Here is a 64,197-nt window from a genome sequence, read left to right as displayed (position 1 = left end):
CCCGAGGGGGCGTGACTGTGCCCCTCCCGGCCCGCAGGAAGGCCACGCTGTCTCTGGAAGTTGACGCCCCCTGGCTCCTCCGGCGAGTCCCCGCCTTTGCCCAGGGACCCCGTAAATCGAATCCTCAATTTACAACCCTGACAATACCGACACGTGCAAGGCGCCGGACTGATCTGTCACCGCAACAAAGATAGGCAAACGCGGGCCCCTCCCCACCCAAATGGTTGCAGAGGGCTGTGTAAGGCCACTTTGACATCATCTCCTGTCTTCTCCCTGGATAAATCCCCAAGTCTCACATTAAATACATTTCAGCTCACATTAAATACATTTCAGCCAGTAGCGCGCCCCCCTCCCCCCTCCAGGCTGCCGCCAGGGTATACTTATCAGAGCAGCTAACAGAGCAGGAGACAGAGAGAGAGACATGCAGTGTTCACAAAGACCAGAAGCCAGACTCCCTGGAGATCCACATGGGGTCGGTCAGCCATCCTCCAACCCGTTGAAATTTGAATGAACGCGCTTGGCACTATGGCCAGGATCACTTGCTGAACACAGACCATGGCGTGTGCTTGTGTTTGTGAGTCGACAGATCACAAGCCGACCTTGACTTGGACGTGGCCTTGCTGCAGCCCGTTAGGCATGAGATGTGGCAAACCTCATGAGGAAGGAGCTGCCTGCAGGTTCCATGCTGAAGATGGGGTCAGGCAAGCTCATAATGATGAGTTAGGCCGTAGTAGGAGAGCCTTTGAGGACCAAGGTGGTCTTTTCTGGGTTCATCGAATCACAACATTGGAGGGGCAGAATGGTCCTTCAACATCAGCTGATAGAACCTCTTTACCTTACACAAGAGGCCACCAGAGGCTGAGAGAAGGGAGACCATTTGCCCCAGGCACCTCCCCTCCTGGCAGAATTTGAGTGCCACTCAGTGTAAAAGTGATACAGTTTAGGTGATGGAAACTGAATTCAAATTGATGTAGGTAGAAAGGGGTTGAGCTGGCTTCTGGTGCAGCTGAGTCTTTTGCATTTCTTGGCTCTGATTTCTTCAGTGTTGGCTTCACTGATGGGCAGCTTTTCCTCATGGCAGGTCAATAGCAGTTCTAGGCTGACAGCCTCAGCAGAAATAGAGCCTTCCTAGAACTTACTGGTTGGAGCAGAAATCTCAGTCTCCCTGGGCTGATTTGATCCTTTTGACCATCCCGAACCAGCCATTGTGGCTGGAAGGATGGATTGACCAGATCTGGGTCCCAGAACTTGGTGGGTGACTCATCTCAACTCTGTGGACTGAAACTGGAGAAGAGACATTCTCAAAAAGAAAATGAAGGTGCTCTCATCAAAAGAAGAAGAGATGGATTCTGGGTAGACTAAGACAACATTAGCCACATCTCCACCCTTGAACTTGCTCCATTCTACTGTTGCCCCCCCTCATGGGGTATGATTGAGGATCTTGGTGGCCCTTGTTTTTTTGCCTCATCCTGAGTGATAGATTCTCATCATGGGTTGGGGGAGGGTGGAGGGTAACAAGAACCTTGCTGGGATTTCTTTAAAAAGAGAGAGGGAGAAAAATGTGCTGTAACTGTCTTATGCAAAGTTCTCTGCACCCTTCTTTTCCCCTTACCCACCCAGTGGCACTTCATGGTGTCGAGAAGGTGTAGACTGAAGAAGTCTTGGGAAGGGGAACAGCACTGAGTCCAGTTGAGAGTCCTGGCCTCTAGTTCTAGGCAATCTGTCACCAAATTGCTGTGAGGCCTTGAGCAAATTCTTTGATCTAATTTTTGGACATTATGAACAATATTGTTATGGACATTTGTGTACAAGTTTTTATGTGGACTTATGTTTTCAATTTCTATATCTAAGAGTGGAATTGCTGGGTTATAGGAAAACTCTGTTTTTAACTGTTTGAGGAACTCTGGGCTGTTGCCAAACCTACATTTCTGGCAGCAATGTGTGAGGGTTCTAATTTTTTCACATCCTTGCCCTTACTTGTTATTGTCTGTTTGTTTTTTAAATTATAATCTTCCTAGTGGATGTGAAGTGGCATCTCTTTGTGGTTTTGATTTTATTTCCCAAATGGATAATGACGTTGAAAATCTTTTCATATGCTTATTGACCGTTTGTATATCTTAGACATTGAAATGTCTATTTAGAACCTTCGACCATTTAAAAATTGGGTATTTGTCTTTTTTTCTTTCTGGAGTTGTAATAGTTCTTTATATACACTGTACACTGGACTCTTACCAGATATATGACTTGCAAATATTTGCTTCTCATTTTATGGATTGTCTTTTCACTTGTGTCCTTTGAAGCATAAAAGTCATTCATTTAACGATGTCCAGTATATCTGTTTTCTTTTGTTGCTTATACTTTTGATGTCATATTTGGGAAATCATTGCCTAATCCAAGGTCAAGCAAATTTATGACCGTTTTCTTCTAAGAAAACATTCATGTATGATCTACTTTGAGTTCATTTTTGTATGTGGTATATATAGTGTGAGCTTTATTTTTTTGCATGTGGCTCTCCAGTTGTCCCAGCATCATTTGTTGAAAGGACTATTTTTCTCTATTGAATGGTTTTGGCACCCTTGACAGTAAATGTGAGGGTTTATTTCTGAACTCTCAATTCTACTTCATTAATCTAGAAGTCTGTCTGTATGTCAGTACCACACTATCTTGATTACTGTAGTTTTATTAGCTTTGAAATCAGGAAGGTTGACTCCTCCAAATTCATTCTTTTTCAAGATTGTGTTGGCTATTCTGGTTTCTTTGCATTTGCATATTAATTTTAGGATCTACTTGTCAATTTCTGCGCAGAAGCTAGCTGGAATTGATGGGTAGTGCATTGACTGTAGATTACTTTGTGGAGTATTGCCATTTTAAACAATGTTAAGTCTTCCAACCCATGAACATAGAATATCTTTCTATTTATTTAGGTCTTCTTTGATTTTTTTCAACAATGTCTTGTAGTTTTTGGAGTGTAGGTTTTGCATATCTTTTGTTAAGTTTCTTCCTAGGTATTTATTGTTTTGATTCTATTGTAAATGAACTTTTTAAAATTTCATTTTTGAATTGTTTATTTCAAGTATATGTAAATATAATTGATTTTTACATATTGGTTTTGTATCTTGCATTCTAATTTTTTTGTGTAGATTCTTTAGGATTTTTTATATTCAAGATAATGCCATTTGCAAATAGATAGTTTTACTACTTCTTTTCTAACACGAGTGTCTTTTAATTCAATTTCTTGCCTGATTGACTAGAAATGGCAAGAGTGGACATGTCTGTCTAGTTTCTGATCTTATAGGGAAAGCATTCAGCCTTTTAACAATAGGGATGATGTTAGCTGTGGATTTTGTAATATTCTTGATCAAATTGAGAAATTCCTTTTCTAGTTTATTGAGTACTTTTATCATGAAGGGGTGTTGGATTTTGTCAAATGCTTTTTCTGTCTCTACTGAGGTTCTCATGTAATTTTTGTTCTTTTTCCTTTCTTTTCAAAAAAATATATTTTTATTGATTTCAGAGAGGAAGAGAGAGGGAGAGAAAGATGGAAACATCATTGATGAGAGAGAATCATTGATTGGCTGCCTCCTGCACACCCTATTAGGGATTGATCCCACAACTTAAGCATGTGCCCTTGACCGGAATCAAACCTGGGACCCTTCAATCTGTGGACCAACGCTCTATCCACTGAGCCAAACCAGCTAGGGCTGTTCTTTTTTCTATTGATATTGTATATTATTACATTATTTTTTTGTTGTTGTTGAACCGATCTTGTGTTCATGGAATAAATTTCACTTGGATCCTTTTTATATGTTACTAGAGGTCCGGTGCACGAATTCTTGCATGGGTGGGGGTCCCTTGGCCTGGCCTGCAATCGGGGCCAATCGCCCAGTCTCCATAGGGACGATGGGGGCCGGCCAGGGGGGAAGGACCTCGGGAGGTTGGCTGTGGGAGCGCACTGACCACCAGGGGGCAGCTCCTGCGTTGAGCATATGCCCCATGGTGGTCAGTGCATATCACAGCAACTGGTTGACCGGTTGTTCGGTCACTTAGGCTTTTATATATATAGATGGGATTCAGTTTGCTAGTATTTTTTGAGGACATTTGCATTTATATTTATAAGAACTATTGAGATATTTTACTTTTGAATGAAAGAATACATGGTTCCCCCAGTAAAGAACATCGCATTCCGGCCATGAAATGACAGTAGCAGCTATCTGAGAGCAGGCCTGGAGTGATTGGTGACAATGTCTGGTCTTCTGGTTCTGGCTGTGTGGTGGACTGAGTGAATGTGAACACCTCTCCCTCTATTAACACATAAAAATGTGGTAAAATTAGAACAAAATTCCCTTTAAGTTCATAGCTGAATAATATCTAAAACCCCTTCTGTAGCCTGCAACAGGCTCCTTGTTGCCTCCCGGATATTGTCTCCTAACCACTTACTTTCCCATCTCCCAGCACACTGGCCTCCTTGCTTTCCCTCTGGTACACCAGGCATATGCCTGCCTTAGTGCCTTTGCACTTGCTATGCTCCATTTCTGAAATGTTCTTCCCCTAGACCAGCCGTGGGCAAACTACGGCCCTGCAGGCTGGATCCGGCCCGTTTGAAATGAATAAAACTAAAAAAAAAAAAGACCGTACCCTTTTATGTAATGATGTTTACTTTGAATTTATATTAGTTCACACAAACACTCCATCCATGCTTTTGTTCCGGCCCTCCGGTCTAGTTTAAGAACCCATTGTGGCCCTCGAGTCAAAAAGTTTGCCCACCCCTGCCCTAGACAATCCAGAGGGCTGATCACTCACTTTTTTTTTTTAGGTCTCTGATAAAATGTCATCTGCTAGCAAAGAGGCCTTGCCTGACAAACCCATATCAGAGAACTTTCCTCTTATGTCTCTGATCTTCTCTTCTCCTTGCCCCACTTGACTTGTTTCATAGAACACATACTCCCTACCTGACACACTGGATTCTTGTTTTGTGTCTGTTGCCTTTCCTCTCCTACCCTTCCCTCCCGCTAACCTCCCTTCCCCCACCCCCATGTAAACCTCCTGAGGTCAGAGGTGTTGTATGCTTTGTTCACTGCTGTGTCTAGAATAGGGCCTGGATTATAGAAGATTCTTAATAAAATTATTTGTTGATTGAATGGACTTGAAAAAAAAATCCTCAGGTACCAGAAATTTATACTAGTGGAACTTAAAGTCTGAATTTTTGGGGAACTTAGCTGGAACTGAGCCATGGGGAGGTTATCAGATGCTATAGGTCTTCATTCCAGGGGTCCAGGGTGTCAGACTATCCCCTTATGGGGCAGGAGACTTGTGTGTGTCTCCTAGCTAAGAAGTTAACATGAAAATTAGTCTCAGAAGCAAATAAATGACAATGACAGAAATGCTTGTACAATCCAGGACACATCTCATTTTCTAATGAAGATAAGCTCTTACTAAAAGATTACAAAGCTCACAAGGAATGACCCACCAGGAGGGAGCCAGTAGACCCAGCAAACTTGAGAATTACTGTCCCCAGACCATAGTGGAAAGCCTGAAATGAATTATAAAACAAGGGCCCCAAATAATTAAAGCTAAGAAAGGGAACAGAAACCATAGTGAAAGAATAGGACCCCATGGGCCTGCCTGGATGGCTCGGTTGGCTGAAGCATTATCTCTACACCAAAGGTTGCATGTTTTATTTCTAGTCAGGACACACACCCAGGTTGCAGGGGTATATACGGGAGGCAACCAATTGATGTTTCTCTCACATATTTCTCTCTCTCAGTCTCTCTCTCTCTCTCTTTCTCTCTCTCTCTCATCAATAAGCATATCCTTGAATGAGGATAAAGAAAAAAAAAAAAAGAATAGGGCACCATGAAAAAAGAACAGGGGAATTTGAAAAAGAACCAAGAATTTGTCCATGTGACAGTCATTGCAAATAAAGTCTTTTTATCCTAGTTAAACAGGAGGTGAGACACAGCTAATGAAAATTCATGAACTATAGGCTAGGCCTGAAAAGGTTTACCTGTCATGCTGATGTTTTATCTGCAGGTTTTATCTGAGGTTTTCATTTATTTCATTACTGATCCTGGGGTAAGAGTTCTTTGGACTCATGAAGGAAAATTGCTCAGTCAAGTTGATGGCCTCTCTGACTAAGCCTTGCCACGTTTACTGTGGTCAAAGTCTGCAATATCCTGTTCTTTCTCTTCTTAAGGGCGAGCCACCGTGACTTTCAGCTGAAAAATTTAAGAATAATTGAACCTTACGAGGTGATATATTCAGGAGACCCAGGTATGGACACAGGTAATAATTTTGCCAATTATTAGATGGGACATCTCAAAAGGATTTTTAGTTACCCTTGCCTCAGCCTCAAGGTGGGAGAAAAGAGAAGGTAAGAGGTTAATTGATCATGGCTGAGGTTGAGAGGATTTGTATCTGGAACTTAAAAACCACTTTGTTTCTTGACTTTCTGGGTAGTTGGCTACTGTTTCTAAGTACTTGCTACTTTTTTTTAGGCTAGTAAGTTAGAGAATGAAAGTTATGGCATTTCTCATTCCAGGGGTAGTTGTGATAAGTTACTAGTCTAGTTTTTCTCGTCTCTAGTATAATCCTCTATTGGCTGCCTTAGAGATTAGCTTTCAATGTTCATCATATGATTATGAAATGAGAAAAGTTTGTAATATACATATTATTGTGCTTTATAAATTGAATATGCACTCAGGGAAATCTTTTTGTGAAACATTTCTGGAACTATATCTTCTCCCCAGAATTGGTTAGTTGCATTGTTGGGTTGCCAGAAACCTGAATTCTAAAAAGTGACGCATTTCTGTATTTTTAGCCCCCATAAGCCAGTGCTTTTCTATGGACTTCCCAGGAGAACCGCAATGTTTCCTTTTAGCTGAGTGAAAAATCAATCCCCGAAGCTCACAAGAAACCATGACTAATCTCTCTTTGGAAGATTAGTGCTATAATTGCATTAATCCTTTTTCTTTAAAAATATAGATCATGCAACACATTTTGGGCCATCTTGGGAGGGAGGAGAGGGGAAAAGGGGAAATAATGAAAGGGGAAAAGTGATAGAACTAGCAAATTTAGAGGTTGAAGAGAACTTCCCGTTCTTCTTATTATACATGAAGAAATAGAGGTTCAGGGGGTTCAGTAGTCTGAGGTTGCAGATCCCAACTGGAAACCAGAACCCACTTGTTTTGATTCCATTGGTCTTAGAACGCTTTAAGAGAGCCTCTGTTATGATCCCTTAGATCAGTGGTCGGCAAACTGCGGCTCGCGAGCCACATGTGGCTCTTTGGCCCCTTGAGTGTGGCTCTTCCACAAAATACCACGTTCGGGCGCACATGTATAGTGCAATTGAAACTTCGTGGCCCATGCGCAGAAGTCGGTATTTTGTGGTAGAGCCGGTATTTTGTGGAAGAGCCACACTCAAGGGGCCAAAGAGCCGCCTGTGGTTTGCGAGCCGCAGTTTGCCGACCACTGCCTTAGATAATAGAACATGGACTTGGGAATTAGATCGATCTGGCTTCTGGTTCCTAATGATCCAGTTGACTTGGGCAAGTATTTAACTCTTGTTTCTTTATCTGAAAAATGGGAATAGTGAAACCTCCCTTGGAGGATTATTATGAGAATTAACGACTAATGCATGGAAAGCCCTTGGCCCTTGCTCAGATGATGGAAGCGCAGCTTTGTATCTGTGTATGTGTTAAGATGCTGAAATTGGAGAACACCAGCCCCTTCTATTTTATTTTATTTTTTATTTTCAGAGTATGTTTATTAAAGTTAGAGACAGTGAAACAAGCAAGGGCTTAGGGTAGAGGAAGCAACCGGAGAGAGCCTGGGCGGGGCTGCTTTGGCTCTAGAAAAGCTAGAGGGAAGAAATGAGGCTGCCGGGGCTGCCTGGCTCACTGGGAAGTCAGAGAAAAGGGGCCTTGGAGACAGGTTCAGGGGTTAGCTCAGGACCAGCTGCTGCTGCCCATTGCTCCCCTGGTTGCAAAGCTCGTGGGGATCCTTAGAGTTTAGGAGATGTGTGCCTGTGGGGGAGGAAGAGCGGGGAGGGAAAGGCTAGGGCATTTTCCCGGGAGGGAGGGAGAGTGAGCATCCCTTTCTACTCTTATAACAAGGCTTGTAGAAATCCCAGCTGGTGCTTCAGATCCAGATTCAAATCCTATTTCTTAAACCCCTACAATGTACCGTATGCTGTGCATGTTGCTTTCACACATGCTGTCATGTTAAATACTTCTAGCCACCCAGTGAGGTTAACGTGGTGTGCTTTTCATGTACTTCCAAGGAGTGAAAAGTCTAGTCTGTGATAAAGGCTGAAGGTTTAGAAACTTATTTCTAAAAGCAGACCCACATACGCAAGAGACTTTTAAATGAGTCATTCATTTTAAAAGCATGATTTAAAAATACCTGGCAGTGTATGGGCTAATGTTACATCATGGACTAGGTTTGTTGCTCTTGGCTTTCCACTTCCCTGCACACCCTGATTAGCTCTTGGCTGCTTCTGACATTTCTGAAAAGTAATGGGATGTGGAGTGAACAGATGCTGTAATACGGCATCTGCTGAGATCCTAGCTTTCATGGAAGGTTCGTTACTGTTCATTACATTGAGTCTGAAAAGATCACAGATACACAGTTGTGATGCCCATCCAGCCATCTTTGAGTGAGCATATGTGTGTTAATGGAGTTAGAGGTAGTGGAATCGGAGATGAAGATGATGTGGTCCCTGCCTTAAGGAGAAGCAGTAGGTACACCTGTGGCACCACTGATCACATTGCTGTCAGAGTTCGTTAATTGTGCACTCACTCTAAAGATTGCAAGCACATTAACATTTAGTATGTGCCAGGCACTGTTTCTAAATGCTTTATAGAGAGCAACCCATTTAATCCTTATAAAAATTACCCTCTGAGGATCGCCAGCCATGCCTTTCATCTTCTCCATCTTTAAAAAATATATATTTTTATTGGCTTCAGAGAGAGGAAGGGAGAGGGAGAGAGAGAAACATCAGTAATGAGAGAGCATCATCAATTGGCTGCCCCCTGTATGTCCTCTACTGGGGATTGAGCCCAAAACCTGGGCATATGCTCCAACTGGGAATCAAACTGTGGCCTCTTGGTTCATAGGTTGACACTCATCCCCTGAGCCACGCCAGCCGGGCCTCATCTTCTCCATCTTGAGTGCCTTTTCAACTGCTGCCACCTCAATGGCTGTGTCTTATACTTGTGCTAGCTTTGCCCCCTCCTCAGCTCTAGCTGCTCATCCACTCAGTTATTTTCAAGACCTGTTGTCCTTGTGGCCACAGCTGTCTCAACACCTTGCTCACTGCATTTACGTGAGTGGTAGCCGCTTCCACGGCCACAGCACACACTGCCTCAGCCACTGCAGTATTGGGAGTTTTTTCATTGTGTCTGATAGAGGTGACAAAGAAGTGGCTGCATCTGATCAAGGACACCATGCAAATGTGAAAGGCATGAAGGGTGAGGAGGAAGGAGCAGGGGAAGTATCAAGAGTGGTGATGGGAGCAGGTGGCGCTGTGGAGAGAAGTGTGAAAATGCCACTGTCATAGAGTGAAGCTGATGCTGCTGATGGTTTTGAGGAGGCAGGAGATGGTGAGGAAGGTCAGAAGGTGGTGGTGAGGAGAGGGATTGTGGTCCCAGGAAGCAGAGGCTGTCTTTGGTTGGCTCCGTTTGCCTCGGATGGTTTACAGTTTGTAATTGAGGATTTTGTGCTCGCCACTGGTTCTGTTGACTTTGCTGATGAAGTTAGTGGCTGGTAATGTTGACGCATACCACAGTCAACGCTATAAACACCCAGTCAGTGCCATCAAAGTTCTTAAGTCAGAGCGTGCCCAAATAGAAGCCAGGTCCTATAAAGAAATTAATGGTCTTGAAAGAAAATATATTGGCTTCTATCATATATTTGCTTTTTAAAATTCCAGATGCCCAGGCTGTACTCCAGACTAATTAAGTCAGAAGTCCCCCAGGTAGTTCTAATATGCAGTCAAGGTTGAAGTACTGGTCCAAAGGAAGTCTACATTTTTTCTTGACTCTAAGAATTAAGTTACTCAGAAGCATGGTTTGGAAACGCGTTAAGTCTATTTAGAAGCTCCTGGAAGGTGTCATAATAACGTTTTCAGATGCTGACAAGCTGATGAGGTTGCAGTGGGCTTCATTTTGAACTCAGTGGAGGTGTTGACCTATAAACTTAGGTCAGCCCCAGTACTTCTGCTTCCTCTCTCTCAGATAGGTGAGAGGTTACAGGCTCAGGACATCAGATACAAGGGAAGGGTGCCCCGCTGAGAAGTACTCAGAAGCAGCTGTAATGCATGGAACATGGACATGCTTGAATTGACAAGGATCTTTTTCAGCGGCCGTCTCCTTGAGTACGACTGTCCTTCGGAGACTCCGGAGGTGGAGCCCGAGGCCTGTGGCTGCAGCTGCCCTGGCTGCAGGTTGTGAATGGGGCACTTGTTCAGTGAGTCCCAAGATCGGTCTAGTTCCGCATAGGGGATTCTATTGGAGAAAATCATCTCGACTGATACATGGAAGCCCAAGGTGCTGGTGATGAAGGAGAACGAAGCAGATGAAAAAGTTAAAGAACCAAAAAAAGGGTCCATACCTAATCGGGTACAAGCCCCAGTGAGTTAGGGTGACTGCCCTGGAGGATAAGCTGTGGTGTAGTTGCCTCAGTGTAACTCCATCACTTGGAGCATTGTGCACCAGAACATCTTTAGTTAAGTAAAACATGTTCTGTTTGTTAAAAAATGGCTTGGCAAAATCCAAAACACCAAGTCCTGGCAAGCATGTGGCACAACAGGAATTTTTACTTATTAATGGTGGGAATACAAAATGGTACATCCAGGTTGGAAGACAGTTTGATAGTTTCTTATAAAACTAAATATACACTTAAAAAAAAAATCCTCACCCCAGGATATTTTTCCATTGATTTTTAGAGAATGGAAGAGAGAGGGAAAGACAAAGAAAAACGTCTATGTGAGAGAAACACATCGATTGGTTGCCTCCTGCATGCACCCTGACCAGGGCCTGGGCCGGGGAGGAACCTGCAACTGAGGTACATGCCCTTGACCAGTATCAAACCCGGGACCTTTCCATCCGCAGGCCGACACTCTATCCACTGAGCCAAACTGGCTAGGGCTAAATATACTCTTTACAGCGATCATGCTCCTTGCTATTTTCCCAAAGGAGTTGAAAACTACGTTCACACAAAAACCTGCATGTGGATGTTTATGGCAGCTTTGTTCATAATGGCTGAAACGATGTAATTTTTAATGGTTTGATTGTGTACTGTTGGATGGGTGGTAATTTATTTAACCAGTCATGTATTTTCCCTCCATATTTCTACTACTATAAACACAGATAAGCACCTACACCTTTGTGTACTTGTTTAATGATCTCCTTAGCATAAATCCTAGAAATGAAAGAGGTAACTAATCCATTTGGAAATTAGTCTTAGTAGCTCAAGTCTTCTTGCCACAAGTGGCTATTTGGAAGTGGTATTTAAGAACTGTAAACTGGAGAGTTTTGGGGCAGCTTTGGTTTTGGTCGAATGGCGGGGTGTTCATTTTGAAGCTGCCTCTGGGAATGGGGCGGAACAAAGCGGGTGCTTCTCTGGGGCTCTGTTTGCATAGTCATCGAGTTGCACGGGGCAGGCTGGTTTTGAAATAAACTCTCCTGTTGTTGCAGACGGCAGAATGCCTCCAAAGGTAACCTCAGAGCTGCTGCGGCAGCTGAGACAAGCCATGAGGAACTTGGAGTATGTGACAGAGCCCATCCAGGCCTACATCATCCCGTCGGGGGATGCCCACCAGGTACTGAGTGGAGATGGGTTGGTGGTGATGGAACGCATCAGTCTCTCCTCTCATTTCATTCTTTCCCCCCAGACCCAACGTGTTTATAGGATTCTAGTTGTCCACCCACAACTAAGCATGTCCTCCAGGGCCTGGCATAGGGACCTGTGTCCAGTGGGGTTCCACTGAATGCCTGTTGATTTGGTTCTGGCTTCCTTGTTTCCAGTGAGTATAGCCAGCTTTTAATAAATGGTGGAAGAATTAGTGGACAAATGAGGGGTAGAAGTCTGGACGTTTCTGTTGCTGACACAGTTTACCCATCTCCTCTGTCACACACTGTCCCTAGCAGAATTGTCTGTGCTTCCTCCTTTCTCTCCATCCAGACCGTCCCATCCTCTGACAGCCAGAAGAGCATCTGTAAAGTCGTCATTGATCTTCACCCAGTAGGTTTTAGGGATGATTCTGAGTATCACTCCCTCCTTCCCCCCAACCTCCATCTTTAATGAAAGCAACTCAGTAAGTGCCCTTTACCTCTGAGAACACTAGTTATTTAAATATAGGAGGGCCCTGGCAGGGTGGATCAGTTGGTTGAAATGTTGTCTCATACACTAAAAGGTTGTAGGTTTGATTCCCAGTCAGGGCACATACCTAGGTTGTGGGTTTAATCCCCCGTTGGGGTATGTATGGGAGGTGACTGATCAATATTTCTCTCATATTGATCTCTCTCTCTCTCTCTCTCTCTCTCTCTCAAAATAAAATAAAATAAAATAAACAACCTTGGGCGAGGATTAAAAAAAATAAATATGGGAGAGTTGGATTTGGAGGGGATGGAGACCTCATGTTATGGGGCTGAAAGGCAGAAGGATGAAAGGATTCTAGGATCTCCTCCTTTCGGTCTTTGAGTCAGCAAATGTTTGCATTTCTCTTTGTGGCCATGGTACTATAGGGTTGCAAAGATGAATTTAAGATTGAATTCCTGCCCTCACTGTGCTTATATTTTAGTAGAAAGATAAAGTGTGGACTGAATTCATAGCTGAGAGGGAATATATTAAGCTGGCAAGGAAGGCTTCATGGAGAAAGTACATTTAACTGGAATGTGAACAGGTAGAATTTAAATGCTTGGAGATAGAAGTATAAGAAGTACCACGAGCAAATCCATGGGTGTAGGAGAACATGAATAATGATAACCTTGAAAAAGAAGAAAAAATAGGGGCTTGGTCAAGGCCACTCATGAGCCACCCATGACTGGTCATGGGGATCCTTTACCACCAGGGTCAGGAGTTTAGGTTTTGTTCGATAGTAGGGACCCATTGAAGGTCTTTGAGCAAAGGAGTGACATGATCTGTGAGAGGGAGCAGTGTTGTGTGGACTGGATAAGGGAAACACTGGGAGCTGAGAAACCTGTTAGGCTCTTGCAGGATCCCAGAGGTAGGGTACAGAGCACTTGGATATGGGTGCTGGCTTTAGGAGCAAAGAAGAGGGGAAAAGGGTTCGGAGGAGAAGTAGAACAGAGATTGGACCTTCAGGCAAATGGCAGAGGGCATTGGGAAGTTTGGAATCCAAGTGTTCCTTGTGCCACCCACAGAAAGAAACGAGAAGCCGTGAGTTCCTTGTTTCGGTTTCTGTGGAGAGGTGGGGCATGGTTGAGTGACTGTTAAGTGGGATTCTGGGTCCCTGCCAGGACTGGGAGGACAAGGAGGAAGGGTTGGCTTTGTGTGCGACCTGCCACAGCAGCCTCCTCAGTAATAGAGAGGCCGCTGTTCTTTGTGGCTCTTGTTCCTAATTGTTTCATTTCAGGCTAGATTCAGGGTTGCTGGGGTTTCTCCTACGGGTGGGAGAGTGTTGGAGAATGAAGGGGAATCTTGAAGTCTGTCTTTTCTGTATTTTCCAAAACACAAACACAGACACCCACACACTGTTCTGTGTTAGAGAGAAAATGCACCCCAAATGCATAGTTACGCAAGAACTTGGCACTCCAGGGGTCTGCTTCTCTGCAACTCTAAGGGTTTTTTCTGTGTAAACTCTGAACAGGGTGTGGTATTAATGAGTTTGGGCCCAGCGGGACTTTTACAGTGAAGGGTTGTTCATTCTCTCTGGTAATCTGAAGGCTTTCATGGACCATCTAAGTCCAACGTTGAGATTGGTGGGCACCACTGGCCCCAAACCAAGAGGAGCATTGGTTGGGGCTGGGGTTGTGCCAGCGTGCTTTTGAGAAATCCGAAGTCTTCACCCTCCCCATCCTCTTGGGATCGGCTTAGTCAAAGGGTCACGTTCTGTCCGGGGTGCCTCTGCCAACGGAGTTTTTGGCTGTGTTTATGGTTCCTCCTTCTGGAAGACATGAATCAGATTTTCCTAAACTCCTTGGATCCTATTCCCATTCCTCCTGGAGTCAGCTTCCTGTTTTGTTTTGTATTTCTTAAACAGACTCTGCCCTGGGGTGGGAGGTGGTAGTTTTTATCCCAGAGTGATTTTATCTACTATTAATTAGAGTAATGCTGGCTGTGGTGATGCATCTTGACGTTTCAGTGGCCTGGTTCTGTGGAGCTTTATTTCTTGCCCATGTAGCAGTCCCGAGTGAGTGTTTCTGGTTGGTGGGTGACTTTCTTCCACCGGGAAGAAGAATGATTTAGGAATCCAGGTTCTTTCCATCCTGTGACACCAACATCCTAGCTGGAGGAAGGGGCAGGAGTGTGCTGAAGACACACCCATGTTTCCTGCCCTGACCCAGACCTCACTTCCACTCACATTTCATTGGTGAGAACTAGTCATGTGACACCCCCACCTAAAAGCAAGGGGGCCTGGGAGGTGAAGTCCAGGGTGGGAAGCCCCCTTTCAGCAGCTGTACACTAAGGAAAGGGCATGAAGCTATTTTCCCCACATACCTTGACTTGGTTTCATTTAAGAAAGAAGATGCCAAAGACAGGAAGTTACCTTAGTATTTGAGGACAGGTGGCCCTTGTCTCTATGCACAATCTAACCTGGATTAGTGGGTCAGCAGTTTGAAAAGCTCACTCCGAGTGTGTGAAGAGTGGCTGTAGGCCAAGCATGTCACACTTGCGGCTGGCGGGCCACAAACTTGCGGCTGGCGGGCCACGGAAATGAGGCGTGCTGCCGGCCGTGAGTTTGACATGCTTCCTGTAGGCAGTGGTCCAGGTAGAGGTGATGGAGGCCTGGCCTGAGTACTGACATTAGAGATGCAGAGAAGTGGATGGCTTGGAGAAGAAGCTCCTTGCATGCTCTGACCTTCTGCTGTTCTCAAGGGGGAGTGTTCCTGGGCTTTGCCAGCACGTGGCTGGGGGAAGAGTAGGAGGCCTGGGCCTAGTGCTTGTCTGGCCTCTGTTGAGCCTGTTGGTGTGGAGGTGACAGCTTCATAGGCGATGTCTTTCTGGCGGGTTGACCACTTAGGTCATGTCTAGACATTCTTGCCCCAGACCTCATCTTGATCCCAAACCAAATATGTCCACCTGCTGTTAATACAGGGTGTCCCCCCAAAATGTATACACACTTTAACAGCTGATAGCTCAATTTTGAAAATGAAATGTATTTTAATACACACTGCTTTTATAATTATTCAAAGTGTGTGTATACATTTTTGGGGGGACACCCTGTATATTACCTTCCTTTGGAGAAACCTTCTTCTTGCCTTTGCTGATGAGCACCTCTAGGCAAACCCCCATGGGTGCCCTGTCCCTCCTCTGAGGCTTGCCCAGATAGGGGAGGGGCATCCTCTAGAAATGTGTCCCTGCATGGAGGAGTCCAGCTGGGCCAAGATCAGCAGTACCTTCTCTGCCAGACCTTTGTCAGCATCCTCACTGTGTGTCACGGGTCGGAGCGCCCAAGCCAGTGTCCTGACTGTGTGTCACAGGTGGGAGAGCCCAAGCCAGTGTCCTGACTGTGTGTCACGGGTGGGAGCGCCCAAGCCAGTGTCCTGACTGTGTGTCACAGGTGGGAGAGCCCAAGCCAGTGTCCTGACTGTGTGTCACAGGTGGGAGAGCCCAAGCCAGTGTCCTGACTGTGTGTCACAGGTGGGAGAGCCCCAAGCCAGGGGTACCTCATTGTCGTCGATAGTGTCCCCACTGTGTCTTCACCATTGCACTGTGATGTTTAGTGTAAGAATTATTTTTGTTGACTTAGTTTTCCCAGCCTCTTAGATGCCTTTTCACCATTCCGGAAGCAGACATGAATACTACCTCTTCCACTGCAAATGTGCAGCGCTCTTAGGTTTCTGGAGAGTTGTTTTAAACATTAACTGACTGTTCCTTAAAGCAGTCCTAGGAGAAGGGTGTGACTTCTCTCCACCCTTTTTTGCCTTTTTTTTTTTAAGTCTTGCACCAATGATTGCTGGGTTAATAAACAAATGAGGATTCTCCAGTTCATACTGTTGACCACCATTTCTTTCTGTGTCTTTAGTGCTATGTATGAAATGTTACTTTACGTTTTCGGGATAAGACATGTGCCTGCTGTTGCATTCAGCAATCTGAAATGACCTTCTTGGAATGAGGACCTGAGGCCGAGGGAGGTGATGAGACTCGACGCAGACCACTCAGCTGGGCCGGTGGAGGGCCGGTGTGGCGCAGAGCCCCTCGTCCTGCCATCACGATTCTCTCCGCTGGCTCTTCTCTGGGTGGTGGTCTTGTGGCTGGTCTGAGGATGTGCTGTGGCTGCCTTGGTGAAAGGGAAGCTCTCACTCACAGCAGGAGTGGAACATGAGCACTTTTCCCCCTAACATCACGGGCACCCCCTAAAATGGCTTGGGGTCCAGCCAGAAGCCCCATTTTCCACCCGGAGCATTCCTAACCCTGCCAGGTTCTTTAGCTCGGGAGAAACTGCTAACAGGAGGAGGAGCCACAGCTCTGGTCTGAAGCGGATCCGGGCCCTGCTGTTGACCTGGCAGTGGGCAGGTTACTTAAAGATTCTGTTCTTCGCTCCGTTTTCTTGTTTGCCATTGGTCTTATCCTGGAGAGTCCTTGTGAGGATGAGATGATGTGCCCTACGGGGGCAGCATGGCAGAAGGCTTCAGAGTCCAGGCTCTGGAGCTGACAGCCCAGGTTCAAATCCTGCCTCTGCCACTTACTAGATATGTCAGGGCAATGGCCTTAACTCCCTGTGCCCCATTGACTATTCCAGAAGCTGCACACTGTGGCCTCATACCCTCTGCCCAGGACTGAGAACCTCTGACTTTCTTCAGTCCCTACCCCTGTCCCTTCAGAGGCAAGAAATTGTCCTCTGGGGAGGACCTGGGTTTGGACATGACGTTTGTTTCATTTGCTAACGCCTCCTTGGAGGAAGCGTTTCCCCTCTTTCCCTAACAGGAAGGGACAGGGTCTGTCTGTGTGGGAGCGATTGGTGACGCTACCTGGGAAAAGGGACACACACAGGAAGTGCAGAAACAAGCTAATACCCAGAGAGGTTTAAGTTAGAGAATTGTTGGCACTGAAGACAGAAATCGAGCCTTACTTTTCAAAAAATAACAGATGCCTAAATGTCAGTGGCGGGAAGGGGGAAGACTCTTGGTTTGTTTTTTGAGTAAGATCTTGGTGAGGGAAGAGCAGTTTTGATCTGTTTCTCTGGATTTGCTTTGTTCTCCAGATGAGGAACGAGAGACAAATGGGAAAAGCTCGTTGAGCCCTTCATTAATTAGGGTCTTCTGTATCGTGCACTCATTTTTTCCCCAATGTTCAGCCTGCCTTCTAAGCAGCCTGTCTGTCCCTTGAAGGCAGGTGCCAAGGATTCGCCAGCCTGTGTAGTCTCTGTGGGCCTCGCACAGGGCTGAGCCCGGCGGCGCCAGCGTGCAACTGACTGGGGTCCAATGCCTCGTCCTTTGTGTTTTTCAGAGTGAGTACATTGCCCCGTGCGACTGTCGGCGGGCCTTCGTCTCTGGATTTGATGGCTCTGCGGGTGAGTCGCTAAACTCTCTCTCTGTTCTTTCTACACTTTTGTTCGCCTCCCAAAAATAACTGGAACGAGTTTCAGCCTGCGATAAAGCACCAAAAAGAAAATGCAAACCAGACGTTCCCCATCGAGCCCCTGCAGAAACGTGCGAGTTCCCAGCATCCTCCAGCTCCCCGCGGTCCCCTGGGAGCGACCCTTTCCTTGATGCCTTGGCTTTTAGAGTTTTAAAGTTTTTTATTTAAAAAATGTTTTGGAACTTCTTCTTGAATATAACAGAAATACGGAAAATCATATCAATTAAACGGAATATACCTGTGCAACCAGCACTGCAAATAATTCATGGGACCCTCACATCCCCCGGCACCCCCACCTTCGCTTACTGGTCCTGTTCAGTTCTCCAGGTGGTTGGCTTTTGATTTCTTTCTTTTCACTTCCGGTGTAAATGGCAAAGGTTAATGCTGAGCCTCATTGGTGCCCTGCCCTCACTTTCCCAAAGCTGTTGTGCCCTTGAGTTTTAGGGTGTCCCCATTTCAGACTCGCATCCTTAAGCTAGCTAGCCTCGGCAAGAGCCCCTCTCTCCTCGGAGTTGGCCCGTTGCTTCCTTTGATGTAAGTGCTTGTGTTGGTTGGCACTTAGGACTGGCTGACACCTCTGCCGAAAGCCCTGAGCTCTGCCAGGTCTGTGGGAACTGAAGGCAGGTGGAGGTGGGAGGCACACACTCCTACTGAGCCATCACGAACACTCCCGGGGGCCCGGGGGGTCTCCCACTCCTTCGGGGTGTCTGGTGGAGTGGATCACTGTGATTGCTGAGCAGGAACCGTTTCTCCATCTCATGGATTATGAGGCCATTTTGGCCTTAGATCCCAGTCCTCTGTTCTCCTGGCGTTGACTCATGCCACACAGGTACCAGGGTCCAGGCAGCCTGGCTGCCGCAGGGCTGTTTCCTTCAGAGCCTGGCCCACAGCTGGTTCTGAGGGCTTTGCCTTCTCTTGCCTGGAGGCTGCCCTGGAGTGAAAGGCCACCTGCCCACTGGGTGGTGGGGGTGGCCAGCTGCACAGGAGCTGGTGCTCACACCGTGCTTGCCTGTCTGCTCTCCTGTGCAGCTCTCGGGCAGTTGTCAGAAACCTTTCTCATGTCCTTGTTCCCTTGCTCCAGGCACAGCCATCATCACAGAAGACCATGCAGCCATGTGGACGGATGGGCGCTACTTTCTCCAGGCTGCCAAGCAGATGGACAGCAACTGGACGCTCATGAGGATGGGTGCGTAGACGCGTGGCCATCCCAACCTTAGTTGGCCAGGCCTCCTGGATCTTAACCCTCTGATGGGGTCATGGACCCTTTTTAGAATCCAAGGTGTGTTGGTCTATTTGGGCTGCCGTACAGAATGCCAGAGACTAGGTGGCTTCGACAACAGAACTTTATTCGCTTAGTCTGAGGCTGGAAGTCTGAGATCAGGGGGGCAGCGTGGGCCGGGTCTGGTGAGAGCACTCTTTCTGGTTTGCAGACTTCTCACTGTGTCCTTACATGGCTTGGTCCCTGTCTCCTCTCCCTCCACAAAGGCCACCAATCCTGTTGGATTAGAGCTCCACCCTTGTGACTTCAATTAACCTCCTAAAACCCCTGTCTCCATATACTGTCACATTGGGGGTTAGAGCTTCAACATGCGAATTTTGAGGGGACCCAGTCCAGTGCACGGCACAAGGGAAACCAAGAAAATACATCCTTGTGTGTACATACCTTCGTGTGTGCAGTTTTGGAAGGTTCCGGTTCCGGATACTCATTTTAGTGGAGGAAACTGAGGGCCAGAGAGGGCAGCTGATTTGCAGATCCCAGGCTTTGCCACGTGCTCGACGAGGCGCTGGGGCCACTGCTCTTTGCTGCCTTGTGATTCAGAGTCAGATAAAGGTCAGGCGCCATCGGCAACAGAGGCTAGGAAGCTCTCCCGCCGAGGATCCTGGACTCGCCTCTGGCAGCTCAGCTTTGGAGAAGACCCCAGGGCACGGGTCTGGAACTTTCATGGTCAAGTTACTTCACTTTCAGGGCTTCAGTTTCCTCATCTGCAAAACGGGGTAACAATAGTAAGTACCACATAAAACGGTGAAAATTAAAGAAATAATATATGGAAAGCATAGAGTTCAGTGTTTATTGGCTAATAAGTTGTGTGTGTGTGTGTAAAAACTCTGGTTTTTCATTGAATTTTCCTTGCGTTAAAGTAGTCTTCAGGAACATGGTTTTAGAGCAGTGATGGCGAACCTTTTGAGCTCGACGTGTCAGCATTTTGAAAAAACCTAACTTAACTCTGGTGCCGTGTCACATATAGAAATTTTTGGATATTTGCAACCATAGTAAAACAAAGACTTATATTTTTGACATTTATTTTATATATTTAAATGCCATTTAATAAAGAAAAATCAACCAAAAAAATGAGTTCGCGTGTCACCTCTGACACGCGTGTCATAGGTTCGCCATCACTGTTTTAGAGGCTGTACAGAGGTCTCTTTCTCTTGAATTTGGAACTTGGAGAGTAGAAGATAAGGAGGGAAAGGGGGCTGCCAGGGCTGAGGGAGAGAGAAGAGGAGGCAAATACCTGACATTTCTTGTTTGATGTCGGAAGTAAAGAGGAAAGCAGACTCCCAGTTCAGGAAACAGAGGCTGTTGGCAGCGTTGAGTTGAGGTGACACCAAGATCCAAGCAGCTATCCTACTGAGGGTGTGTGTGTGCTTGTTCGGGGCCCACACTCTCCATATACACAGATAATGTGTTGTTTACCTTAGGGAGCCTGAGGAACATTTTTGTCCTGGCAATGGATTTATAGATTTATTGTAATTCTCTCTCTCTCTCTCTCTCTCTGACACACACATGCATATACACACAGGCATTTGGGGCTGTGGGACTATTATAAATGGACAGGCCACTAGGCCTATAAACTGTTAATTGCATGCCTCTGTTAATGGCTCATGCACCCTTAATATATGTGTATATCTATGTGCTAGTGTCCATCTGTATTTCAAATTTGAGCAAAGATTAATTTCTTTATTTTGTAGAAAAAATAAATACAAATGGAATCTCTCATGTTTCCTGCTTGCACCCAGTGGATCGCTTGGTGTACCCCTGAGGTGTGGGCATCTCTCCTAAGGGCCCAGAGCTCTAGCTGTGAGTTCTGGGAGCACTCTGGGGGTCAGGTGTCCAAGGAGCGATACTGTCTGCCCACTCCTTGAAGTGGGGTGTGGTGGCCCCGAGGCATGAGGCCTTGTTCCTTCCAAGCCCCCCTCTAGTTTCTTCTCTGAGACTTCTCTTCCCTAAGCCCCCCTTTCCTCAGGCGACTCTCCTGTTGGGAGATTCTGGTGGGTTTGGTTGCTGAGTGATTCATCCTTTGGCTTTGCCAAGTATCTGTCTGCCAGGGGAGGACACGATTTCATCCTGTGAAAGTTATGCTCAGGCATTAAAGAAACGTCGTTCAAAAGTGGCTTGTTTAGCAGTTTGGAAAAAAATAGGAAAGAATCAAATAGCAAAATAACAACCCAGTCCCAGCTTCCAGGAAGTTTTGTAGAACTTATTCATGAGCTCATTTCCTTTTAAACCTTTGAACTTCCCTTCTGTGGTTACGAGGTTATCAGTGCTCAGTAGAGAAACTAGTAAAGATAAGCACTGTTGTAGAATATGTGCACTTTCACTCTAAATATGCATATATTTTACCGAGTTATTAATTGGTTAGCCAAAGTCTGACTGAAAACGTATACATCCCAAACATAGATGGCTTGGATGAAAGAAAAACTGGAATATCTTGAAGCTTCCTTGGTGTTCTAAGGGTAACCTCTTAGAAACAGAAAGGCTGCTTTCTCTGGAGTTGGGAAGTCCTGGGAGCCTGGTTAAGGATGGTGGTGTGTCCCCCTTGGGATCTCAGGAAAGATTTTTTTGCTGCTGAGACTCGTGCGTAGCCCTCTAGTCAGGCCTGGCTGGGGACAGGCTCTGCTCTCCTCAATGCTGCCTTCCAGATGATGGGAGGGCCCTGGGGCGTGTGTTCCCCTTACCTGGTGTGGGATGTAAGGGGAGCTCCCAGTCCCCGGCCTTCACCCTATCGCCACCCACATTCTCACCCAGTGACCAGCCTTTGATGAGGTGACTGAGGGCTGGTGAGATGATATTCACTCTGACACAGTGTACCTATGACGCAGTGTTCCCAGGATGCCACTTTCACCAGGGTTTTATGAGAATCCTGCTGCTTTCCTTCTTCTCTCTCACCGTTATCTTACGCTTCCCTTACAGACCGTCTTACACTTCCCACAGCCTTCCCGCGGTCAGGGAGGCTCAGATTGTCCAGTCCTGCCAGTCCACCCTAGAGGCGCTCAGTGACCACCCTGCGGTCATGCTCTGCATCCTTCTGGGTAGGACCTGAGCCTGGGCCCCCTGGGACTTGTTTCTCATCAGTTCTTCCCTCTGTAGGTCTGAAGGACACGCCAACTCAGGAAGACTGGCTGGTGAGTGTGCTTCCGGAAGGATCCAGGGTTGGTGTGGACCCCCTGATCATTCCTACAGGTGAGTGCGCGGGGGCCTTCCACTCGGGGGAGGAAGTGGGCTCTCGGTGCCTCTCCGCCCTCCTTGCTTGCTCGGGGGCTGTGGAATATTTGTGGGCTCAGCACGACTCGATATCGCAATAAAGGTCATGGTGAGGAGATGAATTCTGGCATCAAGGCCAGGGGAGGCCATTGGTGGTGAAGGCGTCCTTTTACAGTTCTCATCCCGCACACCCAGCGCAGGGCCCCAGCAGGATCGCTTTTCAGAGGGGGCCGGGCTCTCCAGGCCCTGCTGCCTGTTCTGGGCATCCCGTTCATGGCTGGGCCGGTGTGCTTCCCCTCAGATTACTGGAAGAAGATGGCCAAGGTCCTGCGAAGCGCCGGCCACCACCTCATTCCTGTCAAGGAGAACCTGGTGGACAAGATCTGGACAGACCGTCCTGAGCGCCCGTGCAAGCCCCTCCTCACTCTGGGCCTGGATTACACAGGTCAGAACCGCAGCTGCGCCCAGCAGGGCCTCCCGCCATCGTCCCCTCCCCCTGTCCCCAGGTCTCCATCCGGGTCCTCTGAGTCAAAGTCAAGGCTGAGTGATGGGAGGTTTTTGCCCCGCCCTGGTCCAGTGGGGCATTTGACGAAAGCAGAAGCTTTATTTATTTCCACTGTTGCCACCTACTCACCACTTACTTTGTCAGAGTTTATTCCTGCAAAGCTCTTGGGGCAGACTTTGGGTGCCGCTAAGATGTTTACTTATTTCGTTTTGTTTTTACCACTTAGTTGCTCACTGCCCCTGAAGCTGTCTTATACTGGTTTCTAGGTGCCACTTCCTTTTCTTCTGCTGGCATTTTGTGGGCTTACCTTCCTAGGCCCCCTGCCCTCTTGTACCTTCTGCTTCCCAGTTTTGGGGTGTGGGTAGTGGCCTGTGTAATAGTGGTGGGTGAGGAGAAGGTTCTGTGAGAGTTTGTAGGGATGGAAGTGTGGGTTTATGGGACAGTGAGGGGCGCAGAGGGGAAGGCCTGGGAGGTGGGGCTGCTGGGGAGGGAGCCTTGCTGCAGACACAGAGACGAGAGGTGGAAGGGGGATGTCTGGAATGCAGGCAGATTGCCCAGAGGGGTCCTGGGAAGAAAGCATTACAGCCGGGACTCTCAGCCAAGTTTTAAATCACATTCCTGTGCTGAGCTTCAAAGCAGCGTTTGGTTGTGGGGGCAGCCCCAGCTCTCTCTCCTTGTGATGCCCTCACTGAGGGTATAGCAGATCGTGGGGGGATGGGTCCACTGAGGGGCCCAGGTCAGCTAAACATTTTCCATCAGCGTATTTTGAATTTTTTTTCAAAACTGAAGCAGAGGCTCTGGCCTATTGCTTGTGGGAGAGGGGAGAACAAATGTTGCTGGTAAAACTTCTGTTCAGCAAACATTTGAGTGCAGGATAGCATGCGAGGTGCTGGGTGAATAGGACAGATGCCTATCCTGTGCACAGGTGGCTGTAACCAGAGTTACAAGTGCTGCTTGATGGTGGGTGATGGTAGTGGTGGTGGTGGGGAAGGGGGGTTTAATCCTGGGGAGCAGCAGGGAGCCTTTATCCTACAGGGCAGGTGTGATTGGAAGCGATAGTCACACGGAGTCAGGCTGCAGAGGACCCTGTGGTCCTAGCACCGACAGATGAGCCTTGCTGCTCCAGGAATGTAAGTGGTGGATGGTACTCCCCTGACCTCTGAGACTGGATGAGTTCTCTCTGCAGGGGAGTGTGTTTTCAATGCTCCCAGGGCTTCCTCTGTTGCACTGATTTTTATACAATAGTGCAACTAATGGCTGGTTTAATTGCCTGTCCTCCCTTCTAGACTTGGAAGCCCCGTGAGGGCAGGGACTGGGTGTAGCTCAGAGCTGTGACAGCAGTGACCAGCACGGCCCGGCAGATATCTATGCCTGGGAAGTTTGATGCTTCATAGACATTTGCTGGATAAACACATGAATTCGTTTTGCTGGCGAGGTCATCAGGGCTCTCGCGGGTCAAGTGGCCGGGACAGTCACACCTCTTGTGTAGGGCTTGATTGCAGGTTTCCGTCTGCTCGCACAACACGCTCCCTGGGATGTGGCGCCGGCTAAGAATGTCTGGGACGCGGGTCCCGGGACTAGGGCTGGAGTGGCAAGCCCGTGTGTTTTTTGCAGGCATCTCCTGGAAGGACAAGGTTGCGGACCTTCGGTTGAAAATGGCCGAGAGGAACGTGGTGTGGTTTGTGGTCACCGCCCTGGATGAGATCGCGTGTGAGTGCCGGGTGGGCATGTTGCCTCATCTCTCCTTTGGCTCTCTGGGAATGCGTGTTCTCAGGCCACACAGCTCTCTGAGTGGCCAGGGAATACCGAGGAGACTGTGTCACCAAATGGTTATACATATGCCAAGTCGGATGGAGAAGGAGTTATCGGGAGCGGGGGAGGGCGGGTAGCCTGGCCCTGAGCAGTGTTTCTCCGAGGCTGGTGCCAAATCTGTGGAGGCGCCCACCTCGGGCCAGTTTCCCGGGACTGGAACACCTGTGAGCGAGGAAGTCTGCTCCCCACATTGTGTACCTGCCAGCATTCATGTCTCTCTACAGAGGGACAAGTGCTGTCATAGGAGACATTTTTACTTTATCTGCTTATCCTGTGGTGCCCTAAGTTCTTTACAGTGAGAATATTCTAGAACTATTTCTACCTCAGAAAACTTAGGAACTGAAAAAGGTCTCCGTGAAGCCTTTTGATAGAGTAGCCGTTTCTCAAATTTTAAACCTTGAATGACCCGCATGTAATTATTCAGTACCTTCTGTTATCTCCCAGAACTGAAGGCATCTGTTCTGTCTGCCGTGTTCTGACTAGATTTGACCCAGGGTAGCTGAGAAGAGGCACTGCCTTCACTTTTTATTTTCTCACGAGTGAGAGCCCCGATAGTCCCCAGCCCCAAACTTTGTCAACTGTATCAGTGTTTACGTCCCGAATTAACTTCATAACCTCAGCACCCGAGAAGGTAACAGATAAAGCTAATTTCTCCCCTTTGTTACTAAAAAGCCACACATTCCCATTGTGGAAAATGCAGAGGAAGTAGAAAGAAGAAAAAAAAATCACCAATAATCCTGTTTCCCAGAGATAATCACTTTGAACATTCTGTGCATATATATAATTTGGTAGCTTGATTTTAAAAAATGTATCAGTATACTGTAAGCATGTAAAAGCATGATTTCAAAGGATTCTTACATATCCTAGCATGGGTTATACCACCATTTACTTAACCGTTCCCCTAAGGATGACCTTTGGTTATTTCCAATATTCCCACGATTTTAGTATGATGCTTCCATCAAAATCTTGGTGCATCAAAATTTGGGTCTTAGTTTCTGATCATTTTCTTCCTCTTTCGGGTAGGCTTTTAGTGGTGGTATTACAGAATAGAGAATATGTGTGCGTGGTAGGCCTGGACCTAACCTTGCCATTTACCTGCCAGGAAGGTTGTACAGGGCCATGTGAGTAGGCCCCTCGTGCCACAGTCTGGCCAGCCCAGGCACCATCTTTTTTCTTTTCTTTTTTCTTAAAGTGCTAGTTTAGTCTGATAGACAAGAACTGTTGCCTCATTGCTTTACTTTGAGAAGCCGTTCTTTTAAAATAGAGGCAGCACTTTTTGCACCAGGTCTCGTAGCACTCTGGCCCTCAGGAGAGAGAGCATTAGGCAACTGGAGGCCCAGCGACCAGAGCTGTGCTCTCTGCCTGTCCTTCTAGTTTCTCAGACAGCAGTGACCTCACCAAACCCCCTGAGGCTGGCTGTGCGCCGGTCTCTACCCAGCGGCTGCAGGGCTAACCCCTGGGTGGGCCGCAGGCTCAGGTTTCATCGTGGGCCCCTCTGACTCACGCTTTTGTTCCTCTGCCGGGAAGCTCCGCCTCCGCGGGGCTCCGTGACCCTGTCCTGAGGGCCTCCTGGGTGGGTCTCAGTTCTGCACCCTCCGTTGTTTGCCTCGGAAGGGAGACAGTGCTTGGCTCCTTCCCCGTTAGCTGGGAGTGCCAGAGGTTGTCTGCGGTCAGGCCTGGCGGGTCACCACCAGGCGGACCATTGCCACTCTTTGTTTGAAGGGCATTTCTTGTGTTTTCTGACTAATAACTCCTCCATTCCCTCCTTGGGCCAGCGAGGCGGCAGCTTAAGAAACAGTTCTGGCGCCCTCGTTTGGCGGACACGAGCAACTGCAGCCCAGAGATGGAAGCAGGAAGTGAGGTGCCTGCCTTTTTGAGATGCCTTGAGCCCTTCCACTGCGAGCCACAGCTCTCACCTCCCCTGCGAGGCACCCCTTCAAATCTCCCCTCAGGCGGTGACAGGGACTTGTGTTTTTTTTGTGTGTGTGTGTGTGTGTGTTTTTAGGGCTGTTCAATCTCCGAGGATCAGATGTGGAGCACAATCCAGTATTTTTCTCCTACGCAATCATAGGACTAGAGACCATCAAGTGAGTCTGCCCCACAGCACCTCGGGGCCCCAGTGTCCCCTTTCTGATTGGGCCCCCCAGCCTCTGCCTCACATTTGCTCTTCCTCTTCCTGCCCCCCTGTCCCTTCCCCCCTCTTGCCTTCGTTAACAGCAGGTATTTATATCCTGCCTCTGTCCCAGATGATTTGAAATCTAGGAAAGTCGCCATAGTATTATGGGATAAAAGAATAAGTAGGCAAGGACATCCAAACAAAACCAAGTGAGGTTAGTTCCCAGAATTCCTGCTGTAAAGTCTTGTTCAGGCCACACATCTGATTCCAAGTTTTCGAGCAGCCAGTGCAAGGGGGTGTAAGGCCCTGTTACACAATCCTGGGTTCACGTGCAAATAAACCCAGTCACTTTGGAGGTCAGAATGACGCTGGAAGACCCCTTGAGTGACACCTCCTCAAATCATAGTTGATCTTGTAAAGTTGCCTGCGGCCTTCCTGCCGTTACTCTTCTATTGGGATGGCTTATTACATGCAGACAACATATTTACTGAGTGCCTGTTTGTGCTAGGGTCTCTATTGGGTGCTGGAGTGAATGAGACAGACCAGGTCCCGGGTTAGAGTTGGGGAGATAGTGTCTCCTCAGGGGATTTGGGCACCTACGTAGGGACCAGCTGGTCAGTAGGGTGGATACAGGTGTTATAGGAGGAGCCTGAGCTAGACGTGGGGTCAGGAGCCTCTTGGGGAGAGCAAAGCAGAGAGTAAGGGTTCATGTGAGTTGGCTAGGTGAATGGTGGTGATCTAAGCATGGGGAACAGCATTTCCGAGCCTCTGGGCAGGAGAGAGCACAGTGTGTGTGGAGGACCCAGAGGAGTCAGTGTGGTTGGAACATAGAGTATAAGGCCAAAAGGTGAGCAGAGGCCACATGTCCCGAGGGCCCTGTGGGATCACAGGGATCAGCCTTATAAATTATCAAGAATTCTGGCTGTGACAAACAGGGTGGGAAGGAAGGCTGGAGGCAGGGAAACCAGGTAGGAGGCTGAGAGATGCCAGTGGCCTGAACAAGGGCAGTGACTGGGACAGGCTGGAGCTAAAGCTGGACAGATATGATAGCCTTTTAGACTATTGGTCTAAAGAGCTTAAGGAGGGAAGGAGGGGCATCAAGGAAGACTGTGCCCAGGTCCTGACTTGGGGAATTGGGTGGATGGTGACAGTACACACTGGGACAGTGTACACAGCCCGCAGAGCAGGACTTGGGAAAGGAATGGGGAGGAAGGAGAAGCTGCCTGGTGTTGATTGCCAGAGGGCCGAGCCTGTTGCCTGTGGGTCTGTGCTCCCATCCATGAGCCCTCCTCTTTCTGTCGCCTCACTTGTGGCCCCTCTGCAGGCTCTTCATTGACGGTGACCGCATAGATGCCCCCAGCGTGAAGGAGCACCTACTGCTTGACTTGAGCCTGGAAGCTGAGTACAGAATCCAGGTGCTTCCCTACAAGTCCATCTTGAATGAGCTCAAGGCTCTGTGCACCAACCTCTCCCCGAAGGAGAAGGTGTGGGTCAGCGACAAGGCCAGCTACGCTGTGAGCGAGGCCATCCCCAAGGTTGGTAGCCCCACTGAAGCCCAGATAAACCCTGCCACACTCCACGGGCCGGCCCCTCCCCACTTCTGGCATCGCATAGCCTTGTCTCTGAAGCAGAGGTCGGTCAGGCAGACCCCCAGGACTGGCTGTGGGGTCGGAGCCATCCTGAGAGTCTCAGGGCCCTTAGAGCCCACCGGGTCCTGTGCTTTCCAGAGGGTGGTACGAAAGACGGTCTTAGTTGGTACACATTAATACTTTGGTTTATTTAAAGGTATCCGCTTTCAAAGTGTTTTAGTGTGTGCTAGGAAAAATATAACCAGCATGTGATAGCGTGATATAAAGATTATTTCTTAAGACAAAGTTGAGTTTAAGAAACAAAGTTGATTTAAAGATAGTTTAAAGAAAAGCTTTAAGGAAACGAGAGAGCAGGGGGTAGGCAGCCAGGGTAAGAGCTGTGCAGGTGGTATGAGAAAACCTGAAGTTTGGGGAACATAACTCCACCCCCAGCCCCCCAACATCTTATAAGTAAGAAGACCTGAGGCCCAGAGAAGCTTTGGGAATTGGCAACTTGTCAAAGGTCAAATAATAGTGGTAGCCCTGCCCTCGACTGAGCTTCTGCTGGGCGATACCTGTCCCTTCATTTTAATTGGGGCCCGGGGCAGGACTGGAGTCCAAACCACCTGAAATGTCAGCGTTCTGTCCTCCCTGGGCCTCTGGCCGCCAGGTGGCCATTGACAAGCCCAGGCCTGGGCCTCTAGACCTGGCTTGTCATCACACCCCTGCCACCGTCACACTGTGAGCCACTCAGTTACCCAGAGCTTTTCTTCCTTGACGTAAGTGGGGATCACGCCTGCCTTCTCTGTGTGAGAGAGAATAACAAGAGTGGAGGGAGCAAAGCCCGTTGAGAAGCTCTGTGCAAGTGTGAGGTGGTCCTGATCCCCTCTCCCTATAACACAGGCTGGATTCAACCTTGTTCTCAAATGGGGAAGGGTTTTCCCAGCCCTTCAAGGTCAGAACATGAATAGTACTGATGTGTGAGCCCTGAGCGAGAAGGGGAAGGAGCAGGAGCCCTCCCTCATCAGTCATGTGTGTCCCCAGACATTGGAAAAAGCCTCCTTTGTGCAGCAATAAAGGGGTTATTTCAGTCTAACCTTGATCCCTTAGGGAACTCTCACCACAACTATGGAAGCTTGAAAAGCAATATCTTGCTGATCTGGCAGCCAGCAGTCTCAAAGAGCTCAGGGGGTAGGTGATAGAAAAGAAATACCTTGCTTGATGTACTTCATTTTTTTTAAAAATAGATTTTTAGTGATTTCAGAGAAGAAGGGAGAGGGAGAGAAAGATAGAAACACCAATGATGAGAGAGAATCGTTGATCGGCTGCCTCCCGCACGCCCCACACTGGGAATCGATCCCGCAACCCAGGCATGTGCCTGACTGGGAATTGAATCTCAACCTCCTGGTTCATAGGTCAATGCTCAACCGCTGAGCCACGCCGGATGGGCTATTTCATCTTTTTTGATGAACTCACAAGCCCCTTTCATTATGCTCAGTCATCAACCAGTAGAAGCAGGTCCTTGAATCCCATGGCTTGGCCAGCTTGAGGGGGTCCTGAGTGGAAGTTCTTCCAATGGTTTGTCTGAAGTGTGGTGTGCCAGGAGAAGAGGTGGTTGCCTTGGTCTGGGTGAGAGGAGCCAACCTCGATCTTCCATCCTACTGCCCTTTGCCCCTAGGAGCATCGCTGCTGTATGCCTTACACCCCCATCTGCATTGCCAAAGCTGTGAAGAATTCTGCCGAATCAGAAGGCATGAGGCGAGCTCATGTGAGTAAGGCAGCCTGTGCAGAAGAGGGGATGTGTGGTGGTCCGAAGGCCCAGCTCCTCACCTGCTCTGTGGCCTTGAGCTTGGCACAAGGCTGGAGCCTCTCTGAGCCTTCTAGAGTTAATGAGAGAATGAGATAAAGCACTTGATGGGCTAGATCTTGACAAACTATAACGTACAACACAAAAAGAGATATTGACGATGATAGTTTAGATGATGGTGATGATGACGAAGATGAAAATGAAGAAGGCGAAGCCTCTTAAAGGGCCCAGATTGTGTTTCAAAGCCAACGGAGGGCCTAGAAAGATTTGGGGCCCAGAGATAGCTTTCGGCAGTGGCCTGTCTTTTCTGGCCCCTGTAGGATAGGAGTGAACCTGCCGAGGGAGCTGCATGTGCTCTGAGGGGGGTCCTTCCTCGCTGTACCTGAACTGCTGGGCAGCAGAGCAGCCTGTCCCTGATAGGGGAATTGCTGCAGACTTGTCGCAGGAAATGCATGTCGAGTCCCAATTGCTGATGGGTTGTGCCCTGCAGATACAGCCCTCTCTGTATCCTGTTAGGACTAGGTTCTGAAACTGCGATTTGATTTTCAGCAATATTTAAAAAATGTCTCTATTGTTTGCACAGATTAAAGATGCTGTTGCCCTCTGTGAACTCTTTAACTGGCTGGAGAAAGAGGTTGGTTTTTAGTCTTTGTTTAATAAATGGATACAGATTGTCCAGGAATTAATATGTGTGATTCTGACCAAGGCACCTTCTGTGCTCTGGTGTTCACGGTGTCTAAGATCTGGATCTGATTTTAGTCCTCTCTTTTAATAGTTTTATTTTTCTTTCTGGAAATTTGCTCTGTGTGTGTTTAAAAATTCTTTGTTTTATTTTTTTATATTTTACTGATTTCAGAGAAGAAAGGAGAGGGAGAGAGAGATAGAAACATCAATGATAAGAGAGAATTATTGATCAACTGCCTCCTGTACACCCCATACTGGGGATCAAGCCCGCAACCCAGGTATGTGCCCCAACCGGGAATTGAACCATGACCTCCTGGTTCATAGGTCAATGCTCAATCACTGAGCCAAGCTGGCCGGGCTCTTTGTGTACATTTTGAACATCATTTTAAGCCATTAAACTTTTTATGTTAATTCCTGCCCTTTCACTCCCCGTGGTTGACAGGAGGGTTGTTTCTTTGTGCTATTATTGCATAATATCAGATTCCCTTTAAATATTAAAAGTACTTTAAATTGGAAAAAGAAAATACCATCCTTATTGCCACCAGTGTGACTATTTTTCTCTCCGCTGGCTATTGTTCATCTGTGTAAATCATTTTTTCATTGTAAATCATTTTCACACAATTCTCAGTATGCAAATAAGATTTTGTTTTGTTTATTTTATTTACTTGGCATCATAGTGTGAGCATTTTCCATGTGCTTTGAGGCTTTTAAGCAATGATTTAAATGGAGACTGCATTTAGTGGCTAGACTGATTTAATTACCCATTCCTCCTATTTCAGATGTTTAGATTGTTTTGAATTTTTTTTTGCTATTATCAGTAACCCTGTAATAATATCATCATTCTTATCGTTATTATTTATTTTGGATGACTTTCGTAGGAGGGGATGCTTTAGAATTTGTTAAACTTAGATGCATTATGTTTTGGGAGGTGCCAGATGTAACCCTGAGGTATAAAATAGTGAGTGGAAAACTAGATAGAACCTTCACCTTGGATGGCTTTGGTGAGAGCCTTTGGAAATGCCTTCCTCGTTAAAGATGAGACCTAATCTGCATCCTATACATTGGACAGTGGGACATGGGCGCTGAGGAAGAAGTAAGCTTTCAGTATACCCTCTTTAATATGGATACACATGGACGGTCACTTCCTTGTTAGGTGCCCAAAGGTGGCGTGACAGAGATCTCAGCTGCCGACAAAGCGGAGGAATTTCGCAGGTGAGGGTCTGTGAGGGTCCCGGGAACCTTGTGCTCATCTCCTTGGCGACTTAAATGAGGCTGGGAGGGCCCTGATTCTCGGCACAGTAACAGACTCCGTGTGTCTTTCTGCTCCAGGCAACAGGCTGACTTTGTGGACCTGAGCTTCCCAACGATTTCCAGTACGGGACCCAACGGTGCCATCATTCACTACGCGTAAGGCCGCCGAGGAGCCCGCTGCCTGGCTTTGCGGCTGCTCCTGCACAGGGGCTGAGCAGGGGAGGCCCCGTGCCCACCCCTGTGTGTCCCCTGACACGGTTCCTCTATGGGCAGTAAGACCTTAAGGTCTTATTTTCTCTAAATGCCCCAGTCTCTGCCTCCGGGAACCTCCTCTTAGGCTCAGATGTATGGCATTGACGGTCTTCACGGGTAGTCAAACAGTTGTCCCTCCCTCCTCTCTAAGGCGGCAGAAGCTGTGTTCAGAGCCCTTGGGTCTTGATGATTAGAATTTTTTAGTGTGTGTGTTTCCCTATAATGGCAGCTTTCCCTGATGCACTAGTCCTAAAAAACTCCATACTAAAAAAGCTTATCACTACGTTGTGGAACACCCTGTTATGGATGGGGAAGTAATCAGCACCTCCTTTTCCCTCTCTGTGGGCTTGAAGCCTGGCACCCCAGCATTTGGGGATTTTCCAGGAGACCCGCCAGCCCATGGGCCAAGAGCCGAGCATCCCTGCCAGACAAGAGGGGTGCTGCTAGGTTCAGGGTGCTGCCCTGGGGCACAGGTCCCCCACCCCCTTTTTGATCATTCCTTTTCGAGTTTCTGGTCTTGGGGCAAATTCTGAAGCTGTGCGTGGGAGCTCGTCACAGATGTGATTGCACAGTTCTCTCGCATGCATGCCTCTGTTCCAACATTAAAATGTCAAAAGGACTCCAGCTTTTGTCTTATGTTTCACTTAGGTGATAAATTTCCTGGCTGGACACTATCCTAGAATTTCCAGATAATTAACACATTAAAACATTTCAGAGCAAGGGTGGGGATTTGCTTCTCCTCCTTCATTGCCAAGGAGGGGGTGATGCTTGGAAATAAAGGAGCACCTCTCTCAGCGGCAGGGCGGAGCCCTGGACTGCTCCCATCCCTTTTTAGCATCTCTCAGGGCAGTGACATTATGTGGAAAAAGGCACGAGGAACTGAGATCACTTTTTAAAAATACCTCATGCTCATTTGAAAAAAGTGCTGCGGCATAAGAGCATCATGATCCATCCCTTTTCACAGCAAAAATCCCTTGTAGTTTTTCTCCCAAATGGAGCCATTCACCTGCCTGTCTGGTGGTCTGAGAAGCAAGTGAGGAGGCACCCGATGGGGTGAGCACTGAGGGAGGGACATGGAGCTGAGACAGGGGCCTACACCCAGAGATAAGCGACTCTAGGTTCTCTCTGCCTAGTTCTCAAGACTCTAGTTTGGCCCCGTTGTGTCTATGGATAATTATTTTTGTAGCTTTTACAATGATCTCACAAATACCTATTTTGTTCCAGACACAAATGGAGATAGGCATAAAGAAGTATGTTATTCTTCCTTTTCTTGGCTCTTTCTCTAGTTGGGGAACTAGGTTGACTGGGTCTTTAAATAGTGAAAGTTTAATATTAGTTGGAATAATTAAGTTATTGAGCAACTTACTTTTAAAATATCGTTTCAGACTTACTTATGTTGTAAGAATAGTATGAAATGTGCCCTCCTCCTGAACTTAGCAAGTGAATACATTTGTGGAGTAATTAATTTTTTATTTACTTCTGTAGGCCGGTCCCTGAGACGAACAGGACCTTGTCGCTTGATGAGGTGTACCTCATTGACTCGGGTGCTCAATACAAGTAAGTGAAATGGGGCTGTTCCCTTAACTAGACAAAGTGTGAATGCAAGGATGGTCCAATGTGTAGAACTCCACTCTGTTGAGTCAAGGCATTTGAGTAGGGGGACGAGCCAATCTCCAGCCGAGAGCTCAGCTGGTCATCTCATTCTGGATCGGACATTAATGAAGTCTTTCCCATGTCTCCCCCCCCCCCCCACCCCTCTCTAGAATAGTTTATTAACTCTATATCAGTTTGCTTTAAAGAACATATAGCTATGATTTTTTAAATTTAATTTTGTTTTATTGTTTAAGGTATTACAAATAGTAGTACATATGTCTCCTTTTTTTTTTTTTTCCCCACTGACCTCCCCGCTGGCCTCGCCTACCCCCCAGGTCTTTCCCATGTCTTGTCCTGTTTTTCACCCCTGGTTGACATAGCTCAGTTGTGACTCTCTTCCACAAAAGACTGTTTGACAGAAACATTAAGCCCTTGGCCGGAAATTGTTAAATACTAAATAAATAACTGAAAGCGAGCTTTCAGAACCACTGCAAAGTCTTCTGCCCCCGCCCGTGAACTTCCTGCTGTCTCCCTGGCCTTGCAGCGGTCCAGGGCCTTGGGAAGTGAGGGCATGACTTTGAATGAATGAATGAGAAATGAAGGTTGCTCCTGAATTTCTGAATTTCCTTCTTCATGTCTTGCTGCTTTCATCGTCATCCCCTAGAATAGTTTATCAGAGGAGAACTCAAAATTTGGTTGGGTCTTGATGTGGAACCCATGAGAAGGAGCTGGAATAGGTGTTGTCTGCAGTAAGAGAGCAGGAGCAAGGCCTTTTCATGGTCCATTCCCCACTGCCACCGGGACCAGGGCTAATGGAGAACCTCATTAAATGAGCTCAGCCAAGTACATGGAGACCTCAGCCTAGCACGTAGGGCATGGGATGTAAACTCTGGTTTGCTTTTACATTTTTAGCAGGACTCAGGAAGTTATCCTTTCTGTGTCAGGGCTGTGGATTAGGATCTTCAAAGAGACGCATTTGGGTATTTTTATGTCAAACTTGCTGTCCTGTAAGAGGAATTGGAGTTTGCTGTCATTTGCTAGAAACAGGCTCCTGTTTACTTTTTTCCCTGCCTTTCTTCATAATCCCAGCAGTGCTGTCTCCCATGAAACAGTCCTCACATTGTAGACCAAGAGCGTGGGAGTCGGGGCCTGAGTTCACTCCCACCGAATTGGGCCATCCTTGCATTCACACTTTGTCTCATTTTATTTTGGGTAACAACTTTATTGAGACATAATTCACACACCACACAATTTACTCACTTAAAGTGTACAATTCATGGTTTTTAGTATACTCATCGAGTTATGCAACCATCACCTCAGTCAATTTTAGAACATTTTCATCACCCCCCAAAAAACCCCATTCCCATTCCAGACTCTCCTATTTTGCCCTCCCCAGGGAACCACTGCTGTGCTTTCTGTCTCTGTGTGTTTGGCTATTCTGGACATTTCACATAAGTGGAATTGTATGGACTTCTCTGTCTGGCTTCTATCACTTAGAATAATGTTTTCAGGGTTCATCCATGTTGTAGCTTGTGTCAGTACTTTATTCCTTTTAGTTGCTGAATAATATTCCATTGTGTGAACACAACACATTTTGTTTATCCATTCACCAGTTGATGAACATTTAGGTTGTTTCTACCTTTTGGACATTGTAAATAATGCTGCTCTGAACATTTGTGTATAGGTTTTTGTGCGGATGTATGTTTTCATTTCTCTTGGGTATTTACTGAGTGGTGGAATTGCCAGGTCATAGGGTAACTCAAGGTTTAACCTTTGAAGGAACTGGAAACTGTTTTTCAAAGTGGCTGCACTATTTTACAAGTTCACCAGTGATACATGAGGGTTCTAATTTCTCCACACCCTTGCCTGTCTCATATGTGAGCAAAAGCTTATTTTGACTGAAAACTAACTTGCTCTTTTCTTTTGGAAAGAGATGGAACCACAGATGTGACCCGGACGATGCATTTTGGGACCCCTACGGCCTATGAGAAGGTAAGGTGGAGCAGAAAACCCGAGAGGCCCTCTCTGCTTTCTTAAGAAGAGCATTGTTTTCATGAAAAGGGATTGTATAAATAAGTAAAAATTATGTGTGGGATAGTAAAATAGCCCATTACTGTGGAGTCAGGCTTATCTGCTTTATGACATCCAGTTAATTAATCATTAGAGAACTTTTAAAAGCATTCTGTCTGCTAAGGTCAGAGCAGCTCAGATTCAAGTTTAAATGGCTTTGGCCTCGAGACAGGAAATCTCTTTGGGGATGGGAGTGGGTTACTGAAATCCATGCTTTTTATAAACAGTATCTAGATTTTTTTTTCAAGTTCAGCGTTTCTGTGTCTGGGCTCATCTCTCTAGGAACCCTCTGCAGTGGCACACGCTGCTCAGGTTCTGGTCTGTCTGTCAGGAGAGGAGGAAGCAGCTGTGAGGTAGAGAGAGGTATACCAGGAGTCTGGAGACGGAACTTCAGATCCTGTCTGCTGCCTGTAGGCTCCGTGACCTGGAATGAAACACTTAGACCATCCATAGACACGGGGATAAAAGCACTGCCTCCAAGGCTGGTCGGGAAGGTTCCATGAGCTGAGCAAGTCCCTGGGTCCCAGTCACTGCTCAGTGCATGTTGGCTGAGTCTCTGAGCGAATCTCGCAGGGGAACCCCTCAGGAAGCTTATCCCGGGAGGAGGGTTTTCTGTGATGCACTGGGGCAGGTTTCATAGTTTCAGTCCCTTGCCTTGTCTCTCTGTAGGCACCAGCACCTGAGAAGAGTTTGACCTTGGGTCCAGATACCCTTGTGTGTGACTCTCCTTGTGCTGTGGGAAGGGCCCCAGACCAGATTGAGGAGTGTGGGGTTGAGTCCTGACTCGGCACCTTAGTGGCAAGCCCCTGACCTTCCAAACAGCCCTCTTCTTGTCCAGGCACTAGGGATTACCCCAAGTATAGCAGGTGGTAGGGAGCCCAGAAGTTGAGGCAGGATTGCCTGGTTGAGGCCAGATGCTACCACTTTGGAACTGCATGGACCGGCCTGCTACCTCCGGTCTCTGTGAGTGTGGATGACAGTAGTGCCCAGGCATGAGATGTGGGATGAAACGTAGTGTTTAGCATCGTGCCTGGCACAGAGGAGTAGCTCGGTAATGTTAGTTTATGTCCTCAGCACTGGTTGTTACTTTTCCAGTCTTCTCGAGGCTCAGATGACATTGAGGTTGTCCGAATGCTCATGATAAGGGGAAGACCTGGGGGGCCATCTCTCCCATAGTTCTTTGCTGAATTTAATTCCAAGATTTTCTGGAAAATTGGTTCCAAGGCCAACCATTTTTCCACCAGACTTTTTTTTTTTTTTTTACTTTGATCTTCTGTGTGGTATTGCTGACAAATTTTCAGAGGCAAGGCTTTCTGAAGTACCAGAAAACCACAGGATCGCGTGCCCGTGCCTGCTCTGCAACATGCCCCCTGGGTTTTCTTTGGCAGGAATGCTTCACGTATGTCCTCAAGGGCCACATAGCTGTGAGCGCAGCCATTTTCCCAACCGGAACCAAAGGTAGGTGGTTCCTTCTGTCACATGGCAGCCTTTTCCCATCCAGGCATCAAACACATCTGAGTGGAAGAAAAGAGGGCCTTCTCTCTCAGTGTCAGCCCCCAGCCCCAGCCAGGTTACAGGGTGGGGTGCTGCATGGAGTGAGTCTCCTGCACCCACCGACTGAGCCAGAGGGCCTCCCAAGAAGTAGGTGTGGGATTGGCCTGGTGTCAGCTGTGTGCCTCACTCCTGACCATGAATAGTGTTGGGTGACAGTGGATGGTGTTGGGTGACACGGGCTGCTGGCTTCCAGGAAAGGTCAGCAGGGCATGAGTCTCAGGGCCAGTGGACGTCCGTGTAGCCTCCTGCTTGCCCTTCAGCTCTGGGCCAGTGCGTTCTTTTAGGACGCATGTTGGGGTTTATTTTACTGGGCCCCTGACTTCAGATATGTACCTCCTTGCTGAGGGTTGGTGGGCAGGGCACTGAATGGGGAATGAACAAGACCTGGGCCTTGAATCTGCTTAGGCTGGGCCTGCGCTCGTCTGCCTGGGGGTCGGTTTCCTCATCTGTCGTGCCTGCCTGCTTGCTTGAGTCTGGTTAGAATCTCAGCTTTGTAATTCTAAAACCTCAGGGTCCCAGAGCTGGGAAGGGAATGTCCACGTTATCTAGTGCAGCTCTTTTTTAAAATATATTTTTATTGATTTCAGAGAGGAAGGGAGAGGGAGAGAGAGATAGAAACATCAGTGATGAGAGAGAATCATCAATCGGCTGCCTCTTACACATCCCCACAGGGGATTGAGCCTGCAACCTGGGCATGTGCCCTGACTGGGAATCAAACCATGACCTCCTGGTTCATAGGTTGATGCTCAACCACTGAGCCACACCAGCCAGGCTCTAGTCCAGTGATGGCGAACGTATGACACGCGTGTCAGAGGTGACACGCGAACTCATTTTTTTGGTTGATTTTTCTTTGTTAAATGGTATTTAAATATATAAAATAAATATCAAAAATATGTCTTTGTTTTACTATGGTTGCAAATATCAAAAAATTTCTATATGTGACACGGCACCAGAGTTAAGTTAGGGTTTTTCAAAATGCTGGCACGCCGAGCTCAAAAGGTTCGCCATCACTGCTCTAGTGCCACCCTCACCAGCTGCGGGCTGCCATCCCCTCACTAGCATCCCAGACAGATCCTCCAGCTTCAGACTGCACTGCCTGGCTGGGGAGCTGCCTTCCTCAGGGGCTCTTATCATTAGTTCTTCCCTGTGCTGGGATGAAATCTGAACCCTCTAGTAACTTTTACCCCTGGTTTCTGTTTCACCTTCTAGAGCCAAACATAACAAGCCTCTTGGCTAAAATGTTTTGCGAATTGAAAAGTGCCGTGCAGGTATCAAGTGGTTCTTCATGTGTCTTTCAGGCCACCTTCTCGACTCCTTTGCGCGCTCAGCGTTGTGGGATTCGGGCTTGGATTACCTGCACGGGACGGGACACGGTGTGGGGTCTTTCCTGAACGTTCACGAGGGCCCCTGTGGCATCAGTTATAAAACGTTTTCCGACGAGCCGCTGGAGGCGGGCATGATTGTCACTGACGGTAGGCGGCCCTCCCCTAGGACGCGAGCATGGATCCTCTAGTCTCTGTGAAGACCCTTTGTTGTTTCTTATATTTTAATTATTTTAAACTAAACTGGAAATAATTTCCCCTTGTCATCTTGAATTAAACACCTTATTTGATTATAAAAATGGTAACATGTTCACTGTAGAAAAAGTGACACATTGGAACATCTGAAGAAAAAAGAAATCATTTGTAATCTGACCACCCAAGGAAACAGGACTTAATATTTCAACATGTTAGCTTTTGGTCTTTTGTATATGTACATATTTTTTTAAAATATATTTTTATTGATTTCATAGAAGAAGGAAGAGAGAGACAGAAACATCAGTGATGAGAGCGAATCATCCATCGGCTGCCTCCTGCATGCCCCACATTGGGGATTGAGCCCGCAATCGGGCATGTGCCCTGACCAGGAATCAAACCATGACCTCCTGGTTCATAGGTCGATGCTTAACCACTGAGCCATGCAGGCTGGGCTCTGTTTTCTTAATATATTGCCTATTGCCATATCATCACCAAGTTCTTGTGAATGTATTTGAATGCCTGCATCATTATGCCTCTCGCATAAGCATTGGGATTTACTTGGTGGCTCCCCAGTTACTGTCCTCCCTACCCTGCAGCCAGTTTTCAGGAATCTCAAAACCTGTCGGTACTTCAGGTCCTTATTAGAAGGGGCCACAGGGGAGAAGGGGCATCTCTGGGCTCTTGCATCGGGTTGAGTGGGCTCTTCACCTGTTTTACCCCCTGTTTGGGGTGGGCAGGCCTCTCTGTGTGCCTCGCCTTCCTGGACCGATGCTCATTTGGGCTTTGGTTTGCTTCAGAGCCAGGGTACTATGAGGATGGGGCCTTTGGAATTCGAATTGAGAATGTGGTCCTGGTGGTTCCTGTGAAGACCAAGGTGAGTAATTGATGCATTTATTTACTTTTAAAATTTCCTTATTCCTTAAATGGGGAGGACGAAGACTTTTATGCTTGGAGCTTCCTTTCCCTGATATCTGGGGACTTTCCTGGGACTCACCCTCTGCAAAGCCAGAAGGAAAATCCTTAATGAACTGGGACCTGGGAATGGGATCAGTGGAGCCTCAGGCAGGCCCCTGCTCGGCGTGATTTGTGGCTGTGAGTTTACCAGAGGCAGCGTCTGGTCAGGAAGTCTCCTCTGCTGGGCGGATGCTTGTTTAAAGGCCCCTCTCAGACCCTGAATCAGTTTCCAGGCCTGGAAACTATTTTTCACTAAAGCCCCGGGGGATTTTTCTCAGGTAAAGCCGAGGCACATGGGTGGGGCCCAGAGGCAGGCCGTGGGGCAGGTGTGTTGCCCTCAGGAAGACAGATGTTCACCTTCTCCCCCATCAGTATCACCAGGAGGTCACGGGGCGTTAGATGTGAGCTTTACCTGAAAGACCTGTTTGCTCCTCCTCCATGGTGACTGTGGGGATTGAACAGGTGGAGAGGAGTGGCTTCCATGCCTCCGGTGAGGCTGACTGCAGGGGCCTGCTCTCTGCTTCCACGCGGAAGTCCCTGTCCACGCAAGTGGCTGCTCGCCTCCCTCCCAAAGACCTGCCTGGGACAGAGACCAGTGTGCTTGGGCGCCCCGGCTGTTCCCTATCGCCCAGAGTGGGCACATCTGTTACCTCGGGCCTGGCTGGGTCAAGGCTGGCCACATATTTGACCATTTAACAAATGATTTGGGGAATTATACCCCAGCAGAGTCTTGAGAACTGAAACCAGGGAAGCCCCTGAGCCTAGATACCCCCCTCCCTTGCCCCCACAGAGGACAGTGGGCTGTGGCCTCAATTGTGTCCATCGTGCCTGCCATGCCTGTCAGCTACATCTGGCTCCGAGGGCTGGCCACGCTGGTGGGGCTGACCTCACGGTGGTGCCTTATGGTAAAGAGGAGTCAAAACTTCTGTTTCCTTCCTTACCCCACAGTATAACTTCAGCAACCGGGGAAGCCTGACCTTTGAACCTCTAACTTTGGTTCCGATACAGACCAAAATGATAGATGTGGATTCTCTTACAGACAAAGAGGTAACGAGGGAGTCCTGGGGAGGGCAGCGTGGGGGCGGGGTAGAGCAACCTCATACTCGTCTGCATTCTCACTTTTTTAGTCCGAGGTCGGGGCCGGCTGAGTCTGCTAATCCCGGGCCTCCTGAGCACGAGGTGCTTTTCTTGTAGTTGTTGGGCCTCTGGGTGGAGATAGTCCTTCTCCCGCCCCCATTGTGGGGCTGTAGGTTCGCAGGGGGACGCCTGCCCGGTGCCGTTGTTTTCCAGGAGGGCAGGAGCCACGGCTGCCTGAGCAAACGTGGGCCACGTGTCTTCCCTACAAAAAGCCAGACGGTGGTGGGGCCTGTGGGCTCTTGCACACAGATTGTTTTCTTGTGCTGCCTGAGGCATTAAGGAAATGAGAAGCAACTCTGTACCCGTCCGCCTGAGTTTCACACAGAGAGGTGGTGCCTGCTCTCCCCGACACTCTGGGCTGTAACGCCCTTCACAGAGCAGGAGCCCAGTGGTGTCACCTATCGAGCTCACAGGGTTGCAGGCCTTGAAGCCCCTTCAAATCCTAGGGTGGCTCCCAGGCTCATGAGGCCAGGGAAGTGGCAGGCCCAGGACCCTGGAGTAAGGCTGAGGAATCAGGCAGGTGATCAAGGTCAGAGCAGAGACAAGGGTGAAAAACCGGGCAGGAGCAACCAACAAAACAGTTCCCAGGCCAGGGAGACAAGCCAGGACACAAATTCTAGAACAAGGCAGGCGGTCAGAAGTGCCATCTAAAAGCAAGTGACTGGCGGGAGCCAAAGGCAGGACAGGCATAGAGGCTCCTGGAGAAAGACGACATTTTTGTGACCAAGGCAGCCACTGGACCCATCCCAGGGCCTTTGAGTGTCTCTGGAGGCAGGACCACATTCTCCGTGGGGCCTGTCTGGGCCTGGTGCTTGCCTCCGTGGGCCTGTGGCAGGGATCCTCCCAGCTAGACGCCTTTCCTGCCTTGTTTGGCTCACAGATGGGTGACAGAGAAAGGTCACCCACCTTTGCTTAGCTTTCCTCTATGCTCGGGCACCTCTGCTTGACCATCGGTGCCTTGGTTCAACCAAGCATTCCCACTCACAGGACCTAAGCGGGCCCTGCTGATGCAGGTTATTCAGCTTGTAGACGATGCAGAACTGAAAGCACCTGTGAGAGCCCAGGGCCAGGTGGGTCTCTTCAGCCAGAAGGCCTGCCACGGTCCAGGGCTTTTCCCCAGCCCCCGTGGGGGGTGACTTAGGTGAAAGGGGACGAGAACACATAGAGGGCACAGGAGCCGCCCTGCTTAGAGGCTTCTGCCCCCGAGGCACCAGTCTCTTGTGGTGGCCCTTAGGCACAGCTTCCGGGGTCTTGGCTAGGGACCCTCCAGGAGTAAGTCACTGTTGTGTCGGAAGGCAGGTTTATCAAGAGGTAAATGGGAAAGGGACCCTTTTGCTAAAAGAGATAATGTGCTCTGCTTGATATGTTAAATAACTGTTGTCCTAAGGTTAGAAGATATCCTATAAAAACTAATTGGAAAAAAGAATAGTTCAGTGATCTGGGTGTTCAAGGCATAGTTCGAAGGCATAGTAAAACTCCCCAACGAGATTCTGTTCCCTGGGCGATGAAAATACCTGGTTGTGGCCTTTTACTGTCTCCCCGACAGATTGTCTTCCTTGTCACTTTGCTGAGTTTGGGGGTCGGGTCAGCATTCCCATCAGTTGTCACCAGATGGCAGCAGAGGACTTTGGTTGGATGTGAACATGGGCAGCTGCAGACTGTCAGGGCCTTTGGGAGGTTGCTCAGGTGCCTTCCTCCTCCTTCCCCATCCCACAGGGCCTTGGGGGTTCCGCTGTGGTCCACGGCTGGCTCCCGCTGTGGCCTTCACTGTTGAGCTGCTTGGGCGGCAGGCTGCCATGTAGCCCTGCTTGGCCCTGCTGCAGACACAGCACTCGCTTTCTTTTGACTCTACTTCCTTCCCCAGCTCCCAGCAGGGCCCTCAGGCTCTTTATCAGTGGGGATCAGAGCCCTCAATGGGCCAAGGCCAGTTGGCAACATCACCCCATCTGTCTGCCCTTGGGCCTTGAAGACTTGTGTGCCCATCTTGACCCCTTAGCCAGGCTTCGGTAGCTGGTCCAGACTGCAGTCTTCAAAGCCCATGGGTTTGTAACAACACTGCCTCCCCAATAGCGCTTGGCTCATTACGGCAACCACACCCATGGTGGTGCCAGTTTGCCAGCCTCGCTGCAGCTGGGTGTCCAGGCAGGCCCACTTCCTGGGCAGTGAAGGGAGTGGGTTGTTGTCCTCAAGGTAGAAACTCCACTCCAACCTTCATCCCCCAAACCCCACCCACACAAGGGGGCCATCTCACCTTTTACAGCTGCCGGACTCATTATCAGACCCAGTGATCAGCCTCACCAGGCACCAAGTCCTGTCTACCTCCTTTTTTAAATCTCTTATCTCCTGATGTGGCGGCCACAGGAGAGTCTGGCAGTTAAGGTCACTCCTGCCCCGCCCTGCAGTCCCACAGTCCTGGGCCACACTTACAAGGCCCACATCCTAGTTGACTCAGCTTTGTCAGTGGATACAGGATAGGAAGTAAGCGTGTGGGCAGGCCAGCCTCACGTGTGTCTCTTAGTAGGCATCTTCATAGCAGCCCAGGGACTATTTTCCTTTGAGGGGACCTGGCCTCGGGTGCAGCAAGTCCTCTCTCTCCCCTCAGCACCCTCAGATAACTCAGGTGTAGGGGAATAAGGCCCCGTGGGTGGGTGCAGCCTCCTCCCTCTTTTAATGGCCTGTGGGTTTGGTTCCTAGGGTCCTGTTTGCAAGTGACTCTGGTTGCAAGTTACTCTGCACTTAGAGAAGCCTGAAGGCATTGCTTGCCATTAGGTGTTTATGGTTCCCTCCTAGCCACTGCCAGTCCACGGGTAGTAGACTGTTCGGGAGCATTTTCACCATAAGCGATGTGGCCTCATCCCGTCTATTTCCGGAGAAATAAACGCAGGAGTCACCTGTCCGTGAGCAGGGGGAGTTCTATTCTCGTCTGGTGCGCTCAGCACGTGGGCCCTCACACTGCCTGTGCAGCCTTTGGTAAAGGAGACGATGAACGCACTGTGTCCCTTTGTCTTTCTCTCTCGTAGTGTGACTGGCTCAACAGCTACCACCAGACCTGCAGGGACGTGATCGGGAAGGAGCTGCAGAAACAGGGCCGCCAGGAAGCGCTCGAGTGGCTCATCAGAGAGACGCAGCCCATCTCCAAGCAGCACTAACACCTGCCGGTGTTTGTTTCTGAAAATGCTCTGGGGAAAGGAAGACACTGCGCCGCCCCTGACTCCTTCCCCTTTCCTCTCCTCTCTTACCTCTCCTTTTTACTTTTAGACACTTGAGAAGAACTGAAAATCTTCTTATCCTCTTTGATATTTTCTTGCAAACACTTGATCTTTTATGATTTTTTAAAAATTGGCAAGAACGAGCCAAGAATAAACTTGCTGCACCCGAGGCCGGGTCCCCTCAAAGCTGAGCCCTCCACCCGGGAGCCGCGGAGCAGCTGCAGTGAGTTCTCAGCCGGCGATGGGGAAGCAGAGTGCTCTGACGGCCACGTTCCAGGTGCTAGTCCATTTCCCATGATCACCTTGATGCTCACGAGATGCTATTTATGACCAGTGAATAAAAGCCCAACGGTGCTTTGTCTCAGCTGTCTCTTTCTTCTCGGCGCTGGCCGCCCTGCGTGTCAGGCGACCGGCGGCCTCTGGAACAGACATTGTCTAGCTGCCTTTGGGGTCAGGCACCTGGGCTCCCTGCACATTGTCTGCCTTAGTGGTAAGCCTCCTTTTCTTAGAAAACCTAATATTTTGGGGAGTGTTTTTATTATCAGTTTTTCTTTCTGATTTTAAAATGTCATTAATATGCAAAAAAAATGTTTGAAAGCATTGGAGCCTCGGAGCCTAGCCTAACCTTGGAGCCTTGAAGCCTAACCTTGGACCCTCGCCTCGGGGCCTAGCCTCACTTATAGCACCACAGTTCTCAAGATCTTATTACTTGTAGACAACGGGGCTTCTCTTGACTTGCACACGGGCAAGCTCGAAGGGCTGGCAGAGCTAATGCCCCTGCGACCTCAGACCGTCATGGCTGGGGATGGGAAAACTGGCTTCCTCACTCCCTGGCGGGGATGTCTGAGGCGTGGGCCGTACTGCCTCCTGCGGTTTTCCCATGGGGTAGAGCCCTACTTGCCCACTATGATAACTCGTTTAATAACACACCCTTTTTCTTCCTTTCTGTGTCTCACTTTCTTTTTTCCCACTGTTGTTTCCTGAGGCCATCCCCCAGTAAACTACTTACATGCACATCCTTGTTTTAGGCTGTGCTTCTTTAGGCCCAACTTAAGATGGACCCATAGAACCACTAATTATAAATTATATATAGTTAATATATATGCTATGTAGTTAATATATAAATATGTATGTTATATTTAATAACATGCTATATATTTTTTCCAGTTTCTTTCTTTGTGTTCAGTAACATATAGAGTGTGCCTACGTATAAAAGAATGTTGACACATATCCCTTGTACAAAAAGTGGGTCCTTCTGTACATATGCAGTTTGCTTTTTTAACTTGGCAATTTAGCTAGGTTATTGTTCCATATTGGTACATATAGATCTAGTTCTTTTTCATGACTGTAGACTATGCCACTGTATAGCTATGCTCTTTTTTTAAACTAGTCTCATTCAGTCCTAAACCACTTCTTTGATTTGGATGGCTTTGGCTTGGCCATTCATCAAAGCATGGTTGGCAGTGTCTGTTACTTTCCCCAACTACCAGAGCAGGGGATGTATTTACCATTCAGAATCAGGTGGCAGCAGAGGACATTTTACTGCCTTTGATAGGGGGAACGCCGAAAGACAATCTTGCCAACCTTTCACCACCCCTCCTTTCTTCTTTTCTCTCAAGGATCATTGATTCCAGCTTGCTCTGTGGGAGGAAGCAAGAGAACACGGCTAGTTCTCAGGTTATGTTTGTAATGTGGCCTCACAATAATAGGATATATTTTGACCCGCCAAAGATCAATTCTTGAATGCCTTTGATTCACACTTGCTCACATTTCTAATACGTGAGACACTTGTCTTTTTGAAATTGTGGCTTCATTGAGATATAATTCACATACCATGCAATTCACCAATTTAGACGAGACATGTTAGTACTGGTGCTTTCTTCGTCTCCCCAGAAGGTGTCATGCTGCTTTTGCATGGTATTTATCGAATCTGCAAGCTAGCCTCTATTTTGTCATGATTGACTGGTGGTCTATTTTTCATTAGACAGTGAACTCTATGGGTGTAAGAGGCTATATTTGGTCTCACAATGGGATGTTTTACCTTTATTCAATCAGAAACACTAATGACATTTCTAGCACCTAGCACAATACCTCACACGTGGCAACAAAGTCTCACAAATAATTTTCTGTTTATTCAACAAATATTGATTGAGCACCCAATGAACTGATTCTAGTGACTACTATACAGTGTGAGAAAGGAAAGCTAGAGCCCCGAAGAGGATGGTTGTGGAATTGGCTGGCGAAAGGAGAGTTGCAGAGGCAACATGATTTAAAGAGGCAAAAGAATAGCATCTAGAACAGTGGTTCTCAACCTTCCTAATGCCGCGACCCTTTAATACAGTTCCTCATGTTGTGGTGACCCCCAACCATAAAATTATTTTCGTTGCTACTTCATAACTGTAATTTTGCTACTGTTATGAATTGTAAATATCTGATATGCAGGATGTATTTAGGTGACCCCTGTGAAAGGGTCGTTCGACCCCCAAAGGGGTCACGACCCACAGGTTGAGAACCGCTGATCTAGAAGTTAGTGAGACAGTTTCTCAGTCTCCGACAAAGAAAGGCTCTTGGCCGGTCACACTTCAACTCACGTCTCCTGCCAGATGCTTGTGGTTCCCAGGGCTACAGACTCACTAGTGGGGTCAGCACTTTCTGGGGGACATCAAAACGGTCCCGGGGGGTTGTTATGAGCTCTGGGGAATTCAGCTGAGATTTTTTATTTCATTTAACAAACATGCACTTAGACGTAGCCCTTCATGTGGTGGCTCTACCATGTCAGGACCAGCAGCAAGAGGGTCACCTGCTCAGAAACGGGTCAGCCACAGGGCAGAATGTGCAGGACAGAGCCACAGCCTCGGTGTGTTTATGTCATCGCAGGCATGTCTGGAGAACACCATGTTTCAGAGTGAAAATCAAATTCTGGAGATGAAGGACTCTGTTTTTTTAAGGAAGTTTTTCTTGCACAGTCAGAGTCTGCATTCAGAATTCACAGCGGTAGAATGAATAAAACTACATCCTCTGCCTTAGGCATTGATTGTGCTGTAAATACTTCACGGCTTAAACGTGCCATGATCAGGTGTGTGTTCAGTAGTCAACTGAGTGAGGGTTGAGAGCAACGAAATGAAGGCATTTTCTTTCAGTTCAGCATTTCCACCTGGAGGCTTTAAAAATATGCCACAAAGATTCGCTCTCCCAGGCTAGGGTGCTGATGATGCCAGAGTTGAGCAATGGGAAAGAGACAATCCTGAGTCTTTGTCATTGGTGCCTCCACTTTTTTTTTCTAGGAGAAAATCCCCTACAAATGCTCATGGAGGTACTTGGCTATTTTGCAAATTTGTTTGGGCAGAAAATATTATTACTCCAAAAGCCAGTTTTCAAATAAATTGGTGAAAAAGAGGTTTAATGTTGATGTGGGCTTGAAATCAAATGAACAAACAAATCACATTCCACAAGTTTTATTGTGCACTTACTGTGTATTGAGCCATTTAATCTCATATTTGAGATAAAGATTAGGGGTTCCTGGCACCCCAGAGATCAAGATAAGATTGGTTTGAATCCCTAAATCCATGTTCTGTGACAGTTCAGATTCCTCTTAAAGGAGTGCACCACTTAAGAGGGAAATAAGGCCGAGTTTGGGAATAGTTACAGTGTTGGGGAGAAGTAAAGTGTACAGAAGAGAAAGAGGAAAGTGTTTAGAGGAGAGAGAGGAGTCCTTCAGCTCAAAGGATCAGAGTTGGCTTTTTAGAACCATGGAGATGTGTTTATATGACAGAAGAGGATACAATTATGGACCAAGGAAACAGTGAGAGCAAGGACAGGGCAGCCGGAAGGTGTGGGCAGGTGCAGGGAAAAATTGGAGAGTGTAGCTCTTGAAGAGGAGTGGTGAGGATTAGCCTGGAAAGGCAAGAGAAGAATAGATTATTGGGGAGGCGGGGGGGGACTTTGGAAGTTAAGGATTTTGCCTTAAAACATCATCTGTGGAGATATTATCTACGTGCTCTGTAACATAAGGACTTGTTCTTATCCCAACACTAATGACATTTATGTACAACTAGAGGCCCGGTACACAAAATTCATGCATAGGGGGAGGGGGGTCCTTCAGCCCGGCCTGCACCCTCTTCAACCCAGGACCCCTTGGGGGATGTTCGACTGCCTCTTGCAATCCGGGACCGCTGGCTCCTAACCCCTCACCTGCCTGCCTGCCCAATGGCCCCTAACTCCTCTGCCTGCCTGATCACCCCTAACTGCTCCCCTGCTGGCCTGATCGCCCCTAACCACCTCTGACTCGCCCCGCACCCGGGACCCAGGATTCCCTCCTCTGGCTGGCCGCAGGTACCCAGGACCCGGGCTGGCTTCGTCCAGGCTGGCCGCAGCCACAGGGGACCATGGGCGGGTGGCTTCGCCCCAGCTGCAGGCGCCCAGGACCGCGGGACGGGTGGCTTGTCCCTCTCTTGGGCCGCAACCTGGCTGGTCCCCATTCCTCTCTCACAGGCTCATTTGTGCCTGGCTGGTCCCCATTGGCATGAGGGCGTGATGGCTATTTGCATATTATATAGGATATTATATAGGATGATTTGAGAACCTGTTTTCAATTCTGTTGAGTATATACCCGGGAGTAGGGCAAACTCCAGTCTTGATGCTGTTACAGTTTGGTCCCAGATCCAAATCCTTCCTGAAGAACTCAAAAGCACCCTTTCCCTGTTTTGCATGAATGTTCCCTTTGTTTGTTTTAAATATATTTTTATTGATTTCAGAGAGAAAGGGAGAGGGAGAGAGAGCTAGAAACATCAATGATGAGAGAGAATCATTGGTCGCCTGTCTCCTGCACACCTCACATTGGGGATTGAGCCTGCAACTTGGGCATATGCCCTGATCAGGAATCTAACCATGATCTCCTGGTTCATAGGTCGATACTCAACCACTGGGCCACACAGGCCGGGCATGAATGTTCCCTTTAAATAGGTCTTATATTTAGTGAAGGATAAAGGACCCATGATTAGAAGCCAGAAGACATGCGACCTGGGACCAGATCTAGCAACTCATTAGCTAATTGTATGTCCTTCAGCTTAATTAAACCTCAGCTTACTCCACTACCCCCTTCATTCCTTCCAAGGTTGTCATTAGCATCAAGATAACCAGTGTTTTGGAAAGTATTTTCCAAATATTAATGATTGCCCTGCATAGGTCCTTAACATTTCAGGTCAGAAAGGACTTTCGGAGATGAACTGCTATACAGATCTCACTGCGGCCCAGAGAGGTGGGATACTTAGGGGCCGAATTTGGGGTAAACTCCACATCTTCTGACTCTGAGGTCTGGGCTCTTTCAACCTCCCCAAGTCTAACCTTCCGAGCTCAATCAAATCCTTTCTCCTTTCTTCTCTTACTGGGAAAAACAGCAACAAAAACTGTCCCTCGGATTCATTCATTGAGTCAGTCTGGCTGCCTGGTGACCTTTCCTGAATTTCCTTCTCCAGGTGTGGGGGAAATCCAGTCCTTCCCCAGCCCCCCTGCTCAGTATCATTGGGAAATCTCTTATTTGTATTCCTGTCGGCGCCACATTTAATGCGCCAAAGCCTGTGTTTGAAGCAATAACCAGCCTGGAGTTTATGAAATAGATTGATATCAGCTTCATGAAACTCAGGCAAGAGCAATATCTTTCCTATATCTGGCCATGCCTTTAACTCTAGGAACCTTCATACTCACTGGCCACTGAAAAATGAAATAACAATAATAATAACGACAATAATAAAAAACGACAATCTTCCAAGAACCACAGTTTTGAGTAATGTTGTCTTTAATTTTTTTTATTGATTTAATGACAAGGGGAGATTAGACTTAGTACTTTCTTCAGTTTCCAAGTACATTTTCACTTTTAAAGGAAAGATCATAGTGTGCAGCTGACAGGTGGTTTTGTTCGTCACCTGGCCTATTTATGTGTGGCAGGCTTGGGCAGCTGAAAGGTATGACCACAGCCGCTCTGTTTCCTCTCCAGGAAAGTAAAGATCAGGAGGTGGGATGAAGACGTACTTTCTTTATCAAATAAAACATTCTGAAAAGTAAGTCGGCTTTATACCTGTCCTTCCAGAAGGTCATTCCATCTCACAGGGTGAGCTAACTATTTGCACAGAGAAAACACAAGTGTCTGTAGTAAGTACAGGACTTGACATCTATGACCCAACTTAATTTGGCTCCATTCAAACTTCCCAGTCTTATCTCCTGTTACTTATCAGACCTGGTGAACCGGACATTTGCCATTTATCATGTGATTATTTTCTGTTTTACCTTTATTCAATCAGACAGCCTCTGCCCCTTAATTGGAGAGTTTAATCTACTTACCTTTAGTTGGGTTTTAGTTCACCATATTGCTGTTTGTTTTTCTATTTGGGTCATGAGTTCTTTTTTCCTTTTCCCCTTCTTCCCTGCATTCTTTAAGAGTAACAGACTTTTTTTTGCATGTTATTTTATCACCTCTAATGGCTGCTTTAAATCCCTTGCTAATAATTCCATCACCCCTTTCATTTCTGTATCTGTTTCTATTGACTGATTTCTCTCTTGAATTTGGGTCACATTTTCGTGTTTTTCCACATACCTGGAGAGTTTTGATTGTATGCTGGATGCCGTGGTGTGATTATCTGTATGTCATCGTCTTCCTGAATAGAAGTGTTAAGTTTTGTTTTGGCAGGCAGTTCATTTACCTGTGGATCCTTTCAAGGCTTATTGTATGCACAGAGTGAAAAAGGGTTAGAAAAAATATCGTGATTTAAAGTTAGAAAAATATCCAGGGGCCAAATCACTGCCAGTAAGGAGTCTGGATTTTATTATAAGTAAATAAAAAGCCATTTGAAAATTTTCAGCTAGAGAATGACATAATCTGATTTATTCTTTAAAAAAGATTGCTTCATTTTTTTCGGTTCAGTTAAAAATATACTTATTTAAGACTCATTAAGAGGCAGGACATGTGGAAGGCATTGGAAACAAGACCATGAACGAATATATAGGACTTCCTTGCCCTCAAAGAGCTCACAGCAGGATTGGGGCTATTATGTGTCAATGTCATGAGGGAGGAGAGCTCGGGGAAACACTGGGAGACAGAGCTGGTGCCTCAGCAATGGTGTCCTAGGGGCGGTCAACCTCAGCTGCTCTTAAAAAATGATAGGACTTATCCAGAGAAAAGAGGACAGGCAGAACACCTTGATTAAAAGTATGGAGACGTGAAGGAGTGTGCGTGGAGAGAAACAAAGAGTTGAGTTTTGCTGAGAGTGAAGCTTTATTTGCCCTCTTCTTCCTCTGCCTTGAATGTGCTTTCCATCCCAACCTGAGCTCATGTGCACATGCCTTCACCCATTCTTCAAGGTTTAATTCAAACACCACCTCCTCCATGAGGCATTTCCTGGTGCCCACAGAGAAGTGATTAATGCCTTCAGTGATAGTGTTTCTGTTATCTCATATCTAATCATCCATGTCCAACGTACCTGTGTTTCAGCTACACAATCCAACAGGGATTGGCCCATACATAGTAAATGCTCCACAAATATTTATTGATAAACACCTTCAGTAAATCTGCCAGGTTGCTGGTCTCTCAGTTTATTACCAATCCCACCATCTTTATTCAGACTCACATGTCTTTTCTCCACATTGGGCTTATCTGTTCAAATAGTTTCTCCAAATCCCAGGCAGCCACACCTCTGTTTGCACCACACCGTGTTCACTGACCTGTTTCAGTCTAAGCAATGAGGCATTTATTTACTTTTTCTCCATCTTCTTGTATCAAATATCTGGTGCTTTGAATCTTAAACCTGAAAGAGCTCTTAAAAATCATCTAGCTCACTGAGTTCCAAACTCGGCTGCACATTAAAGTCATGTGGGAGAATTAAAAAACAACAACAATAACTCCATGCCTGAGATCCACTCTCCAGAGATTCTGATTTAATTGGCCTCAGTAGAAACCTGGACATCCTATTTTTAAAAAACTCTCCCAGGTGATTCTAACGTGTAAACCAGGAATTACAACCATTGATCTAAGGCAAGTTCTCTATATATATTAATATATTTTATTGATTTCAGAGAGGAAGGAGAGAGAGATAGAAACATCAGTGATGAGAGCAAATCACTGATCGGCTGCCTCCTGCATGCCCCCTTCTGGGGCAAGTTCCTTATATTTTACCTGACAAAACATTATCTATTACAAGGGAAGAAGCTCAAGTTCAGAGAGGTCAAGTGACTTGTCTGAGGCTCACACAAAAGACCCAATTTACAGCAAATCTGCACCTAGGACCAAAGTCTCCTTTCTATGCTGCTCTTTTGACTCACCCAACTGCTCTCTTCTCACGTATTGACTGACCAGCAGTCAATGCTCTTTGGACCCTGAACCACCTCCCCTCACCACTTTTTGTGACGGAATGAACTCACATTTTCCGGAGCCTGATGGGCTCAGGTTTGAGGGAGAGCATTTGTTTTCATGACTGTGCCCAACTCCATGACAGAGAAGCTCTTATTTGTCCAAATCTGATCATCATTTGAGCATAATTTCCTTGGAAAACTTTTACAAGGACAAACTTGTACTGGATTGTCTCACTCTCAGGGTTGTTGTGAGGATTGAGAGATAACACAGAAAAAGCATTTAGCGTTGTGCCTGTGACGGAGTATGCTTAGTAATCAGGAACAATCAGCAACGTTATTATCGTCATTATTACTAATCAGTGCTGTGTCACATGCCTAATTAAGAGCGATGCTGATTTACAGTGGGTGTGGGGAATGGCACATGCTCCAGTGTCTTTGAGTGACTGTACCAGGCACTTCACATACAGTGTCATTTAGCCTTTATATGACCTCTTCTGCGGGTATAATTACCTCTAGTTGACATATGAATAAACTGAAGCTCAGAGCATCTAGGTATATTGCTCAGTCTTACTTATAAATGATGGAGGTAGGGTTGGGTCCCAGTCTGGGGCTGGTCCCAAAGCTTAGGTGCTTTTGTCCTCAACGGACCACCTCATCTTGTCACAGCATTTTGCAGATGGGGTCATGGAAAGGTAAGGCTTTTATATAGCATTCCTGACCTTTTCAGGTCAACCTCACAAGAGGCAACAGTCACGACCTTCCTCAAAATGGGCATTTCCGATGTTCCCGCTCCACCTGTCACAGCCCCATAACATAAGCATGCCTTGTTGATCAGGTTGGTCCCATGGTCCCATGGTCTTTGCCTACCCATTCTATTCCTGTCTCTTTGCCTGTGGTCATGCTATTCTCACCATCTGTGACACTTTTTTTAAACTGGGGGTGGGGGTGAAGTGACTATCCAGGTCCTGCTGCTGTTTAACAACAGCAAGGCTTGGGGTTAAGGATGGTTGTCTCCCCACAGCATCTTTCTCCCCAGGGGTAAGTGGCCAGGCTCTCCCTAACACACTGAGCTTCCTGAATGGAATGCTCCCTGACCAATTACCCTCCCCACGGGCGCTCCCAGCAAATCACCTCCGTTATTCTTGATTCAAAGCTTCATCTCTTTGGACAAGCCATCTCTATACACTGGCAAATTGCAATAGTTATGATCATAGTAATAACATCACACGAACAATCAAATGCTATTGAAACAAAAATGCACCAATTTAGGTTAGGCTTCAGCTACTGTAATGTGCATTTAAGTTTATGCACATTTATGATTTATGATAAAGTCGATGTCCTTTGTGATTCCCTGGAAGCTATGATAGATTGCCTTCTGCAATCTGGCTCTGTCTCACAATTTCTCTCCCCTTCCCTCACCCTCACTTTTGAAAGGGATGGAAACCACCCCATTTGCTACAATCTGAGCCTATGCATTGTAAAGCAAGGAGAGCATCATGCTGAACTACTAACTGATTATTCTTTTCAACCCACTTTTCACTGGCAGGACTAGCGTGGGCTTGTGTAAATAACCTTCCCGCAGCGATCAGTTCAGCACTGGGTCCCTTTATTACTTTCCTGAGGCTGGCTGGAGACGACATACCCTGTCCCATGTCAGTTGATCTCATTCGGCTGCTCTGGTAATGTTCAGACTCTTAAGCAGCCTGTGTCTGCCAATGATCTTCTCCACAGAAACACTCAACCTGGTTGGTAGTGGGCACCAATAGATTAAAAACATTTTATTTTTATTGTTGAAAGTATTACAGATGTCCCCTTTGTGTTCTTTTTCCCATTGACCCTTCCTCTCCACACCCGCCCCTCCCAAGCCATCACCAGAGTATTGTCTGTGTCCATGGGCTATGCATGTATACATGTAAGTTCCCTGGTTAATCTCCTCTCCCAACCCCCAGCTCCCTACCCATACCTTCCCTCTGAAATTCATCAGTCTTTTCCATGGTTCTATGTCTCTGAATCTATTTTGATCAACAATTTATTTTATTAGATTCCACATATGAGTGATACTTATCTTTTTCTGACTGGCTTATTTCGAAAATACTTCTTTTTGAAGGGATCATATTTGAAGCATATCAAGGACACTGGGTTTACTTCAATTGTGTTTCGATGGCTTGGGGAGAGTTGTTGCAAGTGGATTTAGAACTCTCTTCTCGCCCCTCAATACCACCAGGAGGAGACCACACATTGGGAAGATTTGCTTTGCTCTTCCAGACCCATTTTTAAATTCCATCGTCCCGAGGTGGAATTCCTCTCTCCATCTCCACAGTTACTTTGGCACACTTGACCTGTCTGAGCACTTGCTACAGCCTGCCAGGTACTAGGATTACTTAGGTCCATGTATCTTTTCTCTATTCCACGTTGGCATCTTAAGAGGAGGAAGAGTGTCATAGTTACCCCTCACATGTGTGTTAGAGGTTCAGTAAAACCTGGGCAGATTAGATTGTTAAAGGCAAAAAGCAGTCGATTATATCTCAATAAAGCTGAGAGGGAAAAGTCAAATACCAGACAAGAAGATGGATTGCATTCAGGCTATTGCAATAAAAAGAGCGCCCCATATCTGAAGATCAGAATGTCTCCACAGTGTGCTTTTGCCTTAAACTTTTAAGGGAGGGGAAGGAGAGTAATAAATTGCAGATGAGCTGAGTTACAGTTGGGGTTGTTTGACAAGTCTCAGTCAGTTATTGGACCAGGTCATGTTCTTCTCTGTGGTTAGCTACATTTGGGGGGGGCGGGGCAAACAATTCTAATCTCAGCTAATTAACCAGGAGACAAAGGACAAGGAAGGTTGGAGGGACTGTGTTCAGACTTGTCCACAGGTTCAGACAGGAGGGGAAATGTCTGTGTTTGGCCTGGTTGAAGGTAAATAAGGGAGCCACCCCCATGTCTTAGGAGAGTCAGGAGAAAGAGTGGACTTTGAGTCTTATCTAAGTCACATGGGAAGAATAGATTTTTTTTGTGTGTGTGGTGAACTGTGTAACGAAACAAAATGTTGGGGGAATTTCTTAACTGTCCCTGTTTTCTGGGAGCACAGGGCTCAGGTAAAGTTCAATATTGTCAAACCGAATGAAAGCATATGTAGAATAGTTTCCTCAAGTGTGAATATCCTGCTCTGTCCTTGTCCCTCTCTCACTGAGCCTGTCTCTCTCTCTCTCTCTCTCTCTCTCTCTCTCTCTCTCTCTATATATATATATATATATATATATATATATATATATATATAAACTCAATGGGTTCCTTTCCAGCTTGAAAAGATCTATTACTCTGATTGGTCTATATTGCTATGGAGAACAACCTAGGAAACTAGACCTTTCTTCTGAGTTTGTTGGTGGTGGTATATCAGGGCAATTTCTGTAGCAAGTAACAGAAAAAAAAGCAAAAGAAAACTCCATCCAACCATGCCAGCCAGATAGGAATGTACTGGCTCATAGAGTTGTGAAGTCTAGGGCTACCGTTGGCTTTAATCAGCTTGGGCCACTGATTAAAACACCATTTTTAGTAATACTGTATGTCATGTCTATTTGCATGTGTGGTTTTTTGATCTGGCATTATAGAGTATGTACTCAGCATCTACAAAACATCATCTGTTTCTAGGTTGAGGTTCCCAAAAGCATCCAGAAGAGCAGCATGGTAGAGTGGGAAGAAGCCAGGGTTTTGGAGACAGATCCGCCCTTGCTATGTCTGTGTCATTCATGAAGCAACGTATTTCCCATTTTTTGAGCTTCAGATGCTTCATTTGGAAAATGGATTTAATACACAAATTAAAGAACAGAGAGTAGATATTTGTGGAAAGCTTATAAAATAGAGGTACTCTATGCATGAGTTACTATTGGATTATCACATCATGGTAGATTTTTTTTATTGACATTTTGGGTGAATGTCAAAGATATGATTATCTGATGAAGCCAATATAAAATAGCACAACCTTTCCTTGGACCCTAGGGTGCCAGGTGGTAAGGACAGTGATCTGCCCTGATATAGCAATGCTTATAGTTCACATATTTTGAGTTTAAAAAGATTTCTGCAATGCTCTGCAAAGTTGTAATAGAAAAAAAACACACACGGACTTCACAGAAATTGCCATAAACATTTAATGAGAAAACAGATGCTATTTGGGGGGGACACAATGTTACTTATTGATGGATGAGAATTATATGCAGACACTACAGCAAGCTATGTATAATAGAACTTTTTAATTTTTTTAATCCTCACCCGAGGATATTTTTCCATAAATTTTTAGAGTGGAAGAGAGAGGGAAAATAGAAATATTGACGTGAGAGAAACACATTAATTAGTTGCCTGCTTCACAAGCCCCAACCAGGGCTCAGGCCAGGGAGGAGCCTGCAACCAAGGTACATACCCTTGACCGGAATCAAACCCGGGACCCTTCAGTCCGCAGGCGGACACTCTAGCCACTGAGCCAAACTGACTAGCAGTGGTCAGCAAACTGTGGCTCGCGAGCCACATGCGGGTCTTTGGCCCCTTGAGTGTGGCTCTTCCACAAAATACTGACTTCTGCACATGGGCCACGAAGTTTCAATTGCACTGTACGTGGGCGCCTGCACGTGGTATTTTGTGGAAGAGCCACACTCAAGTGGCCAAAGAGCCACATGTGGCTCATGAGCCGCAGTTTGCCGACCACTGGGCTAGGGCTATAACAGAATTTTTTTTTTTTTACCATGAAATGCTAGCAGGACTTAGCCTCCTATTTCCAGAGAATTTCTCCTTTGATCATGGAATCAAGAGCAGGCAGAGAATGAGAACCCTGCATTGATTTTTTTCTTCTGGGCCCAGGGTGTTTCTTGATAGTTGAAGAAGGGAACCTTGAATCTTCCCCTCCTCTGCTTTTGTTCTGGTTCCTAATGAATTTGGCCATAGAAAGCAGTGAATCTTGCCGTCTGTGGCTAGAACTGATTTCAGTACGAGTTAGAGAATTCAGCCTAGAGAAAAAGTAAGACGAGAAGAGAAAATTCCCGTTAGTATTTTAGATGATGTTTTGTAGATGCTGAGTACATTCCAATATGGCAGAGACAGGCGTCTTTCCCTTGGAAGTCATTCTACCATGTCATGGAGCCGACTCTTGGGAAGTTCTTGGCATATTATTGTGTACAATTTCTTCATAGATTTCCCTTTATTTAGTTATATATTCATAAATTAATAAGAATTTAAAAAGAGAAAAGCAAGTAGTTAGGAGACAGACAGCGTGGAGAGTAGGTGTTGGCTGGAATGAGGAGGGACAGGAAGCAGGCTGTGGAGGATCTGCTCAACGAGAGGACCAGTCAGGGAAATGACCCTCAAAATGAATCCGAGGAGGCAGCACTGATCCAGATCAACAGGGAAGTGCCTTCTTAATTTTGTGAATTTCCTTCTAAGCTGAAGTGGGTCTCAAGATGTTGATTTCCATAATCTCTATGGATTTGGTTGATTTTTAGGTTGTTCCCTTCAAATTGATATTTAATCTATTTCAAAACTTCATAGCTGTCCTTGTTAACCTGAATAACCCAGGTTTTTGTTGTTGTTGTTTTTAATATATATTTTTATTGATTTCAGAGAAGAAGGGAGAGGGAGAAAGGTAGAAACATCAATGATGAGAGAGAATCATTGATGGGCTGCCTCCTGCATGCCCCCTACTGGGGATCGAGCCAGCAACTCAGGCAAGTGCCCTGACCGGGAATCTAACTGTGACCTGCTTCATAGATCAATGCTCAACCACTGAGCCAGGCCGTTTGGGCCAACCCAAGTTTTTAACACCAGTCCTGGGAGCACTGGGGAGTGGGGCTGAGGCGGACAGCTCTACTCTCCTCCACCTTGTAACCTAGCTGTTGTTTTCCCACAGACCCTTTTCCCTGGTTCACATTCCCATGCTGCCCCATGGTTGAACTCTGGTCTAATAAAATTCAAAGTAGATTTCTGAATGAAACACAAGAGGGCAGCTACAGAGCACACAAGAGGGCTCTACTGTCTCCGGAGCCCAAACAGGAGGAGACTCACCCCACTATACCTCCTATGGGGGCAGTGAAGAGCAGAGATACCAGTGGATGTAGGGAGGATAAGGGCCTCCGTGACATTCCTCTGTCTGTAAAAAGACGTACATAAATTGGAGAGATATTCAAAGAACTGTTTCTTTATATCAGCCAAAGATCAGCAGGATTGAAACATTCATTGCTAAGTTTTTAATAATTACTGAACCACAAATCCAACTGTTTACTGCATCCCGGTGACTCATCATGGTTCTTGGAATAAAATTCAAAATTGTCCATGTGAGCTACAAGCCCTTGCTGATCTGGTCCTTGTTTGGCTCTCCAGTCCCACGTCTGGCCAGTCTTGCCTGCATTCTAGCCACAGTGACCGTCTCCATTTCCTCAAATGCATCACTCCCGCTGTGCTAATGGGCTTTCAGATGCTGCTACCCCCTCAGTCGCCTGCCCTTCCTCTAATTAATCCCCACTCACCTCTCATACCATTTCTTAATCCTCTGGTCTTCAGGGAAAACTTCTCCTGAACATGCATCCCTGTCATGGGCTCTCAGGACTTTGCCTCCACAGCAGGTATAATGAGACACATAGTCACACAGGCATACATGTGTGTCCACTCCACTGGACTGTAAACTTCATGAGGACAGAGACCTGGTTTTCTTTGCTCCCCACAACATCCCCAGAACCTGCTAGTGCTTTGGGCACATTGGAAACTTGCTCCTTTCTGGAGGAAAAATGACTGTGTAGGGCAACCCATGCTCAGAGAAGGCCTGTTTATAGCAAGGTGGGAGGCCTACCTGGGAAGGACCAGAGAGTAACCACCAGGATTCAAGACCTGTGGGTGGTCATTCTAAGTGATGAGAACAATTAACACCAACTGTTTAAACTGAGCAGAGGAAGCCTCTTCCATTTGGAAACTAGTTTGTTGCCAGTTTAAGTCATCAAAGCCACACTCCAGGGCCCTCACAGATACCTTATGGTCAGTTCCCAGATTTATTAAACGCATGCTCAGAAACACACCCCTCCTTAAACACACACCTCAAACATTCTCACAAAGTAATTGCCAATCTCCTCAGTATTTTGTTTCCTTTCCTGTTGTGCTTTCCCTGACTTTCTTTTTTGTTTTTGTTTTTCTGCCTTAACTTGTTAGCACATCGAGAAGGGAACATACATTTGTTTCTTCACAGCAGCCAGTGCACTGTTAAATAACACAACAGTACTTAAGGATAACAACCACAGCATATGTCTTGGGAAAATTAAAAGGCTTTTAGAGGACCTTTTTATTTTTCTTATATTGTGGGTAGCTCACTGGGATATTTGAGTCCAAGTTAAATGTGTATTAGAAGAGTGAAGAGATTCACTGGTATTACATATATAAGCGCAAATCATCAATTATCCAGAAGATGCATCATTCAAAGACATAAGGAAAGGGAACTGGTGGATAGAATGCCCAGTAGTTGCTGGAGTCACTGAAGCACATGAGTAAAATAGTAATTCCGGGAGAAAAGAGACTGGAAATGTGATGATGAAGAAATGAGAGTGAACAGTGAGAGGAAGACAGGGGGCCTGAAAACTGGGCAAACAGAACCATGATAACCATCACCATCATCATCTTGTGCTAAGAGTGAGTTGGCAAATAGCTTCCCATACAGGCTGGGCCGGTGCTAGGAACACGGGGCAGGGGCACAGAAGCAGAACTCATTTCCCCATTTTCCCCTAAGTTCTGAGTAGGAATGCAGAGAGGTCAGTAGTGGATAACACTATAATGGACCAAACTGAACTATTAAGGTTAAGAAAAGAGGAAAAAAATCCCCACAAACATCATAGACAACAGTATGGTGATAACCAGAAGGAAGGGGGGTGGGGGAAGGGGGAAGGTAGCAGAAGGTAATGGGGGGATAAATGGTGATGGGAGGAGACTTGACTTGGGGTGGTGAACATACAACGTAATATGCAGATGATGTCATAGAATTGTACAGTTGAAACCTATATGATTTTATTAACCAATGTCACCCCAATACATTCAATTAAAAAAAGACACACTGGCCCTAGAGGAGGTGATCAGGAAGGCGGAGAAAGTCAGGCCTTCATCTCCTAAGTAAAGTCCTCCTTCCCCTCCACCCCAGGCATCTCTTCTCAGCTAGACTCCTCCTGCTCTCACTGCTGTTTCCCTCCCCTGGCCTTGAGGTTGGATGTTTCTAGTGGTCTGTACCCTCCAGTTAGATCAAGGAGACCAGGGTCCTCTTCTGCCTCTGTCCTGGCCACCTCGGTGCATGGTACGGATATGGTTGCTGTATGCATCTTACATTTGAAAACAGTCTTGTTCTGAATCCAAGTCACACATGGAGAAATCTTTGGTCCTAAGGCTGACCTCCCAGCTGAACAGCTCCATGTTTTCAGGCTTGGTTGCTTGTTGCAACATATTCTGGTGAAACATCAAAGAAACCACAGCATGCCTCTCTTGGAATCAACTACAGCAGTGGAGTTTTCTTTACTTTTTATTCTCTCAATGCTACAGTTGTTTGAACAAACACTGTTATTGATAATTCAGGTGGCCCAGCCTCATCCCATGTTATGTGCCTTAATTAGCTTCCCTCTGGGTCATGTTTTTGGTCTCCTGCTGGGTGTTCCTGAATGCAGGACCAGGTGGGTGGTCTGGGAGGACTCTTGTGTTTCCTTACTGAACTCCACAAAGATTATTGCTTTTAGCATATTTGAGCTCTGTAGAATAGTTTTGCTCTCGGTGCTCTCTGAAAGACATCGTGCCTATTCCATTTTCTGCTGATTTAAAACTGTAGATACATGATCTAGAGCCAAGATAAAGTGGGAAGAGAATCAGATTCTTTCAAATTTTTAAAAAAATTCTCACCAGAGTATATGTTTATTGATTTTTGAGAGAAGGGAGAGAGAAAGAGATCCATGTGAGAGAGAAACAGTGATCAGTTGCTTCCCTTATGTGCTGTGACTGGAAATCAAACCCCAACCTGGGTATGAGTCCTGACAGGGAATCAAACCCACAACCTTTTGGTGTACAGGATGGCACTCCAACCAACCAAGCCACCCGGCCAGGGTCCCCATTTTTTTCAGAAGCTAAACTAACCAAGAAAAAATTGTGATGTCTTCAATTTTATGTTTGGTAGGATAACAGAGTGGAAGATGGTCTAGAATAGATTTTACTCTGTGCTTTAAACCCAGTCATCTCAACTTTTGTGGTCACTGCTTTTTCATCTATAAAGTCAAAGGATTACATTAAATGGACCAATTCTAAGGGCCCTTTTGGTTCTAACATTCTAGGGAAATATGTTACACAAACCTCAAAGGCTTTTAGAGAAATGGAACTGTTCTAATCCAATGGTGGATTTTAACTTGATTAATATAAGGTCACTAGAAGCTGGAAAGACACGAGGAGATGTCCTTCATTTTTCCTATGAAAAGGAGCTTACCCACGGGTTTTCTGTGTGCAATGTTTTAACACAAGTCAAGTAAAGGAGAAAATGGCAGAGAGACAAAAAAGGGACTTACACTATCTAGTAAGCACAAATGATTTTATTATAATTTTCACAATAACTCTATAAGGTAGATATTATTATTTCCACTAGACAGATGAGAAAACCGAGGCATAGAAGGGTTCAATAAGGCTAAGTCAATTGCCCAAGAACTGTTCTAGTCCAATGGTGGATTTTAACTTGACTAATATAAGGATCTGATACACAATAAGTAAGTTGTGTATCTCGAATTCATCCAACTTTTTCTGATTCCAAAGTTTCTATTGCAAATAAAACAAAACACTACAAGAACAAATGCCATCCCTCCAACTTGGATTTATTACCAGCATTAATGCAAGTGATTCTACAAGGAATTCGAGTTATGGGCACGAGGAGGGAAGTTGCCTCATTTTTGTAGTAGATGGTCTTTTAAGAGTCAAGTCTCCATGGCACATCCGGCTCATTACTGCTATAGAACATGTCTGTCCAATCGGACTATATCATTATCATCATCGTCATCACCATCATCACCATCATGGTCAAATGTGAAGTATGAACACAAGTTTCCCACTATCCATACTCTGAAGATCAGCCTCCTTTGCTGTGTAGGCAAATGTAGATACACAAGCTAGGGCTGGGGCTGGAGGGCTGGACCATATGAAGGATGATGCATGATTTTGGTCTTAGGAACATCATGTTCTTCTTAAGTAGTTGCGAATATTTGATTTCAAGGAACAGGAAACCACTTAAGCAGTGTAAAACAAAAATGGAAATCCATCATAAAGATGGGAAGTGGGACTCATAGACGCAAAGCAACACAGCGGAGCCTCTGGAATGAGCTGGCATGAGGAACGTGCACAGTGACAGGAATCCATGAGACCCTCCTTGGGCCTCTCACGTGTGTGCTTTGTTCTGTTCCTCTGCTGCGTGTGTCCGCATCGGCAGACGGGCTCTCTGCAGACAGTCACGTGGCAGAAAGGATCTGGGTCTGGTCCACAGGGGTAACTTCTATTCTCCATCCCCATGAAAAGAATTCTCATTGGTCCAGTTTGGGACTGATGCTGAGTTAATTATAGCATTGGTCCCAATTCTTTACGACCCTTCCAAAGAATTATCTAAAATCGTTGCATGGCCTCTTGGAGGACAGATGGCATTGAGGGAACTGTTATAGGATATCGGAAGGATGTTGTAGACTGGTAAACTTTTTGTAAGAGGATCGTGGTAATCTGGAAAACAAGGGGTGTTCCTTAGCATTGGGTTAGCCAGTTGAAGAGCAGAACTTGACAATGTGAGCTGGTTGCTATTAGCTTTATTTTGGTAAAGCAGTGAAGAAAGAGATGAGCTCAGGAAAGAAGGTTTGCAAACAGATTCACAGAGACATCGAGAGCCTAGAGTGCCTGGGACTTTCAAGGTTGGAAAAAGAAATTGCTTTTAACCATTTCAAAGTGTGGCACCCAGGTCCTTAGGGCTGAGGCCAAACCTAGAGCGGCGTCACTAAGATCAAATATCAGAGCAGGTAAATGTCACAGCCTTTGTTAACGTTTTTGAAAAGACTAAAGTATTACTGAATAGATCCTTTTATCCAGACAAAAGTGTTGTTAGAAATATTTAAAATGTGGCCCCACCTACGCCCTAAGTAGCAGATGTGACTGGTGCCCCACCCAGAGTACCTCGGCCAGGGTGCTGCCCTCCACGCCCTGCTGCTGCAGGTGTTGGCTGCTAATGGCTCACGCCTGTAACTCACCTCCACCTGACTGCCCTTGGCTGACCAGAGCTATCCTGAACTCCCTGCAGCCTATAGCCTATGTCAGTGATGGTGAACCTATGATACGCGTGTCAGAGGTGACATGCGAACTCATTTTTTTGGTTGATTTTTCTTTGTTAAATGGCATTTAAATATATAGAATAAATATCAAAAATATAAGTCTTTGTTTTACTATGGTTGCAAATATAAAAAAGTTTCTATATGTGACACGGCACCAGAGTTAAGTTAGGGTTTTTCAAAATGCTGACACGCCAAGCTCAAAAGGTTCGCCATCACTGGCCTATGCCCTATCATCTGCTGGCCTTT

General features: G+C 46.7%; 1 protein-coding gene across 3 annotated transcripts; it reads left to right on the top strand.

Annotated features, from left to right (window-relative positions):
• Nucleotides 1-6,195: 6,195 nt before the first annotated feature.
• XPNPEP1 (X-prolyl aminopeptidase 1) lies at nt 6,196-44,629 on the top strand. 3 transcript variants are annotated; one of them, XM_023753347.1, is made up of 20 exons: nt 6,196-6,282; nt 11,694-11,818; nt 17,632-17,695; nt 18,845-18,949; nt 22,133-22,225; nt 22,548-22,691; nt 24,366-24,461; nt 26,569-26,650; nt 28,004-28,214; nt 29,926-30,015; nt 30,638-30,688; nt 31,892-31,950; nt 32,068-32,145; nt 33,727-33,798; nt 35,766-35,826; nt 37,293-37,362; nt 38,757-38,930; nt 39,773-39,849; nt 40,878-40,976; nt 44,087-44,629. In XM_023753347.1, the coding sequence occupies exons 1-20, from the start codon at nt 6,273-6,275 to the stop codon at nt 44,213-44,215; spliced, it is 1,890 nt and encodes a 629-aa protein (XP_023609115.1). In that variant the 5' UTR covers nt 6,196-6,272; the 3' UTR covers nt 44,216-44,629. The 3 variants fall into 3 exon arrangements, with proteins under 3 accessions (XP_023609115.1, XP_023609116.1, XP_023609117.1); XM_023753348.1 differs by having other exon boundaries at nt 6,198-6,270; XM_023753349.1 differs by lacking the exon at nt 24,366-24,461 and having other exon boundaries at nt 6,198-6,282.
• The last annotated feature ends 19,568 nt before the right edge of the window (nt 44,630-64,197 follow it).

Source organism: Myotis lucifugus, unplaced genomic scaffold, assembly GCF_000147115.1.
Source record: "Myotis lucifugus unplaced genomic scaffold, Myoluc2.0 scaffold_44, whole genome shotgun sequence".
NCBI classification, from domain to species: domain Eukaryota; kingdom Metazoa; phylum Chordata; class Mammalia; order Chiroptera; family Vespertilionidae; genus Myotis; species Myotis lucifugus.
The sequence above is the reverse complement of the archived record's forward strand: the minus strand, read 5'-3'. Positions and strand labels throughout refer to the sequence as shown.

Bases quoted from the DNA above. Each gene is read 5' to 3' on its own strand.
- XPNPEP1 (XM_023753347.1), top strand. The intron at 35,827-37,292 runs GTAAGGTGGAGC...TTTCTTTGGCAG, and splicing joins CCCCTACGGCCTATGAGAAG to GAATGCTTCACGTATGTCCT. The intron at 39,850-40,877 runs GTGAGTAATTGA...CTTACCCCACAG, and splicing joins TGGTTCCTGTGAAGACCAAG to TATAACTTCAGCAACCGGGG.